The sequence below is a fragment of the Apodemus sylvaticus genome, chromosome 6, assembly GCF_947179515.1.
Source record: "Apodemus sylvaticus chromosome 6, mApoSyl1.1, whole genome shotgun sequence".
Taxonomy (NCBI): domain Eukaryota; kingdom Metazoa; phylum Chordata; class Mammalia; order Rodentia; family Muridae; genus Apodemus; species Apodemus sylvaticus.
In genome coordinates this window covers 24918400-24990488 of record NC_067477.1, presented here as the reverse complement: position 1 = coordinate 24990488, position 72089 = coordinate 24918400, and the positions used below count along the sequence as shown (strand labels likewise).

The 72089-nt window shown below is 37.8% G+C and overlaps 1 protein-coding gene and 1 pseudogene across 1 annotated transcript; one reads left to right on the top strand and one right to left on the bottom strand.

Annotated features, from left to right (window-relative positions):
- The first annotated feature begins 44303 nt into the window (after window positions 1–44303).
- Window positions 44304–45256, top strand: LOC127687869 (polyglutamine-binding protein 1-like; annotated as a pseudogene).
- An 8057-nt stretch (window positions 45257–53313) lies between these two features.
- On the bottom strand, window positions 53314–53886 carry LOC127687883 (cofilin-1-like). Its single transcript, XM_052186711.1, has one exon. The coding sequence runs from the start codon at window positions 53884–53886 to the stop codon at window positions 53314–53316; it is 573 nt and encodes a 190-aa protein (XP_052042671.1).
- Between the last annotated feature and the right edge of the window lie 18203 nt (window positions 53887–72089).

Sequence of the window (72089 nt, the reverse complement as noted above, 5' to 3'; positions counted from 1 at the left end):
TCATACTAAGTGAGGTAACCCAGTCTCAAAAGATTGATCATGGTATGCACTCACTGATAAGTGGATATTAACCTAGAAACTTGGAATACCCAAGACATAATCCACATATTAAATGATGTCCAAGACGAACGGAGGAGTGGACCCTGGTTCTGGAAAGACTCAGTGCAGCAATATAGGGGAATTCCAGAACAGGGAAGTGGGAAGGGGTGGATGGGGAAATAGGGGGAGGGAAGAGGGCTTATGGGACTTTCGGGGAGTGGGGACCCAGAAAGGGGGAAATCATTTGAAATGTAAATAAAAATATATCAAATAAATTAAAAAAAGAAACTTTAAAAGATATTGCTATATAGCATCACTAATATAAAGACACAAATTTGAAAAAAAACTTAATAAAATGATTCCTCATGATATTTTGCTGTACCCTTTGACTCATGCCTTTTCTATTTGTCATCAGAGGATCTTCCTCCAGCAGCAGATGGGAGCAGGTACAAAGACCCACAGCCAGACATTATGCAGAGACAGAGTCTAAATTGGAGGTCTGCATTGGGTCTTAAAGATCTGGAACCTTACTAAAGAGGGGAAGGAAAAAAATTGTAAGAGTCAGTGGGGATAGAAGTCACCAAGAGAATATTTTCCACGAAATCAACTAAGCAGAGGTCACATGGTCTCCCAGAACTGAACAGGGACTGCAGGAGTATGCACCAGGTCTTTAGTGATTATGCTATGACTGCAAGCTTGAGATTTTTGTGGAACTCATAACAGGTCTAGCCCTCAGGAACCTGGGGGAGGAAGATGACACGTTCAGAGACCATCATGAGCTACAAAAAATGTTACAGAACTGTATCTAAAAGCAACTAACAATTGAAAACATAATTTTGAAGCAAAGTTTATCTCTAAATTCATTAAATTGCCCATATGTTTGCTGTCTGTAAAAATGGAATGAAAAACTAAGAAGTGGAGAGAAGGATCGGTTACTTTATCATATGTCATAATAATATAGTTTTAAAGGAGGCTGCTATGTGAGAAATCAGTGAGCTTGGGAATTCCTCAATAAAGCTATTTAGTTTACACAATGGAGTAATGTACTTCTGTACTTCAGCTTAAGACTATTCCAGACATGAAATATCAAAGTCCGCTAACCTAAGAAAGAATAATGGCAATTTACATAATCCTACCTTTAACTTATATTTTCATAACATGCTGAATATAAAGGTCTTTCCTTCTTACTATAATTCTACTTTTAGCTTAAGAATTGTGGGTTGAAATGTACTGTGAGGATTTGGTTTTCTGTGGGGCTTGAAAATAAGCATACATTGGTCTTCCTTCTTCTTAAGCTACATATGGTTTGTGGGTTGTATCGTGGGTAGTCTGAGCTTTTGAGCTAAAATCTACTTATCAGTGAATACATACCATGTGTGTTCTTTTGTGTCTGGGTTACCTCACTCAGTATGATATTTTCTAGCTCCATCTATTTGCCTGCGAATTTCATGAAGTCATTGTTTTTAATATCTGAGTAGTACTCCAGTGTGTAAATGTACCATAATCTCTGTATCCATTCCTCCATTGAGGGACATCTGGGTTGTTTCCAGCTTTTGGCTATTATAAATAAGGCTACCATAAACATAGCGAAGCATGTGTCCTTGTTATAGGTTGGAGCACCTTTTGCATATATGCCCAATAGTGGAATAGCTGGGTCTTAGGTAAAACTATTTCCAATTTTCTGAGAAACCTACAGAAAAACTTAGAATGTCCACAATACAACCCACAAACCACATGCAGCTTAACAAGAAGAAAGAACAAAGTGCACATGGTTTAATCCTACATAGAAAGGGGAACAAGATAATCACAAGAGTTAGAGAGAGGAAGGGACCTGGGACTGACAGAGGAGGTGGGGGGAAAAGGGGGCAGGATCAGGTATTGGAAGGTACAGAAGAGAAGTACAGAGGATCAGGAAATTGAATAGAAACATGTAGCAGGGGGGAATGGGGATCTGGGGGTAGCCACTAATAAGTCCCAGACTCCAGGGAAATGAGAGGCTCCCAGAGCCGATGGCCATAACTTTAGCCAAAATACCCAAAAAGGGGAGATACAATCCAACCCGTAGAGACCAATAGAGAAGCATATCCTCCAGAAAGGGATGGTCCTCCACACACATCTCAACATTTTTAACCCAGAAATGTTCCTGTTCAAAGGAAAAACAGAGACAAAAATGGAACGGAGCCTGAAGGAAAGGCCATCTGGGGACTGCCGGACCTGGGGATCCATCATGTCTGCAGACACCAACTCCCCTACCCCCACTCTTGCTGATGCCAAGAAGCACTTGCTGACTGGAGCTTGATTTGGATGTTCCCTGAGAGATTCTACCAGTACCTGACCAATACAGATACAGATATTTATAGCCAACCACTGGACTGAGCCTGAGGACCCCAATCGAAGAGCTAGGGGAAGGACTAAAGGAACTGAAGGGAATTGCGACCCCATAAGAAGAACAATATCAACTAACTGGACCATCCTGAGCTCCCAGGGACTAAGCCATCAGTCAAAGAGGCTTTTGACATGAGGGAGCCAGAACTCCAGACACATAGAGCAGAGGATGGTCTTATCTGACATCAAGGGAGGGAAGGGAGGCATGTCCCAGCATATGGAGGGTGGGGTGGGAGTGGGTGAATTGGTAGAGGAGCACCCTCATAGAGGCAAACAGGGGAGAGGGAAGATGGTATGAAGAGTTGGGTAATCAGAGAAGGGGTAATCAGAAAGCAGGCTATCATTTGAAATGTAAATGAATAAAATGATTAATAAAAAAGAAAAGTAGCAGAATCTAAGAACAAGCACATAAAGAAAAAATATTCACATATTCACTTCAGCATAACACCACTTAGCAAAACTATCAGGAGGCATCTACATGGTAAGCTGGTCTGGCTACAACATATCGTCTTTAATGTATTCACATATTAAAGGAATAATTTGGTTTTGACTGGGCATTATCCTTCCTTTTGTTTCAGTGGTGAGTCAGTAATGTGTATAAATCGCCTTCATCTTTCCAGCTCCATGAGATTCCCACAGGAACTCTTTAATTATACATTTGAGATGTATAAAAGCAATGGAATGTAAAGAGTGTTCCGGAGGAGAAGGGGTGGCACAGTGAGAAGGAAAGAACACCTGCAGGCTCACCCCAACCTCTCCCAATTTAGCAGAGTGACACCCGCAAGCTGACTGTTACCTGTCTCATCACTGTACAATCCTGAATTCAGAAATGCCAACACCCATCTCCAGAAATGACTCTTGATTTAGAGGACAATCTTACTACAAGTCTTAGTACCACTCAGCTTTTCCTAACCAATCACTCAGAGCTTCAAGCACTCACTTGCTTCATAGACCATGTGACATCAGCATGTTAAGCACCACATTACAAGACAGAGGAGGATAGCAGGAAAAGTGGCTGCAGGTCTGTACTTACTAAGCAGGATCAATAAGACCCCTTTATTTCAACAATAGATGACTGAAGAATTCTCATAAAGTTTAGACTGCACCAAAAGCAGAAAATAGTTGCCAATGTCTAGATACAAACATATTACAGAACACCTTCTGCATAATCACACTTAATATATAATAGGATTATTGTCCCTGCCATTGTATTGCTTTATACTATTGCTAATAGTAGAAATGCTAATATTGTTACTAATCTTATTAAAGTGATTATGACTATGACTGCAGAAATGCCTCTCGTTTTATAATGTGGTAGAGTGCTGAGAGAGGTCAGAAAATTTAAATGGCATCTGTAAGACAAAAATGAGCTTACACTGAGCATGTAAGAAGCCTGCAATCCTGATCCACACTATATTTATAACCATTGATGTTATTTATCTACCCTTTATACTGATGAAATTTTCCATTTTTTCTCATACCATTGTCACAGTACTTTAAATCAAGTAAGTATTCAGTTGAGGATAAAAAAAATTCACTTCAGCCAACTCAGGCATTTTCCTTGTTTCTTGATTGCTTTGTATTTGAGAAGAGTTCTTATTCTTGTGTGGCCATGATCTTTGAAAATCCAAACATTGGTAGTTTTTTTTGGTTGGTTCTTTAAGACTGTGACACTGTCACCTGGATTACCTGGAACTCACTATGTAGCCCAGGATAACCTCAGAGTCATAGTAACAACCTGCCATGACTGTTTTTAAATTTTTATTGTGGTATTTATATGTGAAAGAATAAGGAGATAGCTGGGGTCTGGGTAGATACAACGAAGATCTTTGATTTTGTATGTTATGGTTTTTGTTTGTTTGCAGTTTATTTGGTTTTGTTTTTATTTATTTATTTGTTTGTTTGTTTGTTTGTTTGTTTGTTTTTAGATAGGGCCTCAACTTATACCCCAAGCTGTCTTGCAACTCATTATGTAGCTGAAGTTACCCTTTCACTTATGATGATTGTAAGTGTCGGCGTCCCTAGTGCAGGAGCTACAGGCTTAAGCCACTGTCACAAGAGGCACTGATTCCTCCATCACAAGAAATTTACACTCATAACTGAGTACCTCCCCAAGGACTGACACCCAAAAATCCAAAGAAAATTGATGAATATTCTGATTAAGACTTCAGCACACAATTTATTTAGGATTACAGGATACATTCAACACACAGCATTTACTGAAGATAATATGACAATATGCTCTGCTTACAAGAAGATATAGAAGACAGTTTCAGTGTGGACTGACTTTAAATATTGTGCTTCTGGTGGAATAAAGGATAACTTGAGCCTCAGAAAATGAGTTAAAGAGCTCCTGTACATTATGTCCAAAAGTGGGAATTACTTGAATGTCAAATATATATAAGCCAAAGATGACATCATATAACAGTTGGATCTCATCCCTAATTATTTCCAGGTTGGGATTTCTTGACACCTTTTAAAACATAATTTGAGTGTCCTGCAGAGCTTTGCTTAGCTGTTAAGAATACTTGCATCTCTGGCAGAGGACCAGCATTCAATTCCCAGTGACCACATGGTGTCTGATAGATACCTATAACTCCACTCTGGCCTCATGATACGAACACAGACATAAAATAAAACTAACTAAAATCAAGGGGAACTAATATTGGATGGCCAACTTTATCTTTCTCTTTCTTTCTCCAGAAAGTGTCTCACACAATGCTTAGGCTGGAATTCACTAGGTAGCCCAGGATGGCCTTGAACTCACGGCAATTATTCTATGTCAGGCTCCTGAGAGACACAACTGTATTATGAACCTCTATGCCTGCTTAGATTATCAACTTTTAAAGTTATTCAAAAAGTATAATGATACTCTCTCAGCTCTCAATCAATGACTACATGCATCATGTGACTATATGAGTCACAGCAGAAGAAAAGTCTCTTTCAACTCAGTTTTGGAGGCCTCGGTCCAGGTTCAGCTCATCTGTTCTTCGAAGCCTGAGTACTGTGATGATGGACAGTATGTGGTAGACCAAAGATGCACAGTTTATGGTATCTAGGTGGCAAAGACAAAAAGAAAGGTGGTGATATCATAATATACCCTTATAAAACATGCCTCATAACTTCCTGCCAAAAGGCTCCACGTCTTCTGTCAGTTCTCAAGAGTGATGGGTTTCAGAACAACCCTTTAGCCCATGATCTTTTCAAAAAGCTTCCAGAAACAAGCTGGGCATATACAAATAGATTCAGACCACGAATACATATTCACACAAACATATCTAACGTCATTTCACTAAAGATACAAACACTTTAGACGGTAGCTCTTTTGGCAGTTGATTCCATTGAATCTCAGAATATATGGTAAAGACCCAATTCCCAGAAGCTCAGAATGACACTATATTCAGAATAAGGGTATTAGCAGCTGGCTGTAAGATGGTAACTTGAAATATGATTATGCTAGATTAATGTGAGCTAAGAATTCTATAGTAGCGTCTTTATAAAAATAAATTGTGAAAGGCAAGATAAAATGGGGACAAGTCAGGGATTGGAGTGATTTAGTCACAAACCAGAAATGCCTTGATGCAACCACCAGAAGCAGTAAGAGGCAAAAAAGATTCTATCCTTTCATCTGGAATAGTGGGGTGCTCATAAATGCCTTATTTAGGATTTTCAAAAAACTCTTCATCTATAACTGGAGGGAATAGTGGATGATTTGTTTGAAAAGAGGACTTTTCAATTAATTACTTTCAGTAGTCCAAGTCCAGAGAATCTACTTCTCATCTGTAAAACACTCAAAATGTTCAAATTCTCTTTCCTTCTCCATCCCTCCCTCTCCCTTCCCCTTTCTCCCCCCTCACTGCTTCTCTCTGTCTCTACTCTCACTGTCTCTGTCTCTCTCTCTCTCTCTCTCTCTCTCTCTCTCTCTCTCTCTCTCACACACACACACACACACACACACATACAAACACACACACACACACACACACACACACACACACTATTGTCTGCCTTTTCCTTGTGCAACTCTACCAAATTCAAGCACTGTATCTTGTTTTGAAGGTCAGCATTCAAACTGGTTTATACTTAACTCTATTTCATATTTCATATTTCAGTACGGAAGAAAGGAAAATGAGTCAAGTCATAAAAATGTACATGTCCATGTCTAACTTAGCTTTCTCTTGCTCTGATAGTTGAAAATGATGATGACCAAAAACAACTAGAGAAGCAAAAGGTTTATTTCTGCTTACAGTTTATAGTCTGCCAAAAGGAAAACTCAGGGCCGAAACCTGAGTGCAATAACTCAAGAAAAGGCCATTGAAGACTCCTGTTTACTGGTGTGCTCACCAAAGCTTGTACAACTTAATCTTTTGAACAATCCAGGACCACCTGACAAGGTGGTCATCTGAGCCTTATCTCAAAATCATTAATCAAAAAATATGCTTCTATAAACTTGCCTACCGGACAGTGTGCTGGAGGCGTTTTCTCAGTTTGATTCTTTTTTCCCAAATGACTCTAGCTTGTGTCAAGCTAACAAAAACCAATCCAGCATAGGTCATTGAAAGTTCTTATATGTGCATAAAAATTCAAAGTACAAAAGCCTTATCTTGTGAAATGCTGGGAGAGGACAGAGGCTGCCGCAGGCATCGAGCAGTTTATGGGCAGGCTGTGCACAAAGCTTTTCTTTGCCCCCAGGGATGGTTTTTCTGAGTATCGATTGTGATTAGGTGCATAACTTTGCTTCCCAACCTTGTCAAGTAAAACACATTTCAAACACATGGTGGAAGCAACTTATGTTATCTAATTCAAGCCTTTTAAGAGCAAGTAAATGGTTTTGGTCCTGAATTTTATGTAGCTAAATTTTCAGGATTTAAACCTAAGCTCTTCAGTGTCCAGCTCTGTGAACAATGATATAGAAGGTTATGTATTATATTATATAATTCTCTACTTTATCTTTAAAATGATTATGGCAAAGTAGCCATGAATAAAGATGATAGAAGCATCAAGATTGTTACCACTGTGGTACAGTTGGGTAAGTTGATGTCCTTCAGAAGTTCTTATACTAAGGTAAGCTCTGCAGTGTTCTGGGGAGGTAATGGAACCTATGGGGAGGCCTTCAGGTCATTGGAGACATGTTCTAGGTTGCACTGTGGACCACAGCCTAGTTTTAGCCTCTCTTTTGTTCTCTTGTCCTCTGGCAGGCAGCTTTATCATGCATCCCTGCCTTTTCACAGACCCCAAGACAAAGGCCTTACAGATTGCTCTAGTCTTCTTTAACTATGATAAATTAATGACTTGAGGCAACTTGCGGAAGGAAAAGACTTGTTTGACCTTTACCTCCAGGTCCCAATCCACCAGTGGGGGAATTCAGGACAGGAACTTGAAGCAGAAATCATGGTGTAAAGATGCATTTTGCAGGCTTGCTCTCTGGCTGCTTACTAGCTCATGTTTATCTGGCTTTGTTATGTTGCGCTGGACAAACTTCTCTGGGAATAGTGCTACCCACAGGGGACTATGCGTATTCCCTATTCTCCACCAATATGCCAACCTGATCTAGGCAATTCCATTGAGGATTTTTCTTCTCAGAAGAAGAAATTGGGCTGTGTCAATTAAGATGAACCAGGCCATGATCCATTATGTAAAATAATCTTTTTGCTCTTTACATGCTGATTTTCTCTGATATTTTTTAGGAATGGAAAGCTGACATACAAAACTAATAATTGACATGGAACAATTGTTCAATACATGTTAGTAAGTTGCCAGATCTATATGATGCTTCCAGATTTGATTTTACAATGATTAATATTTTGGAATTAGAGAACATAGATTCTAACTGGCTAAATACATTTAGGATTTTTTCACTGACTTTTTATTATTTTTTTAATGTATGGGTGTTTGCTAGAATTTATGTTTGTATACCACGTGCATGGAGTACCCACAGAGGCCAGAAGAGGGTATCAGATCCCTAGAAACTGGAGCTGTAGCCTATTGTTATCCACTGTGTGGGTGCTGTGCATTGAACCCAGATCTTCTGGAGGATTTGCTAATGTTCTGACCACTGGGCCATCTCACCAGTCCAAGATTCAGTTTCTAAAAATCAGGCATAGGGCTTTTGAGGTGGATCTATAGTTAAAATGTTTACTGTTTTAAGTCTGATGATTAGAGTATGGATTCCTAGAAACCCATATAACTGCCAAGAGGGTGTGGTAGGCTGGCTGTGGTAGACAACATTAGAAGACAACAATGGGACCCTCAGAACAAGTTGCTAACTAGACTAACCATATCAGTGGGCTTTGGGTTTTATTTAGAGATCCGGCCTCAATGAAGAAGGTAGAATAGCAATAGAACAATAGAGAATGATTATTAGTATCAATCTTTGGCCTCTACATGTACAAGCACCAGTATATATGACTTTCCCCATAAGTGCATACATACACACAGGCACACAAATCCACGCACATGTGAAAATGTAATAAGACAACCTGAAAAAGTGAAAGCGAATGACAAGCATATATCTGCACATTCTTTACTGTAAGGAGAATTTAATAATGTTTATTTGAATTTTATGAACTGATTATTTTATTCCATAAGAATATAATACATATTGTTTCATTATTATTCTTGTTAATTCAAATGATCGTATATCTAGTTTCAGATCCCAAAGCCTTACCAAAATACTCATGAGGGCAAGCATCTTGGAAAGTTTAAGTCATTCCTTTCAGGCCCCGAAAGACCTCAAAAGAGGACAGGAAGTTTTTAACAGCTGAATAGCACTCCATTGTGTATTATACAATAGTTTCTGTGTCCATTCCTCTGTTGAGGGATATTTGGGATCTTCCATCTTCTGGCTATTATAAATAAGGCAGCTATGAACATAGTGGAGCATGTGTCCTTATTACATGTAGAAGCATCTTCTGGGTATATGCCCAGGAGTGGTATAGCTGGGTCCACGGGTATTACTATGTCTAATTTTCTGAGGAATCACCAAACTGATTTCCAGAATGGTTTTACCAGCTTGCTTTTGTACCAGCAATGGAGAAGTGTTCCTTTTTCCCACATCCTCTCCAGCAACTGCTGTCCCCTGAGTTTTTCATCTTAGCCATTCTGACTGGTATAAGATGGAATCTCAGTGTTTTGATTTGCATTTCCCTGATAAGTAAGGATGCTGAACATTTCTTTAGGTGCCTTAGAGCCATTTGAGTTTCCTTAGTTGAGAATTCCCTGTGTAGCTCAGTAAAAAAAAAAAATCTCTTTTTAAAATAGGGTTATTTGACTCTCTGGAGACTAACTTCTTGAGTTCTTTGTATACATTGGATATTAGCCCTCTGTCAGACATAGAGTTGGTAAAGATCTTTTCCCAATTTGTTGGTTGCTGTTTTGTACTATTGACTGTATCTTTTACTTTACAGAAGCTTTGTAGTTTTATGAGGTCCCATTTGTCAATTCTTGTTCATAGAGCATAAGCCATTGGTGTTCTGTTCAGGAACTTTTCCCCTGTGCCCACATGTTCAAGATTCGTCCCCACTTTCTCCTCTATAAGCTTCAGTATGTCTGGTTTTATGTGTAGATCCTTGATCCACTTGGACTTGAGCTTTGTACAAGGAGATAAGAATTGGTTGATTTGCATTTTTCTGCATGCAGATCTCCAGTTGATCCAGCAACATTTGTTAAAAATGCTGTCTTTTTTTCCCACTGGGTGTTTTTTGCTCCTTTGTCAAATATCAAGTGACTGTTCCTGTGTGGGTTCATTTTGGGTCTTCAATTCTATTCCGTTGATCTTCCTGCCTGTCTGCATAACGATACCAAACAGTTTTTATCACTACTGCTCTGTAGTAGAGCTTGAGGTCAGGGATGGTGATTCCCCCAGAAAATCTTTTGTTGTGGAGAATGGTTTTTGCTATCCTGGGTTCTTTGTTATTCCAGATGAATTTGACAATTGTTCTTTCTATATCTATGAAGAATTGCTTTGGGATTTTGAAGGGTATTGCATTGAATCTGTAGATTGCTTTCGGCAAGATGGCCACTTTTACTATGTTGATTCTACCAATCCATGAACATGGGAGATCTTTCCACCTTCTGAGACTTTCCTCGATTTCTTTCTTCAGAGACTTAAAGTTCTTGTCATATAGATCTTTCATACCTAGGTATGACATATTATTTGGGACTATTGTGAAGGGTGTCATTTCCCTAAATTTCTTTCCCCTCTTGCTTATTCTTTGAGTAGAGTAAGGCTATGGATTTGCTTGAGTTAATTTTATATCCAGCCACTTTGCTGAAGTTGTTTATCAGCTTTAGGAGTTCTCTGGTGGAAGTCTTAAGGTCGCTTAAGTATACTATCTTATCATCTGCAAATAGTGATATTTTGACTTCTTCCTTTCCAATTTGTATACCTTTGACCTCCTTTTGTTGCCTGATTTCTCTGTTTACGACTTCAAGTACTATACTGAATAGGTAGAGAGAGAATGGGAAGCCTTGTCTGGTCCTCAATTTTAGTGGGATTGCCTTACAAATACAGAGGCAGATGCTAACAACCAACTATTGGACTGGGCATGGAGTCCCCAATGGAGGAGCTGGAATATGGTCCAGAGGATATGAAGGGATCTACAGCCCCATGGGAAGAACAATGATTTCAGCCACCCAGATGCCCCAAGACTCCCAGGGACTGAACCATCAACCAAGGGTCACACATGGTTACAGCCAAAAAATGTGACAGAGGAAGGCCTTGTTGGGCATCAGTGGGAGGAATGGTCCTTGGTCAGGTAAAGCCTCAACAGAGGTCTGAACAAAGGGAAACCGAGGGGGATGGAGGAGGAAATGTGTTGGGTGGAGAGGCATATACATGAAGGCAGGGGGAAGGAGGAAGGGGAGGGGTTGGGGGTCTTAGGGGAGGGGATATTGGGCAAGGTTTTACCATTGGCAATGTAAATGAAGACAATATTCAATAAAATAAATACTTTTTTTAGAAAAAGAGGACAAGAAGTATTGTAATGTGTGACTATGAATTCCTGACTCACATTTGGGATGAAGAAGACACTAAGGCTGAATTGACATCTGTCCTGTGCCAAGGATATAGAGCACCTCTGGCCACCATCTCAAGCATGTGAGGCTGTTTGCCATTCATTCTTTGGTTTGAAGTTGGATTAAACTCTGATTTGAATAGTCTGCCAGTTGGCTCATTGGAATACAGATGGTTTTTTTCCAAGCCCAATCACACTGGGACATCTGGCACAATTTCAATCAAAGTTGAAAACCCTGCTGGATTACAGTTCTTTTCATCATGGTGCTGGTGAGATGAGTCTACCAGCATCTTCTCTCTCTTCTTTCAGCTACCTATGTGAGTTTCCAAAACACAGCAGGCTTTTTTATGGAGTCATTATCCTTTTCTAGTCAGTGTGGTTATTTCGTTACGATAAACATAACTCCAGTTGGTAGATAAGGAATCCTCCAAGACTTCCTCACAAATGACCTATACCTGTGACTTGATATCAAGTGTGAGTCCTAGGAGGCAGGCAGTATGAACCATGCAAGGGCTGAAGCATATTAACAATGTCCAAATCTGATTTTAACACAGGTGCTGACTGAATGCTACTGACATTCTGTCTGACATGAAACTTTATGCCACATCTATAAACTTTGTCATGTTCTGTTTAAACACATTCCTACAAGGTTAACTTAGATCCTGGTGCAAAGCTTTTTGAAAGTCACCAAAGTACACAGTGATTTCCGTTTAATATGTTCTTCTGTTACTCTCCCAGAAGAACTCCAATATGATGGTCTGTGACAAAACTTATCATTAACTTGTTAGAAATCTAAGCTACCATCAGTCAGCAGCTAGTGTCAGGGGTCAAATCCAACTTCCTCTTAAATAAGATTTATGTCTCATGAGCACCCTTTTCTCTGACTCATATCTATAGTTACTGTCCCAGGATTATCTGGTAGAATAGTTGCTTTGAAGAGCTGCAACAAACTTAAAAATGTTTACAGCATAATCTGTCACACAAACAATGTATTTTTTAGTTGTCTTATATAAATGGGATTTCTTTACTTTTATGACTGACTAATACTACGTATTTTGCCTATACTGTTTTATGTTGTTTTATTATTTTTGAGAATTTCATATAAAAATTGTTGTTTATATAATTTTTACTTCTTTCTAATCTCTCCAGGGTTTCTCTCAACTTGTTCTCTAATTCATGACCCCTTCTAGGAATAAAATACTATCAGAGGTCTTTTTCTTAATGAAAACTATTACATAGCCAATTTCTTAATTTTTGTTTATGATTCTCCGACCTCTATATTTTCAAAGTTTTCTACTGGCCATCTTGAGAAGTACTTCTTCAATACTATGTCTAAGAGGAATACGGGAAAGAAAGGGAAGGAGGAAGTCAAGAAGTCTACAAGGCAAGTAGGTAAGGAAGCAAGGTAGGAAGAGAGGGAGGAAGGGAGGAAGGGAAGGAGGAAGGAAAAAAGAAGGTAGGGATGAACAGAAGAAGAGAGTAAGGAAGGGAGGGAAGAGGGATGGAGGAAAGGAGGGAGAGTGTGAGGGAGGAAATAGAATGGAATGAAAGACAAAATTACTTGGCCAAACTTAGTGTTCTTCTACCTTCTTCTGTGTCTATCTGTGCATGTATATGTATGTCTGATTTTCACTTAAAAATCAAGAATGTTTCATTAGGATGGAATCCTCGCAAGCAATGAAAAGGTGCTAGCAAAGAATTAACATAGTTGGACAATTTGGTTGGTGGTGCTTATTGGTAGCTGTGGTTTATTAAGTAGTCATGCACCAACAAGAAAGAAGAAAAATATTAGATATCCTGACAGTGAAGTTCAAACTTTCCCCCAAGGAACTTGACAACCCTAACCAGAAGAAAGTAGTCACTTTCCACTTTTTGCTTTTGTCTCTCTTATCTAGGGTCAGGGAGTTGAAATGGTAAAAAGTCTGTGGAGAAGGGAAGAAGAAAGAACAACACACAAAGTAGTAAAATGCCTACATGCACTACTTCTTAATAAATTTTCTGGGAATACGTCATCAATTCATTCTTCTGGTCTAAGATATTGCTTTTGTCATTTATTTATTATCTTTTTGACTCCTTATCTCCAGTCCTTCCACTTGATACTTCAGCATTCTGGATCCTTATTCCTGTTGGTTCAGGTCAAGTAATCAGAAGCAAAGGGGAAGAAGCAGTTCATTTAGACCACATGTTACAATCCATTATTAAAGCAGGCAAATGCAGAAACTCAAGTAAAGCAATTAAAGCAGAAACCACAGAAGGCCCTTGTGTATTGGTTTGCTCCCTCTGGTTTGCTCAGGCACCCTGCTTATACAGTTCATTCCTATCTGTCTAGGCACGACAACACCCACAGTGGGCTGGACCCTTCTCCAACAATTAGCAATTAACAAAATGTTTCACAGGCATGGCCATAGATAAGTCTGATCTGGGCAATTCTTCATTTGATATTCCCATTTCCTACGAGACTCTAGGTTTCTTACAAAGTAACAGTTGCAGCTAATTATGACACATGAAGTATCAGAGCCAGCTTTACATGGAATCTGAAATCAGCTTCTTATATCTGGTTAGAAAACACTTTAGCCAGTGAGCTGTCTACCAAGACTAATTCTGTTTTGATAAAACTTACAGAAGTAAGCTGCTTGAACATCACAATTTGTTAAAACTGCTAAGAAATGTATTGTATCTGTATTTAAAAAAACAATATATTTCAATTTTTTATTGTATTAAGAAGACATCAAAAAGTTTATGGACAACAATTAAATCATCAGTACAGAAGTGTGGAATGTAGTCATTTCATCGAAGAGAATATTATAGCACATCAATAATTTTTGTTGGGCTTTTGTTGGCTTTTCAAATTTTACAATTTTTTAGTTTTTTTCTTTTTCCAAGCACTCTCACACCATTTTCAAAAGTAATTCTTATATTATTTCTCTTTGAAAAGCTACCTGCCAAAGTTTGTAGAATATCAGGACTATAAAAACTAGATCTATCCAAAAGAACGTGATTCTTTTCAACCCTCTAAACACTTACAATAGGACTTGTCATTAACTGAAAAGAAAAAAGTGTCTTCCAAAAGCCAGCGTGATAGATATTATTAAGGCTTAGCATTTTCATTGTAACTAAGATGTTTTATAAGACTGTAAAATATGTGAAAATATTCTATATAGTCTATATATATTCTCAATACAACTGATAAAGCCTTATCATCATTTTACTCATGTTTGCTACATATCACTTACACTTTAGGAAAAAATTTATTTCATGAAATTATATTATACCTATATATTCCAAATAAACTAAGTATTCCATTTTCTCTTATAAAATGTTCAATATGATATTCAATATAAATATGCCAATTTGTAACAAAGAGCAAAATATGTTCACTGACTTTGTAATCAAAGTTGGCTAGAATTGTGCTTAAAATATTTTCATTTGTAGTTTTATACCTCAATTATATTTCATTTCAAGAAGTTAACCTGAGTCAAATAAATAAACATTCACATTACCCAAACTTACAGTGCTTTTCAAACTTGTCAATTCTTACATAATTTTCTATTATACTTATGAAGCATTATTATTTACTTTTTAATAAGTGACATACAAGTTTATCTTTTAAAAAGTTATAAATAGATAAACTATGTTTATTGAGCATTAGTCTTAATTACAGTTAATAGTCAATATCATTGTATTTGTTTTAAAATTAATATTTTGCTTTTATAAAGGACTTTAAAATACTATCTTAATTTTGATGTAAAATGAAAGTTCCTTAAGTTTGTTTGGAAAATAAATGAATTTTGGCAGTTTTGTCTAATAAGTTCGGCTAAATGATAGATAGCCTCTATGAGTAGAGTTAAATTTGAAACCCAAGCTTTAGACAAAGTTATGCTCAAAGCAGCTATAGCTTGGATCCTGCAAGGTAATCCAAGTAAGGAATTTGGCCTTCACGAAGGAATACACTGTTCAATCAGCAGCTCACCTGGATATAACAAGAGCAAAAGAGAGGCCAACTGGTCGCTTCTGGGTCAGGGACTCACAAGTCCATTCCTGACCATCAGAATTCCAGGCTGGCCTTTTTGCTGGCTTTTGTACTCCAGGAATTAAGCTAAGTTCTTAGATTTAGGACCTCAGATGAAGAATTCTGCAGTTGACTTCCTTATTTTGAGAGGTTTGCAGTTGGATTGTACTACATTGGTTATTCAGCATTTCTACCTTCTGGATAGTCTGTCATGGTATCTCTCATCTTCTACATGCAAACAAGAAAAAATTGTTTTCATCATCTGTGTATCTATAACTCTATCATTCATATCTCTGTCTTGCAATCTATGGATTTAGACCCTCTAGTGTCCCAACCAATACAATAACCCAGACTCATCACTACCGGGAACCAGATCAACAATTACCACTGATGATGAACAATAAAGGTATTTTCTTTCATTTCCTTAATATTGTCAATCAACATCCTTGCCAACACCTGCTATTTCCTGAGTTTTTAATCTTAGCCATTCTGACTGGTATGAGGTGAAATCTCAGGGTTGTTTTGAATTGCATTTCCCTAATGACTAATGATGTTGAACATTTCTTTTTTTAATATTTCTTTTTTATTTTCTATATTCTTTGTTTACATTCCAAATGTTTTCCATTTTCCAAGTTCCCCCCTTCCCATATGTCCCATAAGCCCTCTTCTCTCTATCCATTCCCCAATCACCCCCTCCCATTTCTCTGTCCTGGTACTCCCCTACTATGCTGGATCAAGCCTTTCCAGGATGAGGGCCCTCTCCTTCCTTCTTCACGGGAATCATTTGATATGCTAATTGTGTCTTGAGTATTCAGAGCTTCTGGGCTAATTATTATCCACTTATCAGTGATGGCATTCCATGTGCATTCTTTTGTGATTGGGTTACCTCACTTAGGATGATATTTTCATGTTCCAACCATTTGCCTAAAAATTTCATGAATTCATTGTTTTTAATTGCTGAGTAGTATTCCATTGTATAAATATAACACAGTTTCTGTACCCATTTCTTCATTGAGGAACATCTGGGTTCTTTCCAGCTTCTGGCCAAGGACCTCCACATAAAACCAAATACACTGAAACTAATAGAAAAGAAACTGGGGAAGACCCTTGAGGACATGGGCACAGGGGAAACGTTCCTGAACAGAACACTAATAGCTTATGCTCTAAGATCAAGAATTGACAAATGGGATCTCATAAAATTACAAAGTTTCTGTAAGGCAAAGGACACCATCAAAAGGACAAAATGGCAACCAACAAATTAGAAAAAGATCTTCACCAATCTTACATCAAATAGAGGGCTAATATCCAATATATACAAAGAACTCTAGAAGTTAGACCCCAGAGAACCAAATAACCCTATTTAAAAATGGGGTACAGAACTAAACAAAGAATTTTCACCTGAAGAAATCGGATGGCTGAGAAGCACCTTAAGATGCAATAAAGACACATGCTCCAATACTACAGAGCAATAGTGTTAAAAACTGCATGGTATTGGTACAGTGACAGGCAGGAGGATCAATGGAACAGGACTGAAGATCCAGAAATGAACCCACACATCTATGGCCACTTGATCCTCGACAAAGAGGCTGAAAACATCCAATGGAAAAAAAGATAGCCTTTTCAACAAATGGTGCTGGTTCAACTGGAGGTCAGCATGCAGAAAAATGCGAATTGATCCATCCTTGTCTCCTTGTACTAAGCTCAAATCCAAATGGATCAAGGACCTCCACATAAAGCCAGACACTCTGAAGCTAATAGAAAAGAAACTGGGGAAGACCCTTGAGGACATCGGTACAGGGAGAAAGTTTCTGAACAGAACACCAATAGCGTATGCTCTAAGAGCAAGAATTGACAAATGGGACCTCATAAAATTACAAAGTTTCTGTAAGGCAAAGGACACCATCAAGAGGACAAATCGGCAACCAACAAATTGGGAAAAGATCTTCACCAATCCTACATCAGATAGAGGGCTAATATCCAATATATATAAAGAACTCAAGAAGTCAGATTCCAGAAAACCAAACAACCCTATTAAAAAATGGGGTACAGAGTTAAACAAAGAATTCTCACCTGAAGAACTTCGGATGGCGGAGAAGCATCTTAAAAAATGCTCAACATCATTAGTCATTAAGGAAATGCAAATCAAAACAACCCTGAGATTTCACCTTACACCAGTCAGAATGGCTAAGATTAAAAATTCAGGAGATAGCAGGTGTTGGAGAGGGTGTGGAGAAAGAGGAACACTCCTCCACTGCTGGTGGGGTTGCAAATTGGTACAACCACTCTGGAAATCAGTCTGGCGGTTCCTCCGAAAACTGGGCACTTCACTTCCAGAAGATCCTGCTATACCACTCCTGGGCATATACCCAGAGGATTCCCCACCATGTAATAAGGATACATGCTCTACTATGTTCATAGCAGCCCTATTTATAATTGCCAGGTGTTGGAAAGAACCCAGGTATCCCTCAACAGAAGAGTGGATGCAAAAAATGTGGTATATCTACACAATGGAGTACTATTCAGCCATTAGAAACAACGAATTCATGAAATTCTTAGGTAAATGGATGGAGCTAGAGAACATCATACTAAGTGAGGTAACCCAGACTCAAAAGGTGAATCATGGTATGCACTCACTAATAAGTGGATATTAACCTAGAAACCTAGCTTACCCAAAACATAATCCACACATCAAATGAGGTACAAGAAGAAAGGAAGAGTGGCCCCTTGTTCTGGAAAGACTCAATGAAGCAGTATTCAGCAAAACCAGAACGGGGAAGTGGGAAGGAGTGGGTGGGAGGACAGGGGGAGAGAAGGGGGCTTACGGGACTCTTTGGGAGTGGGGAAATCATTTGAAATGTAAATAAAAAATATATCGAATAAAAAAAAGATTCAAAAAAAAAGAAAAAAAGAAAATATTCACTTTTATCAGAAAATGTTACTACTTTTTTATCAATGAAATCCTAAAAGTATTTGTATGCCTACTATTGTATCTGAGATTTTTCAAAAATAAACTTCAATATTTTCAAAAAAAAAAAAAGACACATGCTCCATTATGTTCATAGCAGCCTTATTTATAATAGCCAGAAGCTGGAAAGAACCCAGATGTCCCTCAAAGGAGGAATGGATACAGAAAATGTGGTAAATTTACACAATGGAATACTACTCAACAATTAGAAACAATGAATTCACAAAATTTTTAGGCAAATGGTTTGATCTGGAAAATATCATCCTAAGTGAGGTAACCCAGTCACAAAAGAATACACATGGAATGTATTCTCTGACAAATGGATATTAATTAGCCCAGAAGCCCTGAATACCCAAGGCACAAATCGCATAACAAATAACTCCCATGAAGAAGTATGGAGAAGGTCCTGATCCTGGAAAGGATTGATCTAGCATTGGAGGGGAATATAAGGACAGAGAAATAAAGGAGGGAGGTGATTGGAGAATGGATGGAGAGAAGAAGGTTTATGGGACATATGGGGAGGGGAGATCCGGGAAAGGGGAAATCATTTGGAATGTAAACAAAGAATACAGAAAATAAAAATATTTAAAAAAAGAAAGAAATGTTCAGCATCATTAGTCATTAGGGAAATGCAAATCAAAACAACCCTGAGATTTCACCTAACACCAGTAAGAATGGCTAAGGTTAAAAACTCAGGAGGCAGCAGGTGTTGGCGAGGATGTGGAGAAAGAGGAACACTCCTCCACTGCTGCTGGGATTGTAAGATGGTACAATCACTCTGCAAATCAGTCTGGCAGTTCCTCAGAAAACTGGGCATGACACTTCCGGAGGACCCTGCTATACCTCTCCTGGGCATATACCCAGAGGATTTCCCAGCATGCAATAAGAACACATGCTCCACTATGCTTATAGCAGCCTTATTTATAATAGCCAGAAAATGTTGAACATTTCTTAAGGTTCATCTCAGCCATTTGAAATTCTTCAGGTGAAAATTCTTTGCTTAGCTCTGTACCCCATTTTTAATAGGGTTATTTGGCTCTCTGAAGTCTACCTTCTTGAATTCTTTGCATATATTGGATATTAGCCTTCTGTCAGATGTAGGGTTTGGGTCTCTCCATCTCCCACAACAAAGCTCAACAAAAGGACTCTATCAAATGAGGGAGAAATTTTTTAGCAAAGGTATTCTAAAAAATAAGAATAATAAAATCCCATGTTCCTAATTTGTAACATGCCTGCTTGGTTAAACAAAGTCCTCTGGTAAAAGATTCACAGATATAATTGTCAACTGACAAGACTTAGGATGTCTTTTTGAAGTAATGTGACAAATCCCTTCATAAGTGAAATTACTTCCATTTTCACCTCTTGCTTTCAATAGCAGAAAACCAAAGTGAGTGACAAACTAGTATAGAATATATGTAGAATGGTACACAGTATGGAGTTTCAATTTTACCCTGTGCAACAAAATTTGAATGACATTACTCTAATAAAATATTTTATATTTTTTCTGAGATTTGTGAGGTTAGGATTATTTTATATACAAATGCAGAAATATATTTTAATGACATGATATTTTAATATTCTCTAATACACATCAATGGATATGAAATAAAATCACTTATTAAATCTTCATTTGATTATCAACATAGGGCATGACCAACACAATCTTTTAAAAATTAATCAATGTTAAAAATTTTAAATGATATTTATGATAAACATAGTGTTTAGATAATAGGTTTATTAACAGCTTCAATAGTACATAAGACTAAACACTATTAGATCGTGAGACTTTAACCCTAGACAAAAACCTATTGGCAACTAAAGAAAGCTTTATCTTTAAGGGATAAGAGATTTATCTTATCCCCCTAAGAGAAGGGGAAATCGTCTTTCCCATTGAACAGCATACCAATAGCTTTTCTAATACCAAATGGTCAGCCCTGAAAACATACATCTAGTAACATTATATAAACTAATCAGGTTTTATTTATCTCTCTTTCCATGTGTGGTGGAGGGTGTAATTGGGAAGTGGGATATCATTTGAGATATAAATGAATGGAATGACAAATTTTAAAAAGTATAAGAAATGAATTTTTAATTTTTTTAAAGAGGTATGAGAATGCCAATAAAGGTTGGATTCATTATTAATTACTGTCAAGTTTCATTGGGCCTTCTTTAGACAAGAAGACTCCATGACATCTGACCCTGCCCATCACTCTGTAGATCAGGAACAGTCCTAGATAACAAAAAAAAAAAAAAAAAAAAAAAAGGCATCACCACACAGTTCTGGTATGGTAGCTGCAAGTCTAGATAAACCATTCATCAAGTTAATTTAATTGACAGTAAAGGAGTAATGATCTTCTATGTTTAGATATGAATGAGATTGTGTCACCTAGCTTTTTAAGTGATCTGTTTCACCTTGAATCAAGTTTGAGGTAAGCAAAATAATAGCTCTCCAATGTGTCTGTAACATAATCCCAGGGACCTGTGGTGGCATTACAAGGGGATTTCACAGGTGAAATTAAAATTATAGATTTTAAAATAGAAAGATTATTCTGCATTATCTGCGTTGATCCCACCTAATCACAGGAGTCAAAAGCAGATACCTTTCTCCCATTGGAAGTAGGGAGATGCAGCTGAAGAAATCCGAGAGATTACAAGTCTCAGAAGGACTTGGTAAGTCATTTATGGCTCTGAGATAACAATGACTAAACGCAAAGACTAGAGAGTCTCCTGAACACAAAGAGCTTCTCCCAGGTCACGCTCAATAAGCTCTGTCCTACAGGCTAAAGAAACAAAGTTCTGCCAGCAACCTGGATGGCTTTGATTTAAGTCATTCTCAAGAGATTCCTTTGTAGGACAAGATAGTCAATCATTGACTTTGGTGTTGTAAGACCCAGTGTTAAACCTGATAATCTTGAGGAGAAAGAGCAAATCCATGATGGTCCCATTAAAGCAGTCTGTATTTGGGGCTGTATCGGAACTATCCAGATAGCTGTCTCACCTGAAATTGGGATTTGAGAGAGCAGCCTTTGCTGGTCTCCTGCAGCCCCCCACCTCTTTTTTCAAGACAGTGTTTCTCTGTATAACCCTGGCTATCCTGGAAGTCACTCTGTAGACCAGACTGGCCTCAAACTCAGAAATCTGCCTGCCTCTGCCTTTGGAGTGCTGGGATTAAAGGCATGCAACCACCACTGCCCAGTCTGAAGTCTCTTTTATAGGAGAGATAATGTTTTCAAAAGGACAAGAAAATTATCTGTTATGCGTTGATAGAAAGATCCAATGAAAGGGAAGAAAGATGAAGGACATGCATCGTATGAATGAGGTTGCAACAAACAGAAAGTTATTCTTAATTACAAATAAAAACCTTAACTTGCAAGAACGTTACACAAGATAAACAGGAACTTATTTTTAACTGTCTTAATGGTAAATAGAACCGTTAATGGGCAAGGAATTTTTTTCCTGAGTTGGTCTCCCATTAAGTTGCTGGGTATATTATTCCTGTTTTGGTCTCATACCAGAACAGAAGTTCAAAGTCTCTTTCAAAATTTTCCTGGGGACTCCAAAGATGTGGTCTATGTACATATAGAAATAAGTAAAATAACAACAACAATATTAATATCAATAATAATAACTTTAATAAACCTTGTGCAGTGGCTTCTAGAACCGGAACCCACTATGGCAAACCAATGCTTACACTGAAGTTCAAATTGTAAAACAACAATTTTTTTTGTTTAGGTTACTAACAGGAATATGGGTAAGAAATTTCTTATAGGAGTGGGAATGCCTCCAATCTAAGCTCTGGTCTCAGCCAATAGCCCATTCCAATACAGGTCTGACTCATGAAAGCTGCAATACTAGAGCTCTCAGTGCAGCTTGCAGGGAGCTTAATGGTCCAAGAATGAAAATTTCTTACTTTCCAAGACATAGAATGTTTTGTTATGTGTCTCCCCATCTCTCCTGGAGGAAATATTTCCATTTGGAGGTGATTACATCCAATAGTGACTCAGTGAGATGCTGAAACAGTGAATGGGTGTTTTGTTTACATACTAAATTGCAGGTGGCAATAGAAAACAAATTGGTAATACAGTCTGCCGAGGTGTTCATGGCCAACCTCCTGACTACCTCTCCAACTTTGTCTGCTACACCATTTATTTATTATTCTGTAAATCTTGTCTTTATTTTGGATATTGCATTATGGTGTTTCCTATAATTCCCCAATCTGTTCCCCAAAGATTGTTCAGAGTTACTGTTACCTCTGGTACACTGGGATCTATCACCAGTACAATTTCATATGGATGACATCTTCTCACATTAAATACCCTCCTCACTACTGAGAGGAACCACTTAACTCTATCTATAAGGCATTTCTTCTCTGTTGTGCTATAAACGTCACAGATAATCACCAATGCCTGCTTTCTGATAAGTGATAGAGTATTACTGTTATCCTAGGTTCATAAACATTTACTCAACAAATTAATAACACTAAGTTATACTCTTGATCATCTTAGTCTCTAAGTAAATAGACCTTGTTAAAAGCACATAAAGTAGATGGTACCTTGAGAATGATTTCCTGTTTAATTAACTAACTACAGTTTTACTTGGGAAAAGGAAAAAATAATTTTACGATTTTTTCCACCCTTGTGTATTTTGTGCTACTATATCAGAACATTTGAGACTTGATACTATAAAAATCATAAATTTATTACTTGTTTTAGAAAGAGTAAAAAAAAAAAGTCAAGATGAAGGGGTTGATACCAAACACAGATCTTTCTGTATTGGCTTTGTTTTCCTCAGACGCTAGAAGGAGGCATGAGTAAGGAAGAGAAAGACACTGAACTCAAGCCTGAAGTTCTGCCATGGTCAACATTAATCCAATGTATGTAGAGTCTTAATGACCTAAAGATCTCTCACTAGGCATCCACTCCAAGCACTGCTTTATGAAGCTTTTGGTGTCAATTCCTGAATTTTAGGGAAAGATATTCCAACTACATCATCATTTGTGTGATTTGTGGGCTTATATAGAATTACTTTGTAATAGCCAGTATTGGTCATCATTTAAATCCCCAAAATTGTCTCATGAAAATAACCATTATATTATACACTTTACTTTTCAATATTTTTATATTCTGAGATTATAATATAATTAAACCATTTAACCGTTCCCCTTTCTTCCTCCAAACACTCTCATATACACCTCCTTGCTCTCTTTCAAATCCATGGTCTCCTTTTTCCTTAATTGTTGTTTTATATACCAAAACAACAATACATGTTGTTTTATATACCAAAACAGCTCTTGTAACCAAGGCTCTGGTATTATTGAAGAAGAGGTGGTAGAAATATTTTAATAGCCAGATGACCAGGCTATGAGACTGTGTTTCCTAGGAATATCAGAATCTGAACCCATAAGGTCTCATAAATATAATTACATAAACAGTAGGTAGGAAGACAACAGTAGACCTGCTAAAGTAGATGGGGTAAGATCTGGCAACCTCAACTGTAAACAAAGAAGTATAGGCAACTAAGGACTACTGAGCACAATGAAGCATACTCCTCCCCAGTGAAGAGTACACTGATTGGTTATCCAACACCAAGTGGTCAGCCCGGAAAACATTCATATAAGTAGCATTATATAGACTGAGCAGAATATATTTATATACTTAAGAATTTAGGTAAAGATACTTCTGGTGGTAAGGTCCTATTGCCCACTTGGTTCTTAATCTATCAGTAAAGATACCATAGGCCAATTGTTGGGTGGAAGGAATAGGTGGGACTTTCAGGTTCCCACAAGAAGCTGGCAGGCACAAGGTAGAAGAAACGCCAAGCAGCTATGTGAGATTTTTGATGGAGCTGCCACAGGCTTCTCCTACAAGAAGGAGGTTGGGGCTGTTGAGCTGAGATTGAAGGTGGCAGAACAATTGAAACTGAACAAAGATTTAGGGTGCGGAGCTGGAACTAGTGAGAAGGGAATGATAGCTGAGGTAGGTTGGGGACACCCAGCAATTGTGCCAATAAGGCAAGTTGAAATTGAACAACTGTGTGCATCTATGTTTTTTTATCCATAGATTCAATATTCCCTGGGTGGGGGCTGGTAGTGCAGCCCATTCCCAAAGTTAAGGCAGGGTAACAAAAGCTACACAGAACAGGTGTATGGGCCCCATTTTATACATGAGGACATGGGTTAAGACTGAGTGCCATTGCAAACAGGCAATGAAGATAGGGGAAGGGTTCTTTGTGTTTTTCCTCATGAGCAGAATAAATACAAATAACTTTTTAAAACTCCAGTAAATACCTCGGGTGTAAAGTGATCATAATGATATGATTTGTGTTGTTATCGAGTCTGAAGCAAATTTAAGATAACAAAGCTCTGCAGTTAGGCATATCTTTTCACTACATTTCTTTTTCATGGAAATTCCCCAGTTTTCTATTCAACTTTCAATCCTACTTTATGCATAGCATCTTAAATTTCTCCAGAGATTAAAATAATAAAAGCAAAACCTAAATCACAAATGGCAGGCAGATTATAAGCACCTAGATTGCTGAGAGAGCTCCCTTAATGCTTTGCTCTTAATGATACTAATAAAAGAAACATCAAGTGGTAAACAATGCAAATGTGAATGCATGAGGCCTGTTCTGGCTAGCTCCATCTCACCTCTACACAAGCTAAAGTCATCTGGGTAGAAGGAATCTCAGTTAAGAAAATGTTCCCATAAGATCTAGCCACAGGCAAGCAAGCCATTAGGAGAGTTTCAAATTTAGTGATTCATGGGGGTGGGCCTGGCATATTACAGGTTGTTTCATCCCTGATCTGGTGGTCCTGAGTTCTATCATAAAACAGACTGAGCAAGTCATAAAGAGCAAGCCATTAAGCAGCATCCATATCCTCTGCATCAGCGCCTGCCTCCACTTTCCTTCCCTTTTGGTGTTTCTTCCTTTATTCTTTTCAATGATGAACTGTAATACAGAAGTGTAAGCTAAGGAAGTGGAAATGTTTCTCCATGACTTGCTTATGGTCATGTTCTTTCATCATAGCAGTATAAACCTTAGCTAAAACAAGGGTTAATCAACAGTAAATCATATACCCAAAAGTTATCTGACTCTTGAGAAAATAGGGACATCTAAAGTTGATAGTGCTAACAATGGCCAATAGATAACAATTTAAATTATAAAAGTTTTTTGTATTTCTCCTGTTTCTGCCTCCTTCAGTAAATCTTACCAGCATGCACCACCACAACAGGTGTAATGGAAGAGTTAGGGGAAGGACTAAAAGAACTTAAGGGGATTGCAACCCCATAGGAAGACCAACATTGTCAACTAACTAGAGCCCCCCCCCCAAGCTCCCAGAGATTAAACCATCAGTCAAAGAGTACACATGGATGGGCCCATGGCTTCAGCTACATATGTAGTAGAAGATTGTCTTATCCTGGCATCAATGGGAAGGAAGGCCCTTGGTCCTGTGGAGGCTTGATGCCCCATTGTAGGGAGACCCTAGAGCAGTGAGGCGGGAGTGGGTGGGTGGATGGAGCAGAATCCTCTTAGAGGCAAAAGGGAGACGGGATGGGATGGGGTTTTGTGGAGCAGTAACCAGAAAAGGAGCATTTCAAATGTAAATAAATAAAATAGCCAAATAAATAAATAAATAAATAAATAAATAAATAAATAAGGTTTCTGTAAACTGTTTATAACACATTGGTTATTTTTCTTACTGAGAATTTTATTTTTGTCTCTTGTGGAAAGTATTATAATACAGTTACAACTTATACCTTCCACTTTCTCCCTCCAAATCCCCCACATACCCTTCCTGGCTTTTTTTTTTTTAATTCATGGTTTCTTTCTCATGAGTGACTAATATATATATATATATATATATATATATATATATATATATATATACATTTCTAAATACATCATGTTCAGTCCATATGATGTCATGGGTATATACATTTTCAGGACTGATCTGATAATACTTTGATTCTTGATGTAATAGTCTAAAAATATTTTGGCCTGATCTTTATCTAAATGACAAGATATTATGCAGTTTTATAAACTGAGGATGTATCAGTGACTAAGCCTTGAAATTGGCCAGTATTTTTTGCATTGTTTTACAGAATAATTTCATGAGAAAATTCAGAAATATATCTTTACTGATCATGAATGAATAAATGGATTTTTAAAAATACATCTGACCACAGAAAACCTTTTTAGTTGTAATGTACTAATGGTTATCACTGGTAGGAGTTTACTATCATACCCATCAGCTGCCACTAAAACTATGAAATGTGTTGATAAAACGAAGTAACATCTGTTTTAGTTACTGTAATAGTAAAACCACTCTGAAAGAGTCTCGGTGATGTCTTGAGAGGGATTAGTTACTGGGCATCTGAAATAGGGATTTTACATATTCATCGAATTGAATACATTTGCCCACCTGATGGCTTTGAGTTGGTTACTACAGCATGGAAAAGATATGAAATACCCAACAAAGGGTAGAGAGACCCTGCAGATACTGTACAGAGAGGTTAGGTATGGCCCCAGGTTGAGGGATGGGGCCTCCCAGCCTTCACAAAAATTTTAACCCAGAATTGTTACTGTCTAAAGGAAATATATAAGGACAAAGGGTGGAGCAGAGACTGAAGGAAAGGCCATCCAGAGACTGTCTTCCTGGGGATTCATCCCATATATAGTCACCAAACCCAGTCACTATTGCTGATACAATAAAGTGCAAGCTCACAGGAGCCTCATATGATTGCCTCCTGAGAGGTTCTGCCAGTGCATTACAGATACAGATGTAGATGCTTAAGGTCAACCATTGGACTGAACCTGGGGGCCCCAATGGAGGAGTTAGGGGAAAGACTGAAAGAGTTGAAGGTGTTTGCAACACTATAGGAAGAACAACATCAACCAATCAGAACCCCCAGTGCTCCCAGGGACTAAACCACCAACCAGAGTATACATGGAGGGACCCATGGCTTCAGCTGCAGATATAGCAGAGAATTGCCTTATCTGGCATCAATAGGAAGAGAGGCCATTGGTTCTGTGGAAGCTTGATGCCCCAGCATAGGGGAATGCGAGGGTGGTGAGGCAAGAGTGGGTAGGAGGGAGAACTCTAATAGAAGCAGGGTGGAGAGGTGAGATAGGGGGTTTGTGGAGGGAAAACCAGAAAGGGGGATAACATTTTAAATGTAAATAAATATAATAGCCAATAAAAATAAAAATAATTTACTCCTTAAGACCTAGTTGATAAAAAATTTAATAGAATTAAATTACTTTGAGTTTATTCTAGCCCTCCTATTTAGCTGTGCAGTCATGGTGAATTCCTGTGTCATACTAAGGCTTAGTTTTCTCAAGAGGAAACACATGGATCATTTGGCCTTACATTTTATATTAGGAACTTTACAGGAGCAACTGGAGGGCTGACTCAGGGTCAAAGAGGGCTTGCTGAACTTCCAGAGTACAAGGGTTCAATTCCCAGCACCTATGCCGTGGCTCACAACCACACTCAACTGCAATTCCAGGAGAATCAATGCGTTTCTGACCTGTTGCTAATGCGCACAGGTAGTGCCCATGCAGACATGTATGCTATGCATATCTGTAGACACATATTTATTAGACAAACACACATACACGTATGCAAAACAAAAGATGAGAGCTAAAGGTGCACAGACCCCATTGCATAACTGTCACCTATTTCTCAAAGAGCCTGAGAACCAGCTCCAGAAATATATCAGCTATGCAATGGCATGTGTTTACTCTGAACAGACTAGCTGCCTGTCATTTTCTTCTCTCCTGGACTTTTTTATCATGTTGTTTATTTATTTGGACATAAGCAGAAGCAATCTTGCAAGATAAATATTGTACCATACAAACAGAAGGCTGTCAAATTTAGAGAAAAAAAGAGAAAAGACAAGACATATCTGAGGAATGCAGAGGCCCCAAATCAGCAGCTTCGAGAAAGAGGCAGCTTCTGGCACATTCCTCCCATCAATCTCTGCATGTCCTTCCAAATTTGTCAAATTAGTTGCCTGGGGGGAACTAAAACAGGAATCATGTTCTGAATCAGGAGGAATGGTTGACATGCAGAGGTAATGGTGATAGACATTTCTTCATCTGATGGCCACATTTTCTCTACTGAGGCACTGTTAAAACACTGGGTTAAAATATACATGGGGTACAAATAAGAGTACTTTTAAATTTTTGGCTTCAAAGACTGAAATGTTGGAAAATCTTTAATCAAAAAGTTGTGGGTACTTCTCACGTTAGATGAGAAACAAGAAAAAAACAGGGTAGGAAAAGACATTACATCTAAATATGGAGCCATTGTTACAATTTTAAGGCTATAAAAACATGACTGCATTGAAATACTTGCTCACAGTGGTGCACAGGCTATTTGTTCTATTGTGAGGGTGACTCTTCTGCCTCAACTTGACTGAGCCAGAGAATGCATGTGTATTTGGTTAAGCGTGATATCTGGTTTAGACATAAGGTACAGTGTAGCCTGCAACAAAATTCTTCTCCTGCTATGACTATGGAAAAGCCAGATTTGATGGCACAAAATACAGTCTTAGGGTAAGTATAGGATAGACATGCAACAAAGAAACAGAAAGAAGGAAGGACTGACAGGTTTAAAGTAGGTTTAAGATCTAGGAAAGAGTTCCATGAGGTCTCAGCTTTGTAGACTAATCCTCTTTAGTTTGATGTTTTGCCTTCTAAACTTACTGGGTGAACAGTTGCATTTTCAGGACCCATTGAGATGGGGGCCCTACATCCTAGGCTCTTCTATGTGCAGGTTATAGCTTCAAGCCTCAACATGAGCCATGAGCATCTTCGAAATGCTTTCGATATAGTCTTTTCCCATCTCAGATAATAATGAATGAAGCTTCAGAACCAAACAGCATTACAGATCTATGACATTCCTATAGGATCTGAAACTACAAAAGCCTTCCTTCAGTCATCCTGTTTGCTGTGACCCTCAGATTAAATGGGAACTCCTTATGCTGGGATGATGGATTGGAGCTAAGATTCACACCTAATCTGACTGCCCTATCAAGTGATTGCTTGTAACTTTTGCTGCTATGAAGAGACTCTTCAAAATCTATAAAGAGACTCTTCAAAATCTATAAAGCTGTGGTTCTTTTCTATGTAATTCTTTTGGTTGTTGCTTTTAATTTAAAAAAAACTTATAAATAAATATAAATATCACACCCCAAAATTCACCATACCCAACGTTTAGGTAACTTAATGGACTCATGTACAATTAGAATTGGCATTGCAAATGGAACCTGTGAGGCTTCACACTAAATGCTACTCCAAAATTCTTTCTTCTGTTCATCTTTATCTTTTCACATTCTGTTAATTGCAGACAGGAAGGGGAAGTGAGTTGTTCCTTCCATAGTTCCTTTATAAATCTACTCAGTTAAATTTTCAGTTTATTTATGTTCTACATTCTAAAAGTTACTAAGACACTAGGATGACTTAGTCAAGTTATTTTGACTTTATAAAATTAATTGTCCATCAATAACCTCTTCCCATTTCTGTATGGAACATTACCCAAATGGCTTTTGACATCCTTGTTTTTGCCAAAGGTCTGCTAATAATTAAGTTGCACAATTGAATTATTTGTTTCTATTTAGCCTCCTGGTTTTGGTTCTTGTTTTGATGATTTGTTTATTTTTTCTGTGATGATAGTTCTTGAACACCCTAACACATTTTCAGCACAAACCTGAAATTTGATCCAACCCATATATGTTGCCCGTTTCCAAGGATGTATCCATATATTAGGTCTTTGTTGCAGCCATAACAAACTTCTCTGTATCACAAGATAGCTTGTGACCTGTGAGGTGACTCAGTAGATATGGGGGCTTGCTGCCAGATGTGAGGACCTGGGCTCAATTCACATGGGGAGAGTAAAGTACTGATTCTTGCAAATTGTCCTTCATTTCTACACATTGCACAACATTCTCAAATAACTCACAACTACAGGAAAATAAAGTGATGCAGTCTTTGTTCTTGTTAACTTACAAATGAAAGTGACAGAGAGTGAAGGGTAACAGAACTGGTCAGCTGTTTTGCTCATATTCATGACAAGCATTTGAAGAAAGAAGAACCAGGAGAAGAAAGCAAGAGCACCTCCCTAGTTATCTCTGACATATGGCCTTCAAATGTTTACTTTCTATGTCAGTATTATTACTTTTGCTCACTCGAAGTGTTAGTACCCACAGGATAAATGCTTTTCCTAATGTGGTAGGAATGGAGATTTCAACTTAAACTGGAAGCTGCCCATCCTGCAACTTCTGTGGGCCACTAGAAAATGTTGAGTTAGAACTTCCCATACACATTATCAAATAAACACTAAGTTTTAAACTTTCAAGAGCAAAGCCAAACACCATCTGGATGAGGCAGAGTATATAGTAATCTAAATTATATGGCAATATAGAAGGAAAACTGCAAGGAAAAATACATATATACAGTTTGATGGTTGAACTGAAGACATTTTTAAATTCTTATTACGTTTACTTACTTATTTGCTTTTGTGTTCATATGTATGTATATGCAAACCCACCCATGTTTGCACATGTAAATATATGTGTATTGGGGTACAAGCATGACATAATAGGCATGCATAGGCCATAGCTGTTTCTCTTTATCATGTAGATCCAAGGAATTGAACATAGGTCTTCAGCTTGGTAGCACGAACTTTTACCTGGAAACTATCTTATAGGATATGAGCTTTAGAGATTCAAGGCAAGTTAAAAAATTAGTATAAACTTGGCAAAAATCATGTCCCAATGGTTTGGAATTGCCAAACAAAATGAAGATTTTTGAGACAACATTATTCTTATCTTCGAAGAATTGAGCTGGCCTTTAGGGTATGCTTGCCTTAGCTGTCCAAGTGATAAGACTCTTGAAAAGGTAACCATTATCTAATAAAAATGGCTGTGATATTACATGACTGAACTATGCATTCAATAATTTGATTTACAAAAACCATTTCAAAAGAAAATAAAATGGAGTAATTCATTCCATCGTACACAGTGCGTCTCTTTTATTAGAACTCCCTGTTAAACTTTAAAATCATGTTAACACATGTATCTAAAAGCATCAAAACCAAATCTAAGAAAAATTGAGTAGTGTGTGGTCATGTGGACTAGCAGTCCTAGCACTTGGCATATTGAGGCAGGATGATGAGCAGTTCAAGACCATTCTCAGCTACACAGAAAAGTGGAGTCAAGCCTGAGTTATATGCTGCCCTGTCTTAAAAACAAGTAAATGATCAAATTGGCATACATACATACATACATACATACATACATTCACACATGCATTAAAAAGAAAAGAAATGGAAAACTGTTTCAGCAAAATGGTTAAAGTGAGACATCTTGGGTGATGGGCTAAATTATGTACACCTCTCTAGTATGTTAAAGTCTGACCACTCCCAGTGATATATCTTTAGGTATAAGACACTCAGAATGATAGTAAACATTTCTTGAGGTCCTTAATCCGATAGGGATGATGGCCTTATTAAAGAAAGCTACAGAATAGTGTGAATGTATCTTCTCCTCCAAGGGCATGTACAAGAGAAGAGGAGAACATAAGAAGGCTTTCTATAAGCCAGGGAGAAAGAACTCACCAGAAACCAGAGCATGAAGGCACATTGTTCCTGGACTCTTAACTTCCCAGATATAAATATCTGTTGCTTTTGCCATTCAGTCTGTTATGTATTCTGTCTGGCAAGTTGAGCAGAGTAATGCCCCCTTGAGTATTAGATGCAGATAATATTACCACTGTGAAATAAAGAGGCAACTGTGAGAATGGAACCCAGGGAGAACTGAGCTGTAGTAACCGCTTAAAGAGTAATGAAAATTGCTACTCAGAAGCACTTAAAAGGAAACCCAGAGTTTCATTATTAAGACTATCAAAGAGCCTCATTGTCCATCACAATAAAAAAGGCAAAAATAATAATCAATGAAAAAGGACACCACAATCAGCTGCAAGAAAAATGGGTGTTGAGTGCAATTCTAGTAGAAGTAAACCTAGTAAGTTTGTTTGGGTGTTTGTGTGTGTGTGAGTGTTTGTTTGTTTCTTTTAACTTTGCCTTATCTTAGTGTTTCTTAGTGGCTAACATTTTTAAAGGGCCAATTCGACTTCCAGTGTCTTGGGAGTCAAAACATTTGTCATAGCCCCTCATGTAAGGCTCAGGAGACTTTGGATGAGTGAAAACTTTATGTGTAGACGTTCAAACTCTTCTGAATAGTCCCTTGGGTATCTCTGGAATGTTGTGATGTGTTGTTGGAAACTGCTGTGAATTCTTGAATTTCACTTTGTAAGAATAGACTAGAGACTAGAGACAACCAATGGTTTTCTCTCGCAGTCTCGTGACAATTTCACCCAGAATAGTCAACTCACAACCAGAGCAATAAAAGTAAATTGATTACTCCCCAGGGCACGTGTCTGTAGTGGATTCCAGTAATACACTGACACAAGAATTCTTTAAACGCTGATGTCTTGCCTTTTCATGCTTTTATAGGTTCTGTTATTGATTTGTTTATATCCCATTTGCTTGTTAATGGTTTAGAATATATTGTACAGTATCTAACTCACCATTATCTTAACTTAACTCATAGCATATTCTCCCTTTTATTTGTGGCAATATTTGAGATTGCTTATGAAGAATAAGATGAGAATACAAATAGTTTATCTTCCACGGTGCTGAAGATGGATATTTACTACAGTATATAAATGGAAAGATGGAGCAACTTAAATGTTGAGATAAACTAGAATTTAAGCCATTGCTTTAGACAGCCTATAAAAATGTTATTAGGAATTTGCTACAGAAACAAAAGAAAACTGCTGCTTCTAATTCTTTCTTGGCTTAATCATCCAAAAGTTTAATAGGCTGTGTGCCTAAATGGGAGATGGGATTTTACAATCTTGGAATAATGATATGTTTGTATATTCCCTTTATACTTCCTTTGCAACTGAAACTGGAGACCTGTCATTTTAATTGGGATGGAGAAGGACACAAATTCTCTCACTGCAAATTCAATGTTTTGGTAGACCAGGTGAAAGAGTCACCCTGTTTGCATGGATACTTTTCATTTACTCAAGAATTCATAACATGAAGGATCTGAGGCATCTTTATTTATTTTTTATACCCATCACTCATCCAACTATGAAACCCTAACCAAAGGTTTGGAAATGTAATTAAATTCTTAGAAGTGATATCTACATTTAGATGAATTTTTAGATAAACATCTATTTTTAAAGATTTGGAAACTAAATGATTTATACTTAATTAGTATATTTACTTCCCAGATACATTAAGTCATCATTAGTTTCTTTGATTGAGGATAAGTTAAAGTTTAGAAAGCAATGAAGTGAAGAAGGTCCTTTGGTTATCACTGTATAGACTCAAGAACAAGGTGACATAGTACTTGGTTTCTGCATTCCCATGTTAGTATTTTATAACTCCTTTTTACCCACTGGACACTATGACAAATTCATTCTTGAATGGGATTTTTAAAAGTTTAGTTCCCAATTATTGACGGACATTGTCCTCATCATCAATCTTTGATCTCTCAGGCACTCATCAATTAGATCCTTCTAGCCGGGGAAGGGAAAATCATTTGGAATGTAAACAAAGAATATAGAAAATTTAAAAAAAAAAAAAAAAGATCTTTCTGAAGGAGGTGCCTCTGTGGCTGCACAGCCCACGGCATTTGTCTGGAGGTAGCCACTGCCCTTTTGACCACATGGCTCCACACACAAACATATGTACACATGCACCACTACCCACATATTGCACATACATATTGCTCCTACAAACGCATACAACAGAAAAGTTCAAATTCATCCTTAGCTATATATCAAATCCAAGACCATCCATAACAATATGAGACCATGCTATAAAAAGCAAAGCACACAAACAAAAGTTCAATTTGTTCACCTTTGGCAGGATTTAGAAGCCAAAATGGAACATAATTCAATAGACAGGCAACAGACCCATGTCAGACACAAGAGATTTTTCATAAAGACTGCTGTTTGACTTGATGACAGCACATCAGAAACAATTTGGAATCATATCAATAGAATTGCATCCCTTAAATGTAATTGTCTTCATGGTTCTTGAGTATGAGTTATATGTACATGTGTGTATTCATGAGTGTGTACAGAAACACATGAAGCTCAAAAGTCAGCAATATTATATGTCTGTCTCTATTGCTGTCTGCCTTACTTTTCTGGACAGGGTCTCTTCTTGGACCTAGAGCTCTTTCTTGTAGATAGACTGGCTGGCCCTAAAACCCTAAAAACCTCTTGTAAATATCCATTGCCTTTAGTACTATAGGCCTGTGTTTCCAGATTCAACTGGGGAATCTAAGAACAGGTGTTGTTTGTTTGGCAGCCACATTCAGACTGAGTAATTTCTTAGCTTCCAATTGCTTTTTAAACAAAATTTTGTACGTATTGGAGAAATAAATAATACTCAACCTGGAAAAAGTGTTTATTTGTAATGCTTAGGGTTCTGTTGCTGTTCATTAGCTTTGGGTTTGCGTAAAGTGAAAATCACTTCTTATGGGTTATTTTATTTTATTTATTTACTTTTCTAAAAAGAACATTGCATAGAATCAGTAGTCCCCAAATCACTGAGTGCTAAGATTTCTTGAGTGTTGACCTATGGCCCAATTACCCACTTTTGAAGGATTTTGAAAATTTGCATAAATATGTAGCAGAAAGGCTTCACTGAGTCTGCAATAACATGAGTAGAACCCAAGACACAACATAAGGTCTTACTCTCTCGGGACTCTTCAAACGAATAGAGTAACTGAAGGTACAATAATGGATTTTTTTAAAGGTGATTAAATTTCATCCTGTTGAATAGATTTTGTAGAACCTGGAATGCTAAGGAGTATTAAGAATGCTTACATGTTACCTAGGCTACCTTCATAATCAGATATATTGGATGTTTCTCTTGTATGTTATAGGAAGGCCATACATAAGAGCTCAATATATTCCTTAGACAATGTATTGGCATGGAGGAGAAGAAACAACCTTAGGTGAGATTCAAAGAGATAGACATTTTTAATTGTTTGAGCAGTGATGAAAGTTACAGGTGAGGGTTGAGGACACTCCAGGACACAGTCAGAGACCTTAAGATGTAGAGGCAGTAAACTCAATCTATTATACTTACTCAGCAGTAAGCAACAAGCAGGCAGACCCAGCTGAGTGGTTTTCAGAGAGCTGTGTTCAGTCTTGTCTCTTCCCTGAAGCACAGGAAGAGGTGAAATAAAAGGACCGAAACATTTGGGCATGAAAAGAATAGCTATTTCTTTATTTCAGGAGAATTATTGTGAATCTATTCACATGCACTCAGTAATCAGATTCATTACTTTCCTCCCGAAGAAAATGCATGTTGAGTTTGTCTTGTACCTTATCATCACCTTTTCCAGGAAATCTGGGCATTCATTCATTTTGTAACACTCATTGATCCTAAACAATGTGCTAACCACATTTTTAGATTCTGGGGATAAAAAGTGAATTTGATATGATCTCTGATTCCTGGAACCAACCTCTCAGATTTGTGAAAGAATCATGTAAAAAGCCAAAGTTGAATAGCAATGCAGAATGATATGTGCGTGGGTGAATGAACTATGGCAAAAAATAAAAATGGAACACACAATAAATACATTCTCCAACTAGCTACTTCCCACAGAAAAACCGTTGCCCTACACAGATATTTAATTCTCTGACTTGGTAAAGAAGTATTAGGGTCAGAAAATACAAATTATCCCACCTTGACTGATGTAAGAAACACAGTCTGTTTACTGTGAAGACTCATATATAGTTATATATTATTATTAGGCTAATTACTTTATTAAAATCAAGTGCATATTTACTTAATTGAGGTTAAATTGAGGTCATTTTCTTTCTTAATTCGTAATTACTTATAATTTTTCTAGCTCTAATAAATGAAAGTAGCTTTCTGTTTACCTGAATCCAATCCCCAGTCTCATCTCCAGCTCTGAAGCAGAGCACCCTTGGCAGCCATTTCTTGCCCCCCTTGAATCTATTTATTTCCTATGGATCCTACAGATCTTACCCTTCCCTCTCCTAGTTTGTTACCTTTTCCACAGTCTCCAATTCCATTAGGCACCCCCTGGTAACCTGTACTAAAAAATCAAGCAGGCTACCTACAGTCTTTCTCTTCTTTCTCTGTTCCCCAGATCCAATCTCATAACAACATCCCCAACTCTGTTGCAGAAGACTATTTGCAACTTTCCCTGTGCTCTGTCTCCTTTGCATCTCATAGATTTTCCTTTTCTAACATTCTTCTCCCCCTCCCCACTTGTTGCTTTGTCCCAGATCCCAACCCCAGCAGGCAACTTGTATTAACCCAAGGACTGTGACCGCCCCTCCCCCAGGACAACAAGTAGACAGAAGGCATTTCCACACCTCTCCTACTGTTCCTGGGGGATATTCTTGGGTATGTACCAAAAAGACATTCCAGCCTACCACAAGGACACTTGGCAAATCAAGTTCATTGCTGCTATATTCATAATAGCCAGAAATTAGAAACAACCTGGATGTACCTTAACAGAGAAATGACAAAAGAAATGTGGTACATTTACACAATGGAGTATTACTGAGCTGTTTAAAAAATGACATCATGAAACTTTCAGAAAATGGATAAAAGTGGAAAAAAATCTACCTGAATGAGGTAACCTAAACTCAGTAAAATAGATATGATATATTCACTTATAAATGGATATTAGCCATTAAGTTATGATGTGCAAACTACAATCTTGTATCTAGAAAGTTTAGGAAAATCGGAGGGCTCTAAAGGGGTCTGCATGAAATTCCCAAAGAGGAGGAAGTGGAGTAAATTTTATAAGTAGACTGGGGTGCATGGGAATGGGATTGGGGGATAAGGCAATGGGGAGACAGGGTAGAGGGAGAAAGTACAGGGAGAGATGCCTGGAATTGTGGGATATTTGGAGGATGGTATTAAATCCCAGAGCAGTGGAATCCTCCTAAGATGTGTGACCATGATCCTAATAAGAACTCCTATAAGGGGCTATGATTCTCAATAGGCCATCTCTTATCTCCAGTGTGAGGCATATGGTGGCAGGACTGGGTTGCATTCAATTGAGTTTTTAGTCAAGCGAGTCTCATGGAAATCCCCAAACAAGCCAGTCTTTTTGTGAAGACAAAAGCTTGCTCTCCATATACTGACAGCTGGGTCTTATTGCTGAGGACAATGTCCACACAATTCATTGGACATGGAAAAGTCAAGTTGGTGCCTTGATGGAGACTTTACCCTTACACCCTAATCTCTTTGGTGAGGGAAAGTACTCTGCAGATTAACAGAAGAGAATTGTGGAAACCAACCCAGCCATAAAACCATTGTCCTACCTGAAACATTTGCTAAGACAATGGTGGCACAGAACTTAGAGGAGTAATCAAATAATGTCTCCTTTCACTTAAGGTCTGCTCCACAAGAATGGATCCATACCAACAAACAGTATCAGTAAAATGACTCCTAGTGATATTCTGCTATACTTATAGATGTGCCTTATCCAGTCATCATCAGAAAGGCTTCCTCTGGCAGCAGATGGGAAGAGATGCAGAAACCCATAGGCAGATATTACCCAAAGAGGGAATCTAAATGGGAGGTCTCCACTGAAACCCTCTCCACAGGCTCAATGAATCCAAAGGAAGAGAAGAGAGAATGATTTTAAGAGTCACAGGAGACGGGATAGCAAGGCCCTCTCCATCCCTAGCAAGAACATAAGAGTTCAGAAGAGTCTACGGGCCTGCATGCGTCTACAGCAGGTTCCCTGCTTGTATATTATGACTACCAGCTCAGTATTTTTAATGGAACTCTTAAAAATTTTATGAGAACAAGCAGGTCTCTAATTCTTTTGCTTATTCTTGGGAATAGTTTCCTCCTGTTGAGTTATCAGGTTCAATGTCAGTTTGCTTCATCTTATTATATTTTATTTTGTCACGTTTGGCTGTTTTCTCTTAGAAGCCTGTTCTTTTCCACTGAAAAACAGAAATGGAATGAATCCAGAGAACAGAGGAGGTGGGAAGAACTAGGAGGAGTGGAGGGAGGAGAAACTATAATCAAGATAAATTGTATGAGAAAGGAATCTATTTTCAACAAAAGGGGAAACATTTTTAAAATGTTAAACAAAACAAAAAGAAATGAAAGTAACTCTCCTGTAATTCATAGCCATTGTATCATAGATGTATTTCTTCCAATAACTGATGAAAGTACTATAAGAGCATTTTTTAAATTTTTATTAGACATTTTCTTTATTTACATTTCAAATGCTATTCCCTTTCCTCATTTCCCCTCCGAAAACCCCCTATCCCATCATTCTCCTCCCCCTGTTCACCGACTCTTCCATTCTCATTTCCCTGTACAAGCATTTCCCCACACTGGGGGATCAAGCCTTCGTGGGACCAAGGATTGCTCCTTCCATTTATGCCCGACAAGGCCATCCTCTGCTACAAATGCAATTGGAGCCATGGGTCCCTCCATATGTACTTTTTGGTTGGTGGGTTAGCCCCTGGGAGCTCTGCTTGGTTCATATTGTTGTTCCTTCTATGGGGCTGCAAACCCCTTCAGCTCCTTCAGTCGTTTCTCTAGCTTCTTCACTGGGGACATTGTGCTCAATCCAATGGTTGACTGAGGGCATCCCCATCTGCATTTGTCAGGCCCTGGCAGAGCCTCAGGAGACAGCTATATCAGACTACGGTCAGCAAGCACTTGTTGGCATCCACAATAGTGTCTGGGTTTGGTGACTATATATGGGATGGATCCCCAGGTGGGTCAGTCTCTGAATGGTCTTTCCTCCAGCCTCTGCTCTACACTTTGTCTCTGTATCTCCTCCCATGGGTATTTTGTTCCCCCTTCTAAGAAGGACCAAAGTATCCATAATTTGGTCTTCCTTCTTCCTGAGCTTTCTTTTGTCTGTGAATTGTATCTTGGGTATTCCACGCTTCTGGGCTACTGTCTACTTATGAGTGAGTGCATATGGTGGAGAACCTTGTTACTTACTGTGTAGTTACAGAAGGAAATACCATGGACTGGATGAATGCTTCTGCAACTATTTAAGTACTTACAACTCAAGGAAAGCATCAGGGTGCATTAAGCAAATGAGAACGGAGGAAAATAACTTCATAATGATACCCAAAAAACTTAGCTTGTTGAAGTTTTGATTAAGATTAAATAATGGGCGCTGTATTTAGATTAATTAGGGAGAAGATCACAGTAGGCAATAGGTAACTGCATGAAGCCATCTGTTCCCTTTTGCAGTTGTATCTAAGAGCTATGCACATGCATATCAGGGAACATGGAGAATTAATTAGGCAGCAAATGAAATCTCCTCCCAGATGGCACCCATTTCCTTCTTGCAGAAGCAAACCAGCATATCCGTGTGACTTTGGATTCATTCTGTTTGCCCCCTTGAAGTTTTGAAGGACCATTTTAGTCTGACCATTTTAGCTGCCTATTTTTAAAAGTACAGAGTGTTTGAAGAGATGGATTAGCATCTGTAATTCCTGATCCAGGGGATCTGACACCATCTTCTGGCCCCAGTGTATACCCACAACATGATATACACTCACAAACACATAAACAAACACACACACACACAAATATATATAAATATATATAAACATGAATAAAATAAAAGTACATCATTTCAAAGTATGTAGAAGTGAGCTTCAAAAAATACTTGCTTTCAAATAACACTATGAGAATTAATGATGAACTTGACTTTCCAAGTTGTTAGGTATTTTTGGTTCATTTGGGGCTTTGTTTGTTATTATTTTATTTGGTAGACTTTTTTATGACGGGGTTGTCACAGGATCATAGTGGTCACTCTGAAAATGGGCTTATTTCCTTTTGCTAATTCCTCAAAGAAACACCTTTCAAGACCTTTGTAGAAGTTTGTCTCTTCGTTGATTCCAACACCATTAAATTCACAATCAATATTAGCCATCATAGCAGCATACACTTAGATATACCCAGACAATGTCTACCATGTCTAGACTAGGTGAGGAGCTATTTGAGATATGCCCCTTCATGCTGCATAGAAAATAGTGTATTAGAAAACTAAATCATACTTCATTAAAAAAATAGGCTAAACTAAATAATGTAAAGAAACATTAGGGGCAAGACATGGGAGGAACAACTGTCCTTCTAATAGATAAGTACCCATGTATCTCAATAGGCCTCCCCTCAGCATCTGTAGATACTATCTGCTAAGCTTTCCAGCTCTCTGACTCCTACCCAGAAACTGTACCTTTTCACTTGTCCATTTTCATCTTCTGCCTGGCTGCTGCTTAGGTTGCAAGCTTGACTAACTTATTCCCCTCAAACTCCAATATACTGTCCTGTGTGCAAGTTCAAATGCCATTACTACAAATCCAAGAATCTGGACTTAGTACTCTGTGACCTAGAAATAAATTTTAAATGCCTTTGTTTCTTTCATGGAACAGTTTTAAAAGATGAATTCATAATTCCTCTAAGTGCTGGGCACCACTTTCTTTTAGTGTACCTCTTAACAACTCAAGGGGGGTATTCTTTTTTTGTTATTTCTATTGATCTTGCTTTTCCAACAGTGCCTTTAATACATGAATATATTAGGAGATTTATCATTCCTAGAATTCTAAAGACAAAAATTTAAGGATGTTCCCCAAAGACTCTTGTTTCCCAGTAATTCAGCTAAACATTGTTCTAAGTACTGGAGTGAAGGGACTTTATGGATATAATTAAGGTCATTAATCACTAACTTTAAAAATAGAAAGATTGTCTCATATTATCTGGTGAATCTGCCACCAGAAGTGGGAGTCTTGGAAATACTTGGTCTGTTGAGGATGGAATTCAAGATCGGACAACAAAGAATCAGATTTATTGCAATGAGAGATAGGAAAAGCACAGTCCAGAGAAGATTTATTGCAGTGACAGAAACAAAGCATTTACTGCAAAGACACAGAATCAAGTAAAGCAGAGATGTAGGTAGGAAGTTTAAGATTCTGTGTTTGTTATTTTTATGGTAGCTTAATGAGTATTACTGAGCTGGGCTGCATATTCATTGTGTTAAAGTGACTATTTCTATCACTCCTAGCATAATAGATCAGATCATTCTTTTATATTGTTCTTTTCTGTGATTCTCTCGAAAAAGTCCACAGGGTCAACAGAGCAATGTAAATGATATTATAATGAAACGTGTATCTTCTGAGAATGGAAATGATAGATATGCATCATGGAAAAGGAGACCCCCACTCCATACCCACTGCTTCATCAGGAAGAATGCATCAGAATCCTCAATAATGTTTAACTACAGAGGGAGCTATTACAACTGACACAAGAGCCAAATGCCGTTTCACTGGACACCCCACAGATAACTCCTTGTCCAACTATCCTCACATTCAATGTATTCACAACAGTTCTGAAAAGCAGAAGATAAAGTATAAAGACTCAACTAGAAAGAATCGGTTGAAGAAAAAGCAAGGGTCATGCCACTGCAGAAGGAATATTGAAGTGATGCCAAATATGAGGAAGATTCCGTGTCCCATTGCTTGGCTTAGGGAGTCTATGTGCTCTGAATTCAGAGAAACCCTGGGAATTTTCTCTTCACAAACATAGAGCAAGGAAAAGGATACCTGAATCCTATTCTAAACGAATCATTCTCAGCTGTAAGCTTGAGACTACTGAGTAGATTGTTCCCCAAGATATCCTTCCTCACTTAGAGCTAACAGCAAACAACTTGTTTTTGCTCTCCTACAACTCAGAACTCAAGGTAAGCCTATACATCTTACCCTCAGATCTTGTTCTGAGCTACTAAATTAATGATACTGTGTCATAGCAATAGGCCTTTGTCTTTGACCGTAAGAGTGTCATGTCCTAGTAGATAATCTTCAACTTGAATCTCAGAATAAATGGGACATATAGAAGGGGGTTATGCTTAACTCACAGACCCTCAACATGCATGTAAAAATGAAATATTTGCAGTCCCATAGGAGGACCAACAATATAAAAGAACCAGTACCCCCAGAGTTCCCAGAGACTAAACCACCAACCAAAGTATACACATGGGGGGACCCATGGCTCCAACTGTATATGTAACAGAGTCTGGCCATGTCAGAGATCAATGAAAGGAGAGAACCTTGGTCCTGTGAAGACTCAATGCCCCAGTGAAGAGGAACGCCAGGACAGGGAAGTGGCAGTGGAAGGGTTGGTGAGCAGGGGGAGGGAGAATGGGATATGGGGTTTTCATAGGGGAAACAAAGAAAGGGGATAACATTTGATGTGTAAATAAAGAAAATATCTAATAAGAAAAGAATGAAACATTTTTCATGGAATGATAGTAGGCATTAGAAAGTGTTTGCTATTATAGCAGAATGCAACAAAGCTTCATTTGTCTATGTCCATTGCAATTATTAGCACACACATATACATTTATTCACATTTATGCAAAAACACATGCACATACACACATGACACTAAAACAATCACTCAAAAACATGTTTAAAATGTTTAATCAAACTTTCTCATTTCTATATGCATCAAATATGAAAATCATCATTTCATCCAATAAGATTCTCATCCTTTCTGAGATAGAACCTGAGAAGGCTTTGCTGCTAAGAGCTCAGGCATGAAGTGCTGCATGGTTACATGTATGAGACCTGTCCATTATCACCTAACCCATCTGTCCTGGGTTCTCCCAAGCACTTTACTACAGTTCTAATCAGTGTTGAGTTTCTTAGGTAAAATGTACCACTTCTCAAAACTTTAGCCATCTTGGTTCAGGTTCTGCCCCTGTTGCTTTCAAGAAGTATGACTTATCTATCTTCAAGAGTTGGGTAACATGGTCTTAATGGTCTGATTTGACATTCTTTTGCCTAAGTTTGTGGCTAACTACATGGATGACTGGGGCAGATTAGAAGAGTTAGAGTACTCATCACACTCCTAAAATATTTTAAAAGTTTCTAGTCAGCTCATCAACACAAGTCATATATTTTCTCCATCCCCTCCGCCTCTTCCACTTCCTCTTATGAGGTTATAATTATTATGGATGGGATATAATGGTTTATAAACAATGCTCAAATTCCTTGATCCCAGAAACTAATTTTTCTAAGATAAGCATCTAAAGCAAAATGATCTTTAATGACTCCATTAAAGAAGGAAATCTATCTTTTATAATTTCTTGACACTACTTACTTCCCAACATCATTAACTCTCCCACAAATGAAACATAAACTAAATTATGTTTAGAGTATTAGTCTGCAGTACCATTGCTAAAATGTAATTCATTAGAAATCACAAACCGAAAATCCAAGGGAAATGCTTTGCAGTATTTCAGATATTTATATGAACAATTTCATTAATGCTATTGATCAGTTGATTATCAGAGGTATATTCTTCATTTAATTTAATAATTAGTGAAATTTTTCTGGATTCATTTCTAACACCAATTAATCCATGTAACTTGAACAGAAAGAGTAAATCTATTAATTCTAATTAATTTCTGTAAACAGAAACATATAAATCTACTTAATTTCTATAACAATTTCATAAAATCTTGCCATAACACATAAGGAGTATATATGCTATAAAGAATTTTTAGTTAATTAAAATTTAATAAGATGACAGGCAGGATTTTAGGCAATGTGAAGATTTCATATATATATATATATATATATATATATATATATATATATATATATATATATATATATGCTTTATGTAGTAGAGCATCATCAAAATGATGTTTATAACATCCATCAGAAATCAACTAATTGGGCTCTATTAAAAATATGATGCTTAGAGGAACTGGGTCTTTTGTTCATTCTGTCTGCACTGCTCGGGTCTGGTCAGCAACCCACTATGCTGCTCCCTGTTGCACTATAGACTCACTTGGTGAAGCGGGGCATCCTGAAACATTTGGAGCCAGTGGAAGAGATTATTGCTGAAGACTACAATGATGATTCTGTTGACTATGAGCCACCCAGATAGAGCACCTGCCACTGAGCTGGTACAAGGTGTTTGACCTTTCTTGTGGACTCCCTTACTACTGGAATGTGGAGACAGACCTCATGTCCTGGCTTTCACCACATGACCATAACTTTGTTGTTACCAAATCTGCCAGAAACTCAGGAAAAATAATGCAGATGCTGAGGACAAGTCGGACAGGAATCATGAGAAGTTGAACAGAAATCATGAGAAGACCTTAGTTACAAGAAGCCAGACAGGTACTGTGACAAGAAAGACCAAAACCACAATAAGTAGGTGAGAATGAGAGCAGAACTCTGACAAAGAGAAAAGGGGGGGGGGGGGAGAGAGAGACAGAGACAGAGACAGAGAGACAGAGAGGCAGAGAGAGAGAGAGAGAGACAGAGACAGAGACAGAGAGACAGAGAGGCAGAGAGAGAGAGAGAGACAGAGACAGACAGAGAGAGACAGAGAGACAGAGACATAGACAGAGACGAGACAGAGACAGAGACAGATCAGGACAAGGACAGGATCTGTTTGTGACAAGGCATACCAGGAAGAGGGCAAAGATCATTTCCACCATTGCAGACAGGAACTGGTTCCTTACCCCAAGAGCAAGAAAGTGGTGAGCAGGAAAGATGAAGAATTAGATACCATGGACCCCAGTGTCATTTAAGACATACTCATACTCAGACGCACCCTGGGGTACAAGGGCAACGGGACTACTTGAGGCCAAGACTGGGGCTGACAAGACAGCAGCTGGGCCCATCTTCCAGGAGTCCATACCCTTTCCCAGATACTGTCTCCATGCCAATGCTGAGGCCTCCAGAAACAAGCAGCAGGACTAAACCTTTGTTCTGTACCTTCAGGAGTTTGCGTTTCTGTGTTTCTTCCTTGTGGCTCTGGGGATAGGACCTATAGCTTTGCACATGCTGAATAATTATTCCACCAGTGAGTGATACTCTCACTGTTGTTCTTAATAAAACTTTTATTTGTGGATCATAAAAGTATATATGACAGTGGAGCTATTAGCCAGAGATGTTCCACTCAGAGTCCTCTTTGTCCTGTCCATGGCTGAGCAGCCCATTAGCTCTTTACACAACAGACAACTTTAACATGCGATAAATAACAGTAGCTCATTGGAAATAGTTTAAACTTAGCTGTTTTTAAAGGCTTAATCCTTTACATTGTGTCTGAGCTGGAAACCTAATATTCCAAGATATCCAAAACATAAGCAATTTAAATAATCCAGTTGTGCCAGTCAACCAACTGACCAAGGGACCACTGCTCAGTAAGGTATGGCCACTCCTGGGAAGGCATGTGCGTTTTAAATACATGCCAAAGAGGTATGTGGAATAATTAGCTATTAAATGACTCAATGTTCCATTTTTTAGATCTAGCTCTCTGTCCCTCTCTGTGTCTATCAATCTATCAATCTCTCTTATTCTCTCATTCTCTCTCTCTCTCAACTGTCTACTTGTCTGTTCTATAATTAATATATGACTTGTTGCCCCCACCACTCATAATGTAAACTTGGTAGCCAGTGTGAGGAAACAAGGCCACCTCCTAGATAGACCTTTAAAGGGTGGGCCTAGAAGGAGGTCATTAGGTCATTTGTAACTTGGCTCTCTGAGAGAATAGTGGCTGCTATGGCACCCCAAGTTCTTGTGAGAGTGGGCTGTTAGAAAAATAATCCCAAACTCTGCATTGCTTTTGGCTTTGTACCTCTCCCTAGGTCTGCCTACATATTTCCACCATACGGCTCTGTACTGTGAGTTCCATTGTACTGTCAGAACCAATGCAACTGACTGAGGGGCCCTTTCAGCCTCTAGTATTATGGGCTGAACAAGTCTTTCCCTTAAAATGATGCCAAGCATTAGATATTGTCTAATAATGATAAGAGCCTCAAATGTATGCAATTAAGAAATAACATAGCTAAATTATCTCATGTTTTTTTTTTTAAGAATGCATACACATGAGTTTGAGAAGAGGCTCAGGAATTAGAAGCCCTGAATGCTCTTTCAGAGCACCTGGAATCTACATGGCTGCTCATAGTTCTCTGTAATCCCAGTTTCAGGGATTCCAATCTCCCCTTCTAACCTGCATGGGTACTCTATGCACATGGTACACAAAAATACATGCAGGCAAATCATTCATACACAAAAAAGGGAAAGAAAACACAGATACTACTCATGTGATTTAAGACATTAGTTTACCTTTACACTGTTATACCTGAAAAAAAAAAACCCCAAAGATGTGCTTTATATCACCCGACTAAGAAATAATAGCTTTTCTATTTCTGCCATTTCACTTAGAATACCATTTACAGATTCATTTATTAAGGGGTATTTTTTAGGTTACTACTTTAAATGGCCACTCAGCAAAGCAGACATCAAGTGCCCATACTTAGAAACAGACACATATATTATTAAGATATATTCTCTGAGTTTACAAGAATATTTTCAAAATAGTTTTATTAAAAGTATGTAATGAAGCTGTTAAATTTATATTATCATTACTTTCTCCATGATAGTAGGGTCTATAGATTTCTTTTTATTCAGCATTACATTAAACATTGATCTTAGTACCTATAAAGAACTCAATAAATATATGTTGCATGGATAATAACTAAATCAATAAATAGTACATTAGTAGATTACCATGTGTTGATCGGTTTATATATCACAGCATTAACTATATTGAGATCATGTGAGTTTTCTTCCTTCACCTCATTCACTGGACAATAAGGTGATTCTTGTGGGTGAAAAACTCATTCCATTTATCTCTGTAAACTCAATTCTTTGTTCGTGGGAACTCCACAATAACTGCCTGTTGAATCCATAATAATTTCTAAAGACAATGGCATACAAACAATTCAAGCATGCTGAGCGTGGTGGCCCACGCCTTGAACCTAGACTCCAAATACATTGGTCATGTTGCATTGTTTATTTGCATCTCTCATTAGCATAGAACTCTCCAGGTTCCCTAGGTTGGCTGGCCCAGGAATTTACTTCTCTCTCTTTCTCCAGTGCTGAGATTATAAGTAATTCCCCCATGCCCAGCTTTGTTTCTTTTTGTTTTGGGGATTAGACTCAGGTTCTCATGCTTGCAGGGTGAGCACTTTACCCACTGAGTCATCTTCCCAGCCTCTACCTTGGTTTTGTATGAGACGTACATAGCACAAGCATGTATTAAAGTGCATTACTATATTAATATTCCAATGTGTGGAATATCAGTCAATGTATCTGTTGGTATATTCTCTGGTTCTTTTGCCAACCAAGAAAGCTGAGATGAAAACTGTACTTGCCTAAACATTGATCATTCAGATTCTAAGGGATAAAAAAATCTTTTTTATTATACCATGCCATTGTCATTGTATAGCATTAAGAGGGGATGTTTTGAATATCCATACCCATAGAGTATAGGCCTTTAGAGAAGAAGGATTGCTATTGAATTCATCTATGAAACTCCATACATTACATGTATCTTACATACAAGTATTAATAAAATAGCTAGGATTAAATGGAAGAAAAACTCTATTGGATAACTGAATTGATCTATAGGTAAACACTGAGAAAACCCAATGCTTCTTCTTCGGTATTACAGATAGCATCTTGGGTAAAGACCAAAACCAACATGTGCATTTGTAAATTTCTATAAACCTTTAGATTCTTTATGTCAATATCAAACAAAAGTCTTTTTTTTTCACAGTTCTTTGAAATTTCAACCCTACTAAGGGAATTTTTGATTTATAATAATGAAGTTTTAGACTCAGCTATAGATATTTTGGGGTAACAACAGTATAATTCTTAGTACCTAAAAGTCCCTGGATTCACTCTCATTGCAGCATGACTAGAGATAAGCTGAGGTGATCACATAATGAAATATAGTATTTTGTATATTGTAAATGAAAATATTTCAGCATATTGTGCTGGTTTAAGTGAGAATGGCCCTTATATGCTTATATGTTGGAAAGCTTGGTTGCCAGTTAGTAGAACTATTTGGAAAGGATTTGGGGGTAGGGTCTTGTTGGGAGATGTGTATTACTGGGGTAGGCTTTGAGGTATCAAAAGCCCACCAGAGATAGCCTCCCCCTCCCCTGCCTGCTGCCTACTGATCAGAGGATGAAAAAGTTACTGTGCCAGTGACATGCCTGTCTGCTTCCTGCTATGATGACCAAACTAACCTTCTAAAATTGTAAACAAGCCTCAATTACATTCTTTCATAAGTATTCATAGTAGCCATTATTTCTCTTTATACAAACAGAATAGTAACTAAGATAATGTATTTCTGAAACATTGGTAAAGATTATTTCATAAATATATCCTTATCAAATATATAGAAGTAAAAGTATATATAATAAGATGTTAAAATATTAAACAGTAATTGTCTCTGCTTGATTACTTATATTTTCAAGTATGTTTTAAATTATGGTTTTATGTACAATAAAATAATGTTTTAGTGATAAAATGTGGCCTATTTAAAAGATTTAAAATATGTTGAAAATTCATCTAAGACAACTTAAAAAATAATAGTTGACCAAATACAAGCCATAACATTTTATCTTTAACCCTATATTCATATTGTGAACCAGATAGACCTTAACATAAGCAACTCTGCCTAATATTTACATAATATCTACCTGGGACAAACTGTTGAATGCATAATGTTTCCTGACCTAGTTGAAAATGTAAGAATTAAGTTAACAGTATAAGTTTTTGATAGTAGACATTTTTGTAACATTTTGCTTCTTGTTTTAGTGTTTCCTTGTTTAGAAGGCTGGTTAATTTTTGATACAGTTCTCATAGCAATGTGCACTGTCCTAGGACTCATGTCAAACCTATGACAATTCTTCACCATTAACTTTCCAAGGATGAGCTATGACATGCAGCTTTATATTTCCTACCTGATGTAACCATCCAGGAACCTTGTCCCTTGAAGAGTGTCAGAGATCATACAGAGCCTGCTGCATGCTAGGCAAGCACTCTGCCAGGGAACCATCCCTCCAACCTGTCTGTGATATTTTATTTTTTTTGTTAAAAGTTCTTTCTGAGTTGTTCAGACTGCCCTTGACCTTCATCTAAGTACAAAACTAAGGATTATTTTTTTGTAGATTTATTTTCTGATACCTTGTCAAAACAAGTATCCTGAGGAGGTTTTGTTAACTTAAAGAACATGTTAAGGTTCTGATAATCGTATCACCCAAGATAGTCATTTAGGCACTCAGTGGTTGTCTACCTTCCTACTGCTATGACCCTTTAATACAGTCCCTTATGTTGGGCTGACCTCCAACTATAAATTCATTCTCACTGCTATTTCATAACTGTAATTTTGCTACTGTTATGATTCACAACATAAATATATGTATTTTCTCATGGACTTTTTTCCTTATATTTTTTTATTTTTATTAAACTCATTATTTATCTTAATTTTTAAAACATTTAGAATATTCTACTGTATAGTTAGTATTCTATTTTTCTCAATATGTATCATGAAGGTTGATATACATTTGTTTAATTTTAAACATTTAATTTATTTACATTCCAGTTATTGACCTTCATCCAAGTACAAAATCAGTCCTTTTGCTCTTTTTTAATTAGATATTTTCTTTATTTACATTTCAAATGTTATCCCTTTTCCTGGTTCCCCCACCCTGAAAATCCCATAAGCCATCTCCCTTCCCCATGTCTTAGGCAACCCCTGTGAAAGTGTGATTCAACTCCCCAAACAGTTCACGATCACAGGTTAAAAAACACTGACTTAAGTGCATAGTAGGAGATGAATGTCTGCCTCTGTACATTAAAAATTTAATTTCCTTAAAACTATTTTTATATAAATTAGTACTGTGCTAACTCTACCTAATAGAAAATATAGATTAGTGAGCCTCCTACTTGTTTCATATTTGAAATGCAGCCACTATAAAAATTTTCATAAGTATTATTTTATTCAGTAGTTTTCTATGGAAACCTATATATTAATATATACATACATAATGCATAATTAATGACATGTATGTTGTGTGTTTGTGTTCTTGTTATAATAAAGAATTGTCTTCTCATCTGATTTGTTCTCACTTAATAATGTCTTCCTTCTGCTATATCAGTAAATGATGTGTCTCATTATTAAGGAATTTTTAATGATACACTTTTTACTATTAATTAACTTTTTACTTTTATTTATTTATTTTGAATAGAGGTCCATTATTAGTTCTGCTTCCATGAGTGGCCAAGATCAAGGGAAAAGGGAGGGCACCCAGCTGGCACAGCGAAGGTCATTCCCACATTTCCTTTACACATAGAACAAAACAGAAAAGCACAGTGTAACTGTTGTCATTAGAAATTGGCAGCATAGGATAGGGAGGGATGCAGAGTATACGTGTCATTAAAAAAATGAAAGCTCTATCTCAGAGCAATAGTGATAAAAAACTGCATGGTATTGGTATGCAGACAAGCAAGAAGATCAATGGAATAAAATTGAGGAACACCCAGAAAAGAACCCACACACATACAGTCACTTGATATTTGACAAAGGAGCTAAAAACATCCAGTGGAAGAAAAACAGCATTTTTAACAAATGGTGCTGGATCAACTGGAGATCTGCATGCAGAAAAATGTAAATTGACCCATTCTTATCTCCTTGTAAAAAACTCAAGTCCAAGTGGATCAAGGATCTACACATAAAACCAGACACACTGAAGCTTATTGAGGAGAAAGTGGGGAAGAACCTTGAACACATGGGCACAGGGGAAAAGTTCCTGAACAGAACACCAATGGCTTATGCTCTAAGAACAAGAATCGACAAATGGGACCTCAAAAAACTGCAAAGCTTCTGTAATGCAAAGGACACAATCAATAGGACAAAGCGCCAACCAAGAAATTGGGAAAAGTTCGTTACTAACCTTACATCAGATAGAGGGCTAATATCCAATGTATTCAAAGAACTCAAGAAGTTAGTCTCCAGAGGGTCAAATAACCCTATTAAAAAATGGGGTACAGAACTAAATGGGGAATTTTTAACTGAGGAAACTCAAATGGCTCTAAAGCACCTAAAGAAATGTTCAGCATCCTTAGTTATCAGGGAAATGCAAATCAAAACAACACTGAGATTCCATCTTACACTGGTCAGAATGGCTAAGATAAAAAACTCAGGGACAGCAGATGCTGGAGAGGATGTGGAGAATACTTCTCCATTGTTGGTGGGATTGTACCACCACCAATGGTTTTCCAAGTTAAAACCACTCTGGAAATCAGGTTGGCAATTCCTCAGAAAATTAGACATAGTACTATCTGCATACCCAGCTATACCACTCCTGGGCATATACCCGAAGATGCTTCTACATGTAATAAGGACACATGCTCCACTATGTTCATAGATGCCTTATTTATAATAGCCAGAAGATGGAAAGAACCCAGATGTCCCTCAACAGAGGAATGGATACAGAAACTATGGTATATATACACAATGGAGTACTATTCCACTATTAAAAACAATGAATTCATGAAATTCTTAGGCAAATGGATAGAACTAGAAAGAGTCATCCTGAGTGAGGCAACTCAATCACAAAAGAACACACATGATATGCACTCACTAATAAGCGAATGTTAGCCCAAAAACTCAAAATAAGCAAGTTACAATTCACCCAGCACAGGAAGCTCAAGAAGAAGAAGGACTTTAGTGAGGGTGCTTTGGTTCTTCTGAGAAAGGGAACAAAATACTCACAGGAGCAATAATGGAGAAAATGTGTGGAGCAGAGACTGAAGTAAAGGCCACCCAGAGACTGCCCTAGCTGGGGATTCATTCTATAAACAGTCAACAAACCCCGACACTACTATGGACAATAAGAAGTGTATACCAAAAGGAGCATGCCATGGTTGTCTCCTGAGGGGCCCTGCCAGAGCCTTACACATACAGAGACAGATGCTAACAACCAACTATTGGACTAGGCATGGGGTCCCCAATGGAGGAGCTGGAGGATGGTCCAGAGGAGCTGAAGGGGTTTATAGCCCCATGGGAAGAGCAATGATTTCAGCCACCCAGCACCCCAAGACTCCCAGGGACTGAACCAAGGGGGCACACATGGTTCCAGCCAAAAATGTGGCAGAGGAAGGCCATGTTGGGCATCAGTGGGAGGAATGGTCCTTGGTCAGGCAAAGGCTCAATAGAGGCCCCAACAAAGGGAAACTGAGGGGGGGAGGAGGGAGTGTGCTAGGTGGAGAGGCATATACGTGGAGGCAGGGCGAGGAGCTGGGGGTCTTAGTGGAGGGGGTAATCGGGAAAGGTTTTACCATTGGCAATGTAAATGAAGACAATATTCAATAAAAAAAAAGAAAAAACTCAGGAAGATCTGAGAGGAGACAGACCAACAGAAAATATTACATGACAAAAATATGTTAGAGAATAGATTCATCAAACAAAACTTTGAACTTTTGTTTTTACTATTTTTCCATTAGGATGAGGAAACACATGTTTTTAAGTAAGTACACAATAAAGTTTTTCAGCTTTTGCTCCCCCAAAAAAAGAAGAAAAGAAAAAGAAAGCTCTCCCAAAACTGGGTGCCTGGAACAGGACTTGTTCTGCTTCAACCCAGGTTGAATCTGAAGATCAAAAACAGTTTGGGGAAGCCAGAACTATCGGGGATGAAGAGAGGACTGTACAGAGGGTGGAAGGGATGTTTGGCAACTGGGATGAAGAGATTGTCCTTTCCCTGATGGGATCCTTCTAGACCCTTTGGCTTTAAAGGAAAGAGGTAGCCTGCAACACCCAAGAGCAGGTCTGGGGCTGCTATATACTCCAGGTAGGGACTGGAAACAGTTCTTTTAAGAGGGAGATGCTGGCACTGACACCACAGTTTTCTGACAGAATGCAATGATTCTTGATCTCATAGCAGTTTGCTTGTATTTATGCTTTATATTCCTGTCATTTTCTTCTTCATGCCATCCTTAGAGCTGGCAGAGAACATTTTGCTCTTAAGGGGTGCATTCTTCGGGGCCTGGAAGATACACAGCAGGGCCTCCTGCTTGCTCTCCTTGGTCTTGTAGGTTGCATCATAGAGAGCACAGCAGCAGTCCTTATCTGTCAGAACCTTGACAAAAGTGATGTAGGGGTCTTCCACAGTCCGTCCCACATCTCCTACCAGGCGCGTGCTGCGCTCCTCCAGGTTGGTCTTATCCTCACTCAGGCAGAAGGCATGAAGGCATGCCTTCACGTGTTCCTTCACTCCCAGTGTCGAGGACTTGAGAACTTTCCTGTCATTGACCACCTTGAGGACACCACTGCAGACACCAGTGGCTATGTTTCCAGAAGTGAAAGGAAGAAAGAGAGAGCTACAGAAGAAATGAACCACTGCATTGCTGCCAGAATCCAACTGAAGAGAGGCATCATATTTGAAGCCCATACAGCAGTTTATAACAGCCTCTAAGTCCAGTTCCAAAGGCTCCAATGCCTTTTCCCAGGCTCCATAGACACCGTGTAAACACATAGTACACATACACTTGAGCAAGCAAGACACGCACACACATATAATATAATAAACAAATCTTTGAAAGCACTTTATAATACATTTGAAAGGCAATAAGTTGACAATAGGCTGTGGTCATAAGTGATAGTCGTATGTTTTCTGTTCTGTAGGTACTAGATTCTTATTACTGTATGCATACCTATTTTTCCTTGCTATGTAGCCTAGGTTGGCTTCAAACAACTGACTCTCCCAGTCTACTTTGTTAGAACAGATATAGCAAGGATGGGCCACCATTTCTTAGCACTTGTGAAAAACTGTTATTTTCTTTTATAGCTAAATTGTTAAAAAGTTGTTATTTTCTTTATTTTAAATAGTGTTACCTATGTTTAGAATAACTTTGCATTATAACTCAAATATAATTTATCATTTTGCTTTACATGCATATTTTAATGAATTATTAAATGTATTAGGCCTATAAAGATCTTCTCTACTTAAATGTTTATATAGTCATCTCTAGCTTGTAGAAGTTCTATCAAAATAAACAATTAATTTAGTTTAATTACAAAGCTGCTTTTATGAGCTTGCATGTCATCAAATAGAATTTCCCTCAAGACCCTGGAACACATTTCATTGAAATAAATGGTAAGTTTCATGCTATGAACGAAGTCACAGAAAAAGAAGTCACATTCTCTATTGTGCATTTAGAAGACTAGATACAATATGCACTTAATTGTTGCTCTTTAAAAAGGAAAATGCATATATCATTGGAAGAGTCATGTATTTTTTAAATGGGGAAGTGTAGAGTCATGTCCAAATGCCAGATGAAGAAATTGCATGCTACATATAGATAGTTTCTGGGTGATTTCTGCCTGAATATCACAGACTGATGAAAACCTTGATGTCTGAAACTTATTCAGGTCACCGGAATGTTCAATTAGTCCTGTAATTAGGAACATGCTTGGGATTAAAGTTAATTTTAGACTATTCACCATGGATTATTTTTTATAAATGATTATTTTTTATTAGGATATAAAGTCTTTAGGATACATACCAAGGCATGACATTGTCAGAGACTTTCTTAGTTAGAGTTACTATTGCTGTGATGAAATACAAAAGAACAAAGTAACTTGGGGAGGAAAGAATTTATGTGGTTTAAGCTTCCAGATCAGAGTTCTTCATAAAAAGAAGTCAACAGGTGCTCAAGCAGAGCAGGGGCATGGAGAAGAGCTTGTGCAAAGGCCTCAGAGAAGTTCTGTTTGCCGGCTTGCTCCTTTCAACTTGTTCAACCTGATCCTTATAGAACCTAGGACCATCAACCTAGAGATGGCATCACCCTTAATGGATTGAGCCATTACCCATTCACCATGGACTATTAATGGCTTGTTTCTAAAGTGAGATAGCAGAAAACCTCACTGAGGAGGAAGAGGGTGGAGAAGAAGCTGATTATAAAAAGTAAAATTTAAACACATACATGTCAATACCATGCCAGACACTGTCCTAAGTGTTTTAGTCTGTACTAAGGCACAGAATGCCCATATTGACCAATCTGCTGAGTACAATTGTCATCCCTGTGACATAGATAAATGGCAGACATCGTTAGGTGATCTGAACAGTTACCTGATCACTCCAAACATACATTGATTCCAAGACAGAGGTGACATTTGGCCAACAATTTTCCAATCATCTCTTTATTTCCTTACACGTTCATTAAAGAGGTTACAGAGCATCTAAATTTTATCAATGACTAAGGAAGTTTTGTATTGTTGGGTGCTGAATGTCTTGTGACAATTTGTGAGGTGTTAGAACTGCAAAGCTGAGCAACGGAAGCAAAGCCCCCATTCCTGTAGAGCTGCAGTCAAGTGAAACAGTTGCACAAAGTAATACTTCATATGCCATTCCACAGCTCATTTGTATCAGGTTTTGTGAAGCTCAAGAAGACCTCACCTTCAGTCATCATAAGATCCTAAGTCTCAGAGCTGATCTGGAAACCAGGGAGTGATAAAGAGAAAACTAGTATGAGATCCATCCATGAAAAAGGGAGTGAGTACAAAGGTCCTGAGGCAGAAGGGAGACACACATACTGGAAAGGCCTGGAAAGGCCTGGAAAGTCCTGGAAAGTCCTGGAAAGGGCCCTCAGTTGGTTCTTATTAAACAAAACCTTGGTGATAGAACAACTCTCTCTCTCTCTCTCTCTCTCTCTCTCTCTCTCTCTCTCTCTCTCTCTCACACACACACACACACACACACACACACATGTGAGACAAAGACAGAGACCTATCTCCTCACTTTTTTGCAACACTTAGAGCTATGGACCACTAAGTCTTGACAGTGCTCTTGCCAGAAGCTAGGTGGACTTCTAGCCACACCTGCTCTTTACCCTATATGTGTTGATGTCCCTCTTCCAAATCTCATTCCTTCTATCCTCTCTTTAGGGTCTATATAGTATGCCAAAAGGATTCTAGGACTCTACCTTCATGATATCTTCCTGATAACATCCAAGTCTGTAAGCCACTTTGTTTCCTACATTTAATACAAGCTCCTAGGTGAATAGGACCATCTTATTGTCTATTTAATATACGTACCACCATATATCCAAACCTGCCTGGGCTCTATCATTCTTGCCTAGAATTTCAGTTTCAACTGATGGCATCTCCAATTTCTAAGTCAGAGAGAGAGAAGGAAATCTTGAGGCAGAGTATGATGGAGTCTTTCAAAACAAATATCAAAAAAATCTCACCTCTTCCTCTTTTCCACGTCTAGTCACTGAATAGAATTGCATTTGCCTTAACATTACCTCTTAAATGTCTTTACTTCTGTCCATAAGCCTTACTCCACACATTTCTTATTTTGTACCCTTCCTAGTGTTCTCATCACCAGTATCTCTCATGTTCTGTCTGTCCCAATCCTGCCAGAGCAATTATTTATATCTGTGATGTGCCCACACTCATCTTCTGTCTAAAAAGCCATCCATGACACCAGCTGCCTGCTACATTATGTAATGCACAAGGCCTTCAGAAGTTAAGTTCTGCTTCAGGTTTTCCACTTGTATTTCAGGTCACTTTTTTTTTATCCTATAGACGCTTCTAAATATGAAACACATGCTTTTAGAGCAACAATGATCTTTTCATCAGGACTTTCAACATTGTTCCCCTGCCTTTCTCAGTAGCCAGTGAGCCTCATCTACCATCACAGTGCATGTACTGTGAGCCAGTACTGAAACAGAATGACATTCTTCTCGGTTGTCACAAATATCTGCACTCTCACATGATGTCTTAAGAATGCTTTGAGTCTTCAGCTAAGGCTGTCAAGTAAAACCCAGTGTGAGCTGCCATGTAGGAAAACAGAGGGAGGGAAGGGGACTGATGGGACTTTTGGGGAGTGGGGGTCCAGAAAAGGGGAAATCATTTGAAATGTAAATAAATATATCAATAAATTTAAAAAAATAAATAAATAAAATAATAAAAAAGAGAATATAGAACATAACTAAAATATGAAATATATATAGAACTGCTTATTGGAAAATAATACTTAAAATATAAAAAATAACAGTTTCAAAAGGACTAGATGTTCTCTTTGCTCTAACATACGGATATTACTGGTCACAGTTGTATATGTATAGTGTTCCTACTGCTATAATCAATAATCAATAATAATATTGGAAATAATAGGGACACTGGAAAGGTGAGTTAGTGGTAAAGAGTACTTTCTGTTCATGCAGAGGGCCTGGGTTTGGCTCCTAGCACCCATATCAGACAGCTCAAAACTACCTGTCACTCAAGTTCCAGGGATCCAACATGCTTTCTGAACTCCTAGAGCATAAGAAACACGTGTGATTCATGCACATAAATGCATGAAAAAAAACCTCATACACAATTAAAAAAACTTTTAAAAAAAATGGACAATATGTAAATGTCAAACAAAAGAATAGCCAGCTTAAAATTATTTGCTACTATTTTGATTGCTGATATTTTATTAGCTTAATTAGCAGCTTTTGATTGTGTATGTTCTTTTAATATTTACCAATATTAAAAATAAGATTTTGTTTGATATTTAAAAGATATAAAACAAAGGAATGCTCAATTAATATGTGATGTACTACTTTAAGACACATGAAGATAGACAGAAAGATGGTTCAGCTGGTAAGGTTGCCTGTCAACAGGCCTAATGAAGTGGGTTGGATTTCTCAAACCTATGTGTGTTCAAGCAGAGAGCCACCTCCTGCAACTTGCCCTTTGACCTCTACTCCTTGACCTACACGCGCTTGCCATGGCACAGCACTCACACTCATATACAAGCTAAATAAATAAACATAAAAAAAGATATGGTCATCACCTTTCAAAATATCCTGTAATGCCTAATTTGAAAATAAGACTAATTTGATCACTCCAGTCCAGAAGCTAATTGGATATATTACATGAGGCCAAATTGCCTCCAAAATATGTAAAATACCATATGTATGGTTTTCTTTCCTTAACACACTTTTTCCCTAAGTGTAGACTTTAGTTTTTATTAGATAGTTTACAATGTGTCTTAGATCTGGTAAATTCCAGTATTGTCCCAAGTGCCTGGAACGTGATCTTGCTGCCTTATATACTTTTACTGTTCTAAGGCTCTGATCTGCTTCTCTGTGGTTGGTCGTGATTCCTTCTTACAAAAAGTCCACTTCTCTGCTCCTGAATCCATTCCATTTCTTCTGTGCTATTAAGCCCCACTGATGTGTTAGGATGTTCATCTTTCCTCTATGTGGATTCCTTCATGGCACAGATCAGCCTTTATATTTGAGTAATCACAGGAAAACTACATGTTTATTAGAGATCCCTACATTGAATTTTTAAAATATATTTTGGCATGTGCTATGTTACCAGGCACTGTGTTAAGTCCTATGCAAAGAATGTCAGGTTGGCTCTGACTTCGTGGAGTTCTTTAGGAAAGGCTCAAATTAGACCTATGTTCTGAGATCAGACAGCATGGAGTGCAGTGAAGACTTTTATCTAGGAGAATAGAGTCTAACTTCAAACATAGTGGTAACTGGATGAAGACTATATCTGTTGAATGAACTCAGAAGTTGAATTATTTACTGGTAATATCCTTATAAGGTATGAAAAATTTATATTTGTTCTAAATAAAAGTGATTTATAGTCCCAGGCTCGGGAATAAATACAAAAGTTAATTAGATGCAGTATCTTACTGTTATAAAACTGTATTGCTGAGAAATGTATTACATGCAAAGAAAAGAAAATTAAAAGGAATGCTATCCAGACTTGGTTCAAAGTGACTCAGAGAGGCAGTCATTCATGGTGGGAAAACCTCAGAAGAAAAGCATAATTACTTCCTCTTCCTGATTCATGTTTGGAGGTGTGACCAAAGAGCAAGGGAAACAGAGACATGGGCAACAGATAGCACAAAGAGCTTAGGGAGCAACTCAGGGCTTTGTTTTATAAGGAATGCCTTAACTTTCTAGTTGACTAAAACATGTGTTGAAACTAGAGAAAGCATATGACAGAACCCTTGAGTCTGACTGCTAATGTGGAGGTGCCTTTCAAAAGGAAGTCTCCAAAAAAAAAACAAAAACAAAAACAAAAAAAAACAAACAAACAAAAAAAAACAAACACCTTCTTAGTGCATTTGAGAATTTGTACTAGAAAGATGTAGTGCCCAACTCAACAGTCTTAACTCCTTGTACTCCCTATACTGAATATGCATTTAGGCATCCTGAGGCAGTACGGTGTTCCAGAATAAAAACCTGTGATACACAGATATTTTTAAAAAGTGGGTCTATCCATACCTTAGTTCACACATTCACCAAGCTCTGACTGAGGGGCAAGCATTCTTACAGATCCCATCAACACAAAGTTTAAAAGATATCATCCCTCAACGTGTAGTTGCATGAGACACAAATATGCACACAACTGTAAAGACACCTCAGCATAGAGCTATGGGAAATCCTCTTCATCTGAAACTTGCTGAAGTGACATTAGTGTCACATGGAGACATATAGGGATGCCATAAAAAATAGAGTGAGTCTATGAACAAACCCTTTGAACATTTTACCTTGATACATACCAGCATTTCTAGTTGTATTCATAAAGGACATGGTTCTTTAGACTGAGGTCTTAGGTCTCTGAGTTCCCTACAGTCTTCTCAGCAAAGCCTTCTGAGAGAAGGAAGAAGTGTATGTCACGTAAATCAAAGGAGACACAGTCATTTTGTTGACATTATTTTCATTAAGTATCATTAAAGCTTTTTTATTTGAGTTCAGAGTCATTGACCCAAAGTATTAGCAATATTAGTCATCTTATAGATTGGTCCTTATTAATAATAAGAACTTACACATTAATGCTGGAGATAACAAAGAGCAGTGGGTTTAGATTTCCTGACAGAATGTTTGATCTATGGAAATCTCCTAGCATATATTCAAAGAAATGTATGAGGCTATAAAAACAAAGCCCATGGGATAACTATGACAGGAATGGTTGATATCTTATAACACTAGAAAAAGAATAACATAAATGTAAAAAGAAAATATGTTTCATAGGGAAGCAAAACAATTTTGAAATAGTTTTTCCCTTTCATGGCTTTTATAACAGAAGGAAGAAATAAAGCAAACTATTATAATTAAACACTTATTTATTAGCACAACTTAATAAGGATATCATGAAGCAAGGATGGGGAGGACACTACATTTGAGAAGCAGAATAAAGAATATACTGGTGTCAAACTGTCTGCATTGTAAAAATTAATTCTAAGAGTAAAGAAAGTACTCTAAAAATAGTCACCAATAAATTAAGTCATTAAATTTAACAGTGACCCATATTACCTTACTCCTTTTCAGAACAGACATCCGTTCTTCCCTCCTTGGTGCCTCTGATTAATGCAACATTTATAATACATGGGGAGAGAGACCGGATGTGCAGCCAGGCAATGAGCTGAGGTATCTAAATCTTGTACAAAAAAAAAAAAAAAAAAAAAGTCTGTGGCTAGCAGTTGAAACTAAAATTAGGATGAATTCATTTAAGTAAAATAGAGTAACTTCTCCTAACTACTGTCAAAATTTTGACTTTTAATCTTAGGACTAGATTATGAGTGTTGCTGCTTGAACATACTTGCCCTGATTGGTGCAGTCATTCGCAATGGTACAATGAATTTTAGAGTGATTTTATGGTAGCATTTTATGTGGCTTTCTGATGATTTCTCTATCAAGGGAAAGAGGAAAATTGGTTTTGTTGTTGTATTTAATTTTTGTGTTGTTATCTATTTGTTTTCATGGATTTCTTAAAGGGGCAGGTATGGAACTTGGAGCTAAGGAGGTGCCTAGAGGGATAAGAGTGCTTGCTCTGCAGCACAATGGCATGAGTTCAAATCTTCAGCACCCATGTACAAAAGCAGACCTATCCCTGCATGCCTGGATCCCCAACATTAAGAGTCAGAAACAGGAAGGCCCTTAGAGCTTGCTGTCCAGCAGACATAAATAATATGGAGGACTTCCTATTTAGTGAGAGACTGTATATGAAATACAGTGGGGAACAAAGGAGGAAGATGTTCAACATCCCTGCTCTGGTCTCTACAAATCCAATCATATGCATGTACCACACAGACCATGCTTACACAGATACACACCACAGATATACAGAAAAAATAACTATTTCTGACACTGGCATTAAAACGTCCTTAATTTTTCTCAAAAGAGGTCAGAGATATCCTTTCCAACCCAACGTGCTCTCATGGGCAACCCTTACTTGAATTTATTTTCTGGTGTGTTTTGGTTGTTGAGGCAACTTCTTGCTAGCTAGCTACAGGGTTTGTATTAGATAGGCCTTGCTATTAGACCACACTGTACTCAAAGCTGTGGTAGTTGGCCTATTTTGGCTTCCTTGAAGTCGTTTCACAAGCGTGTGCCTCCTTGTCCATCCAACCTCAGTTCTTCAGTCGAACACATCTCACCCTTTTCTCCTTACTCTGCATCTCCTAGACAGAGTTTGGAATTTGGTTAGACAGCAAGTAGATGAAATCATATGAAACCTTCCCTCCTTAAGATGCAATATTAAATACAGGATGAACAGCAAAGTGTGGGTTTTAGGTAAACAACATTACAAGTTGGCCTTGTGTAATATCCAAAATACACTACACTAAAAGGAGGGTCATTTTTTTTCTGAAGCACAACTTAGCTGAATAACCTTTGTTTTTATGTGTTAAATCTTGTGACGCTGTTAGCCACGTGGAAAATAAAATGTGTCTGCCCAGTTGGCAACAGATAAGTCTGAGGTACGCCCACACTGCGATTGCCTCCCTATGGTAAATATATTGCTTTTTCTACAAAACCAGAATGAATTCATGGTCAAATTATAAATGAGTTTTAAATTGCTGTGAACTTTTATATTATTCATATAATTTTTCCCTCTATTAATTCAGAAAATAAGCAGCTTAATCGTATCTGATTTCTTTCTTTGGCAGGTGTTGGTGTGCCTAAAAACATAAGACATTGAAAATGACTCAAAGAAATGCTCACTGGTAATGTAAATAATTTCAAAATCCATAGATGAAAAATGTTGTCCCCAGTCTCAGTATTTTTATTATAATTTTTCTGTTTCTTTTCAAATGCCATCGTACCTTAGAGAGAAAGATGGTGTGCTTCAGTTCAGGGGTCATAAAACTTTCATTTCTCAATAGGAAATGCAACCATTAATCATTTATTAAACTTTAATAAATCTCTTTCCCACAGTACCCATGGCTCCAATGGCTAACAAAATTGTGTAATAGTTAATTTGGGATTGTGAAGGTTACATGTTTTTCAGTCCAATGACTTTAAGATGCTAAACAAAAGATCAAAAGATTAGCCTTAATAAAACTCAGTAAACTGAAAAGCGTAAATAATGCGGGTGAAGACACCTCGAAATGTCAATGTGGTTTTTATATGAAAATTTTACTTCTCTCATAAATAAACAAGGAAAGAAATTTAAGCAAAGCTAAATTTTACTTATATTTACTGAATATTTTCCTTAGACTAAAGGGGAATATTCACGTTTACATGTTACTATTGCACCCAAAAATACCACCATTTAAAATATGGGTTCCCAATTTTTTCAATTTCTCAATTATTTTTTATTTGTGTAAAAATGAAATGTGTCAAATCATTATTTATTGTGCCATAGTATCACTCTCCCATTATCAACTGTAAATTAGAAAGTTTTAAACACAAGAAGAAATAGGTAAGTTAACTTATTTAAAAAAAAATAAGTTGAATTTTGTTTTCTAATTACAGAGTCAACACTAATTTGAGCCAGAACTTAAAGAGATGAGTCACAGATCTCCAATAATTGTCTGTAAGCGGATGGTCATGCTGAGCACATCTTTGTACCATGTTGGCCTCAGCTCTGCGAGGGAAGGCTAAGCTATCAGGTCACACTTCAGAGCTACTCAATTCTTGCTGACACAATAAATATGCCTCCTTTTGCAGCAAAAAGCAATCTGAACTGAGACCAGACATGGTGAATTATAGTGAAGAGGAACTACCCTGCTTAGCACAGCCAATCAGTGAGAAATACAGAAGGCAGGAGACCTTTCTCCTTAAACAGAAATTTAGTGTTCTGTCCCTTTGGTGTTTTATGGAGGAAGCCCTCCCCTTGGACTCCTTAACATCCTCTCAGTTTCAAAGCTCTATCCCCTGCCTGTACAGTACTCCCCAAGCCTGCCTGGGCACTCACAGTAAATACAACAACACACCTATGAGTGGCTGGAGATTGGGCTTCATTGAGCAAAGAACTCAGCTCCATCTGTGGAATATTCTCAGGGTTTCAAACTCTTTCTTCTTCCTAGTTTTTCTACTAAGTAAATAGTCTCTGTTTTAACTAAGTTGAAAGGGTAAAGGATCTTTTCAAAAAGCATCTATTATTAAAATTAAATTTTTTAAATATTCATTTAGAAAGTATTTTATGCTATGATATCATATTATACTTGATTTTCTAGTTTTTTCAAAATTATAAAGCTGCTTATTAAAAGAATTCATTATACTTTTCCTTTTAAAATAAAATCATATTGTCAAGTTTTAAAGTTTGTTTTTAATCTCTTTGTAACATATATATATATACATTATATATATATATATATAATCTGTCTCTATCTCAGACACATACACACACACACACACACACACACACACACAGAGAGAGAGAGAGAGAGAGAGAGAGAGAGAGAGAGAGAATTATTTGGCTAACTGAAATGCATTTTCCAACTGAATTGTAAATGTGCCCACATACAATTTAAGACTGTTTAAAATTTAACCTTGCTGATAAAAATGGCCAAAGTAATTCAATGCACACATCTAAGTGTAATGGGCCAACTGACATTTAAATTTGCATTATTTCATCATAGATAACTTACATGGTTTCAAAGTAAATCATTCGGATTTAAAAATAACTATAAATGTATGCAAAGGCATGATTCTCTACAGTATGTACAGAAGTTCTAAGTAACTCCAAATATATCTAGAGGAGACGGTTTATAATGGTTGCTAACTTGACAGGTTCCAGATTCACCTTGAAGACCAATTTCTGGTCTTCATCCCCAGTGATGAGGATTTTAGATTGGATTAATTGAAATGAGTTGACCCCCCTCTAAAGATGGGCCTCTGATATAGGCTGAAGTCTTGAACTGAATCAGGTATAAAGGGCATGCTAAGCACCAACATTCTTCTCTCTGTGTGGATGCAGTGTGAGCAGCTGCCTTATCCACCTGCCCCAATGTCTTACCTGCCGTAAGCGAAGATAATCCTAAACTGTGGCCAAAATCAGCTCTTCCCTTGCTAAATATATTTGTTAGTGTATTTTATCACAGCCACAAGAAAATGTACTGATATTGGGAGTCTCAGAATACACTGACACTATTTCTGGGATGGGGAGGTTACTTAGTTGATAAAGATGGAAAGTGGAGACAAGAAAACCCTCAAAAGATTGTATGCCAGCTAGATTAGCATTGGCTGCAGGGAAGAACAGGTCCTGCCTCAGACAAATGGAAGCCAAATACTAACTCCCAAGGTTGCCTTCTGGCCTTCTCACTTGTGATGTAGAACATTAAAAATATTGGCTCAGGACCCCGAAGACCAAGTTCTCAGCATGCACACACACACACACACAAAGATTTATCTGCCCCAGAGGGACAGGAGACTGAGAATAAGAGACAAAGTCAGGAGATAGAGGGTGAGAAAGAAGAAAGAAAGAAGGAGGAGGAGACAAGAATATTTGTCACGGAGGGGAATAAAGGCCTGCATCTGGATAGTAGGAGACAAACATGACACATAGGAAAATGGTGGGTTATAAAGGCAGAAATGGTAAGCCTACCCTGTGTTAGGATGAGGTGTTTAATTTTAATCAGGAATATTAATTAGGACAGTCAAAGGGGGCCTTTGATTGCGGAACTTCAGTACTTAGAAAGCTGACACTTGGTAGTCAATCTCAGAAGGGGTAAGTAGCCAAATAAAGGAATAGACCTTAGTAGCTGGCTCTGGGCATTTAATCTAATGATTTTTAGTAAGGCAGAAGGAATGGGAGAGAAGGGAAAGGCCTGCTAGAGCCATGGTCTCCAGGGTTAAGCCAGCTAGAGTCCCTTCAAAGCATATCTCTGTGTCTCTGGCTCTGTGTCTCTCTGTGTCTCTGTGTTTCTGATGTCTCTCTGTCTCTGTCTCTCTGTCTCTCTCATATACACACACACACACACACAAATGGTAGAGCCTGGAAAGGTGGTTCAGTGAGTAAAAAGCTTTGCCATAGAAACAGAAGTAATCACGTTTGGATCTACAGCATCCACGTAAATGCTTGGAGGGTCAGGCAGCCTATCTATCACACCAGTGCCAAGGAGGTAGAAACAAAACCCTTGGGACCCTGCCTATACAATGTGAATCAGTGACGTCTAGACTCTAGAGAGAGACTCTACCTCAACATATAAGGTAGACAACAACCAAGGAACATTCATGCTATCAACCTCATGCTGGTACACACATGGGCACAAACACTCACACGTGGAGGACAGGTTGACTGTGCCACCAGATGGTATGGGACTGGTGAATTGGAGTATGTTCAAACCCTGGGAGTCACAGAGACTTGAAATGGCAGGAGTAAGGCTGCTCCCTCCCTACCTCCATGTGTGCTCTGGAATACTTAACCAGGACCCTCAACTAAGGTGACCATGGTCAGTCAGTCATATACCACAACACCTAGAATGCTTCTCCATGCTAATGAGGCATCTCAGAGCCTTAGTCTTCCCCTGATGACCTTTCCTTCTTGAATATTTTCATGTCATTCCCCAAAATTATATAATCCCTGGTTCACCTCAAACAAAGCATCTGCATTCACGTCGTCCCCCAATAAAGAAATGCAAATAAGCTAAGAAACTCTCAGAGAGCTACCTTATTAAAGATCATCACAGGGAAGGCCTTCATCCAAAGGAGCTATAACACCGAGACTCATGAAGAAGGCGTTCTCTCTTCTCTTGACCCTCTGGCACTTGGAACTCACTCCCAATCAGACTGGGACACTGCTCGTCCCAGACTGCTTTCCCCCCTTCTATCTTGGCATATTACAAACTCCCTGTCCCAATCCCTCCATCCCAAGGTCCTTGACTTAGCCTTATTTCCCTGAGCCTGTGAACCTGGCAGTACACAGACACCACCAGGGAAGAGACAGAACACACAGGACCTCACACATATTTTCTTATGTTAGAAAACTTTTCCTGGGGAGACACAACACACAAATCTACTCACTCCAGATAGGGAAACCATGAATGTCCAAAGTACAGATACAACCAAAGTCCAGCTTAGTGAACCAGTAAGTTTTATTGGGATCTCTTACAGGAATATGGGTGAGGGTTTACTTATAGGAGCAGAAAGGACTCAAAACAGCTGCCTCACCAAAGCCTACCACAGCATGGGTGACAGCTCATAAAGCTCAGAACCCAGAGCATACTGCACAGCTTCCAGCTGGCTCAACCGGCTAGAAGGGGTCCATTCCAGGAGCTTCAATTGCTCTTAATGTCTTCCGGGCAGCTGGTCTGGTCCGAGACTCTTTGCCGATTGGCATTCTCTTCTGAGAGGAATTTGTTTGCTTAGATTTTTTTCAAAGTCTACTGTAATAGGGTTCTTAAATGCCTTACCTTCCCTGCTAGCCCACCATCTACCAGAGGTAGTAAAAAAGAAAGGTTATTAGGACTCTAGGGAAGTGCATCTGTTTAGAAATAGTTCTTTGGGGTGATTCCAGTCTTTGTAATCAGTATATCAGCAGTTCAGTCTACTAGCAAAGCACCAAACACAAATCAGCATTGGCAGAGTGATCCAGAATAAACTGTGAACCTCTGCCTGATTTTCCTCAATCCATGGAAGCAGAACTGTCAGGACATGTTTTTTGGCAAGTTACTCTCTACAAAGTCAAGACAAAGATCAGCAAAGCAATGCATAGCCATCCAGTGCCAGAGTATCCACAGCAGAGACTAGAGAAGTGGTGCAAGCATTAGCCTTGTCCCACTGCCTGTGGTCATATTACATCCTTTCACATGTCTGCTTCCGGGAAGCATCCTCTCACCTGTGTCTGCTTCAGCAAAGCATTCTTTCACCTGTCTCCACCCCCAACAAAACATCATCATGACCTGGTCTCCAAAGAAACCAGAAATTTCTACTTCAGTAATTCTTGCTTTTATTGCTAACTCTGGCAGGGAGGCACCAAGTGAATCTGGTCAGTTTCAGGGACTTCCTGATGCTATTTTGAGCTATTTATTTTCTTGCTTAAGGACTTTCTGCAGGTTGGAATGTATTAATCTCAGAGGAAAATGTTAGACTACAATAAAAGGTACACCTCCACAGGCAGACAAACCCACCAAAAATGCACACCATGTACAGGTACATACAAAACAATGAAAAATTTGTAATTAAGGATGGTATGATTTACAATGAAATTATGCATAACTACAAAGACAAATAGATTAATATAAAGAGTTCAAAGATATGTTGAGAAGGCCTCTGGAGATGCTGTGTCTTCAGAGAAAAAAAATGAGATTGTTACAGCGAATGGAATGAAAGGAGGGAGATTTAACATGCATGCAAGCTGATAAAGGAATTTGAAGGACCCACACCTGGATCTTTCCCTCACTTTCTCGCCATCACTTAGTCATTCCTTTTAAAAATTCTGTTCAACCTTGGAGCCCCCACTGAGTTCATTTAGTTTTATGATGAATTTCTCTGTCCTGCTAGTTCAGATCTATTTTTCTTCTTGAGAGTGTTCTGCTCACACACTACTTTATGCTATTGGAATTCTGGGAAATATGTGCATTAACTCCACATCTCCTATAATTCCATTTCACAATACCTTGAATATAGCATGAGGTAAAAGTAATAAATGTTTTGGCCTCCCCCCATTTAAATATCATCATTTAAGATATCTGCAGATTATTTTAAAATTCCAAGACCCTTAATTTGGTAAAGTGGCATTTAGTTGAAGTCCAAATTCTCAGCTGAGGTGTGCATGGTTTACTTGGCCAAGGAAAGACTTTAGGGAACGAGATAGCAGCCTGGCTTCACTGCCCTTATGGAAACCAGCTGCTCACATTCACACATTTCATCACGCAATTTACAAAAAATTATGAAATTGACAAAGTTTGAAGATTTCCCCAGAATATATTCTTTACACAAGTCCAAGGCTCTCCATAATAGCATTCACTATTAAATGTGCTACAGCTCTAAAACATGTACTATAGATATTACATTGGAAATCGTAAACTGATTCTATGTAAATTTTAGCAGGAATATTTGGAGATGTAAGAAAATATCTATTAGCTTCACTTTGCCAATATTTCTACCCAGAAGGCAAAAGAGAAATGTTCTTTGTTGAACCATAAACCTACCTTTGTAGTATATTTTAAGTTAAGACTATCCACATTGTTAAGGTACTGGTTTTGACATATTATTGAGCCATAATTCAAAACCCGTTTAAAATCTATAGACAATGACAAAATGCTCTTTAGAATTTTTTCACCACAACCAGAAATGCTAAAATATTCACTTCAATATAAATATCTAATTCTACTAAAAAATTATTGGGAATTATCAGGAATTTGTTGAATGAAACCTACCATATTACATATCAGATATGTATGTACATGTTTTATATCAGATAAAAACAAAAAAAAATGATGAAGGCCCCATTCATCTAGCTAAACTGTTCAATAAGGAAAAACAGTCACACTAAGAAATTGGTAGTATAAAAATACATCGGTAGTAAATGTCTATTAAAATGCCAAAAGCACAAAAAGATGAGTTTTGGCTTTAGGAGGCAATTCCTCTAAGTGCATGACACTTAACTATATGTCAACAAAAGGCCCAGCACAGCGACATGGTGTAAAATGGGAAGGTTTCTCCCAGTCTATTCTGAACACTGTATAGTGATGGACACAGCCAGCGTCTTTTACAACCTCAGCTGCACAGTGAAGATAGTACCTAGCTTTCTTCAAGGGTACCCTAAAGCATCAGTACCATTTTTTCTTCAAAAGCCTCTGGGAAGCTTTTATCCAGAAATCTCACAGGCGCCATACATTCCTTATAGACATGGACATCAGTAGCTATCCCTGTCTCTCTTATACTTTCATTGTAATTCATTATCCAACTATGTGATAAAAAATTTAAGTTATTTATTATGTCCCTTTAGCTACTATCAAGTAGATCAGTCTGTAGACAGGGACTAGGCAGACATTTGGGTTTTTTCTGCTTAGAATGCCTGACATTACAAAATTATAGAGGCCTTGTGGAGGGGAAATTGGGAAAGAGGATAACACTTGAAATGTGAATAAATTAAATAACCAATAAAAATGAAAAAAAAATAAAACAACATCTCATGGACAGCTTAGGAATCAGCTGAAAACATGACTTGGAGTTAGAAAAATTTGAGTCCTGATATGTGACTGTGTGCAAAACATATAACTTCAAAAAGCCTCAATTTTGTCATCTATAGAAGGGATCAATAACACCTACATGATAGGCTCAGAATGCTGAGGTCTATTGACCAACTGCAGATATTATGAAGAATGCAATTTAAATACCTTTACATGTAATACAGAGGAAATCATCTAAAATAATTGCTTTCAAATAAAATGGATGCATCATTATTATTTTGCTTTGAAACAATAAATTATGCTGAAGTTTCAAATAATCCTTGCAATATATTAACACAAATATTCAAACAAATGTCTTAGATATCTTAAACTTCAGTTTGTGGTCTGTCTCTAAAGATGCTTTTCTTTATACACTACTGAAGTTGAAAGGGGAATACAGATGAGAAAGGTTTTATGCTGGCTCAAGGAATGGCTGGCTGGATTTTCAAACAGGAGCCCCAAATGGATTTTCTATATACCAGTCTCTGAGAACTAGGTTTAACTGTTAAGCTGCCCAATTCAAAGATAATTAAAAGTTATCTCTTTTCTACTGATTTTCAAATTGGAAAACTTGTGTAGCAATACTTGCTAACAGAACCCGTGTCAAAGGTTTTAAAAAGTAGAATACAAAAGCCAGCTGGATTTTGTCAGTCAAGGCAGGGTTCCACTGTGTTAAGGTGCACAGATAATAGCCTTTGCTTTGGCAGTGTTGGAAACCTCTTGAGAAGGAGAGAAAGAAACAAAAACATGGGGAGGGAAGTGGTGTGACTGAACAAAAGGTGGTGTAAACAGAACATTAAAAAGAACTGATGCTTGTAGCAAAGTTTGGGATACCTTATTCAAAGCCATTCAATGTAACTCCAGGCATAGCAGTGGATAATTTGACTCAATCATCCATCATCCAGTCATCTCTGCTTGTTCATGCTACCAACAAAGGATCAATGTTGTCTTCAATGTTGTGGTCAACAAAGGACCAGTATGCTAATATCCAGAAATATAAGATTACTAAGAATGGCTTTAGTACTGGGGAAGAGTATGGGAGATATGTCGTGTCCCAGACTGGGATAATACTTCAGGCTTATGAACTCATGGTAGACAGGCATCCGATTAGGGCAGTCAGGAATGTCATATCAGTTCCCATAAAAGATCTTTATTAAAGGAAAACATGAATCCCTCTTCCATCCACAAGACTGTATACTTAATAGCACCATTCAATGATGATTAAAGTTCTTTTCAATGTCTTCTTACAAAAAAATGGTAGAGGGGACAAATGACTGATTATGTCATAAAACCCACAGTCACTACATGCCTTAATTCTCAAAAGATGAATCTCTAGAGTATTTTCTAACCAGTGTTCATGGAGTCTTAATAGCTTGGAGGATGGGGTTTCTACCACTTCCCTCACATGATAAGCCCAAGAAAATAATGTATTTTAAAGCCAGGAAGTAGATCCTGATATAAATCTTCATTAAGTTTACTTTGCTTTGCATGAACTTGCGAGCACATGAATAATGCATTCTTTTGTCTAGGGATACATAAGTCTCAATCTACTCCTTTCTGAATGGAACAATACTATTCTACTCTCTAATAGGGAATAGCCAGACTCAAATAGCAGGCACTACAAATAGTTAGTCTAACCTAAAGTTGTTCCATAATTAACTCTATTTGTCCTTGTAGCCTTAAATGTGAAACTCCTATAAGTCTACAGACTCTAACTTTGTATACGAACCGTACTTGTGAAGAATACAGACAGACACCAAACACCTTCAGAATGAAAAAAAAAATCACATTCGGAAGAGTAACATCTATGCTCATATTGCCCTGATATATTTCATTAATCACAGAAGCTAATAAATTACCCTGCATTTGGCTCATATTTATTCATAATTATTATTTGACATTCTTAAATGTAAATAGCCCCCAACCTCATGAACCCTGCAATATATGAATAGAAATATATTAATCAAGATTCATATAGGAATATGTAAAATTATAATTAGGATAAGGATTTCAAAGCTAAGAGATGGCCTGACATAATACAGAGGAATTTCTTCTCTGTAGATCTCCAGGAGGGGCTTTCAGAGCAGGTAAGGCCAGGTGGAGACATAAGTAAAGGGAAGAGGGTAGATGGAAAAAGATGAACACGTCTATTGAAGAGACCAGCACTTACAAAAGCTCTGTGAGTAAAGAAGGAACAACAAGGAAGCATCAAGTCATGTGCCTGGATCAAGGAGTGTAAAGCTTAAATTATTGCTTCAAAAATATCTAGGGGTGCTTTAAAATGTAAATTGTCTATATTTGTGCCTTTTTTCTTCATTACA

Excerpts from the sequence above, each read along its gene's own strand:
- LOC127687883 (XM_052186711.1), bottom strand. The coding sequence starts at position 53,886 with ATGTGTTTACACGGTGTCTATGGAGCCTGGGAAAAGGCATTGGAGCCT.